The sequence below is a fragment of the Leiobunum rupestre genome, chromosome 9 (genome assembly GCF_980474605.1).
Source record: "Leiobunum rupestre chromosome 9, qqLeiRupe1.1.hap1, whole genome shotgun sequence".
NCBI lineage: Eukaryota > Metazoa > Arthropoda > Arachnida > Opiliones > Sclerosomatidae > Leiobunum > Leiobunum rupestre.
This window is the reverse complement of record NC_143392.1, coordinates 1,970,002-2,042,090: the sequence shown is the minus strand read 5'-3', so window position 1 is coordinate 2,042,090 and position 72,089 is coordinate 1,970,002. Positions and strand designations below refer to the sequence as shown.

Here is a 72,089-nt window from a genome sequence, read left to right as displayed (position 1 = left end):
TTAACCGCTAGGTGCTATAAGAAAATTGTACAGCGTCACCGAAAACGTACAAATAGCGTTAGCGTGAAAAAGTGGCAAAATGGGCAAGCTAAAATAACTTTTTTTGAATTCCATTGGGAGAGTAGTGTAACTTTATGAACATCAAAAATTTGTTAATCTGGTGTTAAATGCAATAAACACCGCTGAAAAATTAAATACTAATAAATTTAAGGTTTTTATTAACCTTTAAACCTGTGGTTTATTTATCTTATCGCCTATCAGGGTTAAATTAGAATTCGAATAAGACTAGATGCAAGCACTGACCTGTTAGATTAAAAAACTAAAAGAAAAATCAATAGCTAAATGAGCCAGATTGTGGTTTCAAAAAGAGTGCCACGCCTCATGGCCCCCGACATGTGAAATACTGTATTTCAAAACGATGAATAGGGTGAAACGGTTCTACACATTGGCCAGCAACGTCGCCAGATCTTACGTAGTTTAAATTGCCATTAATAATTTAATTAACTAATTTAATTTCTTCGCCATTGTCTCTTCGATTTTTCAGCGGTGTCTATTGCATTAAACACCAGATTCACAAATTTCTGACTTTGAAAAAGTTACACTACTCTCCCAATGGAATTCAAAAAAAGTTATTTTAGCTTGCCCAACTTGACCCTTTTTCAAGTCGTATTTTGTCAGTGAAAAAACGTCTATTTGTTTCGCGCCAACGCTATTGGTACGTTTTCGGTGACGCTCTACAATTTTCTCATTGACAATTTTTTTATAGCACCTAGCGGTTAAAAATTAAATTTTCAAAAAACGTGAAAATATTTGTCTAATAAGATGAAATCTTGGTAGAAAGTGTCCCCTGGCACGTATAATGAACAGTACAAATTTCTATAAAACATAGTTTTTGAAAAAATATACTTTTTCGAGCCACAAAAACACCCTGTATAAGAAAGAGTATTACCAAAGGATAATTTTGTAAACAGTACGTCTTTTACCATACACGAGTTTTTTTTTTAATTGGCTAAAGGGCGCAAAGAAGTAACTCTTGGTCCTATCAAGAAATGCGATGGTGCCAATGTTACGGGTTCGTTTGTATCTTTGTAATTAGAAGTTACTGGTCTCGAATTTATGAGTCCCTTAGTTTCTTTGAGAACAGTTTCCATTTCGGAATACGACAATGAGGCACGACCCAATACTTTTTTATGAAGTTTTACCTTAACGAATTAATCGTTCCCAGTATCCATCGTGCAAAGCACCTCTTTCAATTATAAACTTCCAAGTTTCCCGGGAACCAAAAATAATTCCCTAATTTCCGCATTGTTGACACGTTCCCATATTATTTTCAGCTTCTTTATCGCCCAGTTTAGTGTTTAATGTTTTGCATTTTGGGCAACTTTTGACGATTGTTCTAGCAAGTTGGCGACCCGCTGGGATCCAATTTCGTTCTCTATTTTGCGTTTTCGTATCATTTATACCCCCGTGAAGCACTTGGCTATGGCTTCTTATCATTAATTTGCTCGGTAAAGAGTATATTTTTACTTAATATAATTGGGTGCTTCTCGGCATAGGATAAAGAATTTGATTCGCCTAACCACCCGCCTAAGCAAATTAGCCTATTTCTGATTTGATGTCTGTTGGTCTCGTGATTGTTCACCCTTGACCTCTTATCCCCCACCATCTCTCTACTCTCAATTTGCCGTCGCAAAAAGTTTATTAGCTCATCCGCGTCCCACTGTTTACCTGGATTAACGGGTTTTCTCTGTATACAGTAAGCCGTTCTGATTTCTATGGGCAAACATTTTAATAATTCAGGAACGAGAAACGTCGCTCTATCGGTGATCTTAAAACCCAAAAGCTTTAAGCTTCTTAAATTGGCTTGACAAGTGCTTAGCAAGCTGAGTAACCCTTTAATATCATTATAATCGTTAACTGGCTGAATTTGTTTTAACTTATCCATGTGGGTATGGATAGCGTTCTAATTTTTATCGAACGTTTCTTTTAAAATCTGAACGGCTTCATCATATATAGCTTTATTATTAACTAAACCATCAACTGCTCTAAGAGCTTCCCCTTCTAAATTATAAGTCAGATAGATACATTTTTATATTTTACTTATACTTGGATGATTCCCGATGGTAGCGCTAAATCGTCTCCGGAAGTTATTCCATTTTGTTTATTTTCCGTTTTATTTCGAGATGATTATGGGTGGAAGGCTAACTTCCGGAAACGGAATGTTCTGCGCGTAGTTTATGGAAATGTTCTGCTGATAATTAGTTTCATAGATTAAAAGTTTTGTCTTTTAGCTGCGGACGCATTTTGTGTTCCCTCGTTGGATGTAGATCCACAGGGAGGTACGAAAATGTTCAAGGTAGATTGGGATCCCTCGCTGCTTGCCTGGACGTGGGCTCCTCTTTCTTGCGGCAATAGTCCTCCGTTTGACGGCAGGAGGGCTAGGTATCTTGACGAGAGTTCCGCATTTATCGGCTCTGGTAACCCATTGTTTATTGGGACCCGAGTGTTATTTTGCGGTGACTCTGATAACCAATTTTTTATTGAGATCAGAGCGTGGTCTCTGGTTGACTCTGGTAACCCATTGTTTATTGGGAGCAGAAGGTTATTTTGAGGAGGCTCTGGTCCATTGTTAACAGGGACCAGAGCGTTGTTTTGAGGCGGCTCTGGTCCTGTCACTAAATATTTCACTTATTTAAACACAATTACTGTTTCGTAATCCTGAATTCCAGCACTATGAAGAATTTCGGTTTATTTCTTCCGGTAACAATTTTAATTTTAGGAGAGCGTTTGATTTTAGCGAATCAGAGTGAAACAATCCACTAAACTATCGTTTGATCGATTTGGTGAAATAACTAGTGAAACAGAGTCTATTTAAAACCGAGAAAAATAGCTTTATTTTTTAGGACTTATTTTTTACAAGGTTAACGCTTTGGCGTCTGAAAAGCCAATGATTTACAGTGGTTCTTTTTCATTGAATGCCAGAAGATAGCGTTTAAGCCCCGCTCGTTCGCTTTCCGCTCCCCCAAGAGATAACACTTAGCACGTGTCTTAGGCCTTCTAGAAAAGGAGCATCCGTGAACAATGCGGGGATCCCCGGTCTCATCTGCCACCTATTACAAGGGCTTGTCGAACATTTAGTTTTGAAACTTGTAATTCTTTTTTTAACATTCCACATAATTTTAAAAGTTTCTTAAAACGGTGTTCGCGAGAGGCCGAATAATTCCGTCAGCGTTGCAGATTTAACATGTTTATCGTTGCCCAAATTCTGAGACGCTAGGGTTTTCTTTATGACTGAAGATATATTCCCAAAAGAATAATTGAACAAACGATATTTCAACTACGAAAAACTTCAAAATTATCGGTATTTACAGCGCGACTGGTAATTAAAAATACACCAGCAGCGCAGTGGGATGGTAAACAAAGTTATGTTAAAAATTATCGGCCATAAAAAAACCACTTTCTAGGTAAAAAGGCTTAATATAGAATATTTACGTCGTGAGAAGCCGCGGAACTGAAAAACCTGCGCAAATGGAAAACCGCGATACTGAGAAACCGCGCAAATGGAAAATATCTACGCAAGTAGAAAACCTGCGCAATTGATAAACCGCGCAAAAGAAAACTATCTGCGCAAGGGGAAAACTGCGCATATGAGATACTGCGCAAATGGAAAACCGCGCCATTAAGAAACCTCACAAATGGAAAATATCTGCGCAAGTGGAAAACCGCTGAAATGAAATTCATTATTGCAAGTGGAAAACTGCACATATGAAAAATGTATAAATGAAAAACGCGTTTATCGAAAACTGCAGAAATGGGATACTGCGCAAATGAAAACTGCGCAAATTGAAAACCATGAAATTGAATTTGCGGTAATGGTAACTGCGCAAATGGGGACTGAGCATTTGGCCCATTACCTGGCAGCGCAATAGGGTTAGCGTCGTTGCAAGAAAAGAAAAACTTCTTAAAACCTGTGCAAATGGAAAACTGCGCATATGAAAAATGCCCAAATGAAAAACGCGTTAATCGAAAACTGCGGAAATGAGATACTGCGCAAATGGAAAACCATGAAATTGAATTTGCGGTAATGGTAACTGCGCAAATGGGGACTGAGCATTTGGCCCATTACCTGGCAGCGCAATAGGGTTAGCGTCGTTGCAAGAAAAAAAACTACTTAAAACCTGCGCCAATGAAAAACCGCGCAAATTAATTTCATCTGTGCAAATGGAAAACTGCGCATATGAAAAATGCCCAAATGCAAAACGCGTTAATCGAAAACTGCGGAAATGAGATACTGCGCAAATGAAAACTGCGCAAATGGAAAACCATGAAATTGAATTTGCGGTAATGGTATCTGCGCAAATGGGGACTGAGCATTTGGCCCATTACCTGGCAGCGCAAGAGGGTTAGCGTCGTCGCAAGAAAAGAAAAACTACTTAAACATATTTAAATATAACGGGCTCTAAGAAAAAGACCTCAGTTAAACTCTGAAAGGTCACGTGTACGGTTCCCGACATTTTCGATCTAAAAAAATGGAGTTTATTGTTTTCAACGAACTGCTGACTCAACTCAGCGTTGCAAATGAAAAATGGGTGTGGTGCAAGCTAATCTCTACTTTTAACAGCAGTTCTATGATTGGATTTGTGATTCCGGGTACCTCTTACAGGAATTGGACATTCCAGCAAAGCCAATGTCAGCTGTACCCAAGGACGTCGACTTCATCTTTATTCCGTTAACTTTTTATTAGTTTATTTATAAAAGTTTTGCTGGCAGAAGGTAGTTCGTTTCCAAACTTTAAAATAAATTGTGTATATACCATCCGAAGATAGAATTAAAGACAGATATATTGATAAATTATGATTTAAGCGGATAAGATATAATGTCAGACTAGTCATAGAACCAATTACATGTAATAATGTAAACAAAGTTCTTTAATAATAAAATTAAATGAATAATCATTTTGAAGCTATAAGAAATTAATGTTTTTGTGGGAAACAAATTACTGCGATTAAAATTATGGGTAAGGGGAAAAGCAGTGAGAAAAACATAATGTAAATTATGGGGTTCGGAAAATATGGAGATTAAAAATAAAGCGATGATAAATTACGGTGATTGTAAGTATTGGTATCAGATATTATAGAGATTGGGGAAAAGCAGATAGAATCGGGCGATTTTCGTCTCGGGATTGAGAAATCAGACTGATTATAGTAGAAGGAAAGTGAGGGTGTGGCATCGATCCCGGGGTCGGGGTCAGGTTCGGGATCGGGGTCCGGGATTTAAGGGGTGAAATGGGGGTTAAATCGTCGAAAAGTCAATGTATTTAGGGTATTTCTCGCGACGATTTGTTTTCTCATATATAAACATATTATGTCCAGGCCAACTTGTTCATTTATCTACGCTTATCTCGAAAGATACTTGAACGTATATCTTATCAAGTGTTATCGTACGGAATAAGTTGAAATGATGTAAAAATTGATAACCTAGGCGACGCGTGCGCAGATTACCCCGGGGGACGCGGTTAATTTGAATTGAAGTGTTTTGACGTCATGGAATATTCGTTGTTAAAGTAGAATGGAAATATTTTTAAACTTCATTTTAATATCATTGTAGTACGCTTGGCACTTGAACCAATCTCACGAGTATTTCTTAAAACGAATATCTCGATCGCGTTTTATCGTACGAAATAAGTGGAAATTATGTAAGTTGTATGATTAATAACCTAGGCAGGAAGATAGCGCGCGCGTGCGCGGATTACCTGGGAGGCGTGGATTGCCCGGGCGCGCGGTTAATTTGAATTTAAAACATGGATTCCCTCTCCGAAATAATTCATGTACCCAAAATTGGACCGCAAGTTTTTTTCTTTTAGGGGAATCTCTATGGGAGTTTAACATTACAATAAAGCTAATAGGTCCAGTTTGGGGTACTTTTGGTCCGAAATGGGGTACATAGGGCCGAAAATGGTGACTTTGGTCGTTTTAAGCGTACTTTTGGTCTATTTTGGTCCATTTTTGGGTACATCAGAAAAGCAGTTGGAAAAACGAAGAGCCTTATTTTTTTTTCCACCCATCTCCAAACTCCAAAAATTTATTGCTTTAATTTATTTATCGCTTCCGTAGGTATAAAATAAGATAAAAACCACTTACCTATATTTTAATTACGGTAAATTAAAAATACTTAATTAGTGTACTAAGTTACGTTTAAAAGAACCTTTTGTAATAATTCCAATATGTAAATATAGGTATAAGGATTGAAAAAATACTTAAAGTGGTTTTACTGATAAACTCTAAAGGAATTTAACTTTAAAGGGTATCTTAGATTATTGTTTTTAATTTTATTCAAGTTGAAAACGTATTAAGAGTCCATCAAAGTACTATAAAAGGATTTTATTTACGAACTTAATTCATATTTTCTTCAAACTTTCAATTCGCTTTTATTATTATTTAAATACGGTAAAATATAATTCTAATACACAAATATAGTCAGAAAGATACTATAAAACACTAAAATTAAAATTAAATTAAATTTGTGTGGATAAGATTTGTAAATATCATTTTGAAACTTATAACTTTCACGCTTTATTTAAGTCAAGCCAATAAAAACAATTGACTATATTTTAAATACGGTAAAATATAAATACATTTCCGATATGTAAATAGGTAGAATAACACTATGAAAAGTTCCTTTTTCTTCTTTTAATACGACAACACACAACTCTGATACGCAAATATATAAAGAAAATATACAAAAAAATTTACTCTACGTTCGATACGTTAAAATACATTTCCGATACACACAAATATAGATAAAGAAATACTATAAAATGTAAAAAGGTAGAAAAATACTACACATTAACCATTATGAATTTAAGCTTACAACATCCTTCACGTATAGAGCATAACATATATGTTCAGAGTTAACTTGTTTCCTCGTTATCTTTATCGCATGTGTTTTAAATAGCGTATGGAATAAGTTAAGAATGTACTGAAATCGTGTATGTTTAAACCTCGTAGAATAAAGAGTAAAACATATGTTCAGAGTCGGCTTGATTACTAAAGCGAATAACACAGAGACGTTTCAGGTGTAGTCACGTAGGAAGAAAAATACTACAACACTCTCTATACTCTACATTCAACACGTTAAAATATACTTCCGAAATGCCAATATAGGTAGTAAAATACTACAAAATCTCTATACTTTACCTTCAATACGTTAAATTACATTCCAATATGTAAATATAGGAGGAAAAATACTACAAAAGTCTCTTTTCTTGGCGTTCAATATGTTAAAATAGATTTCTGAAATGCAAATGTAGGTAGTAAATACTACAAAATCTCTATACTCTACCTTCAATACGTTAAATTACATTCCAATATGTAAATATAGGAGGAAAAATACTACAAAAGCCTCTTTTCTTGGCGTTCAATATGTTAAAATAGATTTCTGAAATGCAAATATAAATAGTAAATACTACAAAAGCCTCTTTTCTTGGCGTTCAATATGTTAAAATAGATTTCTGAAATGCAAATATAGGTAGTAATTACTACAAAAGCCTCTTACTCTACGTTCAATACGTTAAATTAATGATATGCCTCCGATCGAATCGTTCATTTTTTACTATTTAAATTAGAATTGCTTCTAGTGTTCGGCAGTCGATTAATTATTATCCACAAATTTTCCGATTTATTTAAAAAACGTTGGTAAAAAAAATATCATTTTAACTTATTTAATTGTGTTTTTTACCCAACCAAGCATTTATTTGAATAAAAGTGGTATTTATTTAAATAACCAATAGTTAAATAAAAATTGTTAAATGTTTAAATAATCGAAAGTGAACAAGCCTATTTTTTAAATAAAACAAACAGACTTTAGAGTTGATAAGATTTGTAAATATCATTTGAAACTAATAATTTTCACGCTTTATTTAAGTCAAGCAATTACATTTTTAAAAATGAAAGAAGTTAAACAATATAAAAATTTGTAAATATTGTAAATATTTTTAGGTAATAAAGAAATTAAGAAATGTTTTAATTAAAATATCTTTCATTTTCTACTACATTTTTAAAAATGAAAGAAGTTTAACAATATAATTATTCTAATATAATTTCAAAATCAGGTATTATTTAAAGTACAAATGCATAATTTAGTGAAGCAATTCTTATTTAAATACTTTTATTTAATTAATTTGTGTATCTGAAATGTATTAATTGAAAAATAAGTGGGTTTTACTATTTATCACGGTTTTTTATATATATATATATTGGAATTGTTACAAAAGGTACTTTTAAACGTAACTTAGTACATTAATTTATTTTGGAAGTTCAAAACGTATTAAGAGCCCTTCAGAGTACTATAAAAGGATTTCATTTCCAAACTAAATTAATATTTTCTTCAAACTTTCAATTCGTTATAATTTGAATTTAAATGAAAACATCAGGGATTATAGGTGCGTAATCTACTATTAGACCGAACTAATTAAAAAAAATACTTAAAGTAAGTGGTTTTACTGATAAACTCTAAAGGAATTTTGGAATTTTCTAGAATAGCAAAGTAAAACTAAAACGTAAACCAAGTTTAAAACGAAACTAATAACTGGGAGAAAGGTTGAAATAAGTAATTTTTTTTGATTTTTCGTTTTTTAATTTTTGAGTTCCCTATATTATTATAAACTAAATTAAATATAATTTTTGAAAATTTGTGATAAAAGATCTGCTCCTTCGTGTTTTACAGATATTTAAAAACTCGAGATTTTAATGAATTGTTTTCAAAGCATGAAAAATATAGCAGATCCTTTGATTTTAATTGTAGTTAGTAGTTACTTAAAAAAAAAGTCGCTAGCTGACTTGGAGCTGGTTTAGTTAAATTTTTAAAATGTGTATTTTAAACTTTGTTTGTAAAAGTTTTTTTTGAAAAGGTTTAGTATTATAGTTTAAATTTATTAAATAAAATAAAATAAAATATAAATTATACATTTGGTTTAGTATTTTACTATTGCAAGTAAAATTAATAGTAATTTCAATTACTTTTTTAGTTTTTTTTTGACAAATATGCAAACTATTTAGTTATTTCAAAAACAAATACGTCGAATTAATTGGTATTCGAAATACTATTGGTTAGTTTTTATATATTTAATTTTATTTTTCAGAACAATTTCTCTTTGTCTAGCTTCTTCTAACTTTAATTTAGATGGCCTTAAAGCCAAGTATTTAACAAATTTTGTAATCAAGTAGATGAAGCTTTAAACAATTTTCAGTCATGTAGTCAAGGAAATGTTCAAATATACGTGTATTTGGTCATTTTGATGGTCAAATAGCCCAGTATGGAACTGCGAGATGATAGTCAGACATTGAGACGCGGGTGGCGCCCGTGCCCCAGCGTCCGCGCCCTCGCCCTGATGGTGCCCCGAGCCTCCGTCGACGTCTGAAATGTGAAATGGGGCACCGACGGGGCTGGCGCGGACGCTGGGGCACTGAGAAATTGTTCTGAAAAATAAAATTAAATATATAAAAACTAACCAATATTATTTCGAATACCAAATAATTCGACGTATTTGTTTTTGAAATAACTAAATAGTTTGCATATTTGTCAAAAAAAAACTAAAAAAGTAATTGAAATTACTATTAATTTTACTTGCAATAGTAAAATACTAAACCAAATGTATAATTTATATTTTATTTTATTTTATTTAATAAATTTAAATTATAATACTAAACTTTTTCAAAAAAAACTTTTACAAACAAAGTTTAAAATACACATTTTTAAAATTTAACTACACCAGCTCCAAGTCAGCTAGCGACTTTTTTTAAGTAACTACTAACTACAATTAAAATCAAAGGATCTGCTATATTTTTCATGCTTTGAAAACAATTCATTAAAATCTCGAGTTTTTAAATATATGTAAAACACGAAGGAGCAGATCTTTTATCACAAATTTTCAAAAATTATATTTAATTTAGTTTATAATAATATAGGGAACTAAAAAATTAAAAAACGAAAAATCAAAAAAAATTACTTATTTCAATATAATAAACTTATTATTTACCATGGTGAATATTAGTAGAAATTATGTTTAATTCAGAGAAAACGGCATGGTATTAGAAGATAAAACTTATTTTATACAAGACGTTTCGAGCCGAGGCTCTTCTTCAGTCGTTCGTTAGTTTTAATTTGATTTAAAATTTTACCACGCGCCATATTCAAGTTCTAATATCACGCGAGCAGAAGGTCAGCGTGTTAAAAAATAAACAAAAGTTTTACTGATTTTAACAATTTACGTGTGTAATAGAATCAATGTAACCGATAAATCCAAAGTATATGTAAGTCAGTGTGAATTATTAAAATATAAATATAAAATAAAATAAAATTTTAAATCACAATATTACCCCAATTAGTTACTTCTTGACATCCTTTATCTAAATTTAAATTACCTAGTTTACGAATATACAATCCTTCATAGAATTTTCTTTTGTACCAATTGGTTTCCCGTTTTAAAATTTTGTAATCATCCCATTTAATAGAGTGGTTTAACGTAGACCAAATATGTTTTGAAATTCCGTTATTCATATCGCCCTTAGCCACGCAGGATTTATGTTCACGTATCCTGTCTAAAATGGAACGTTTTGTTTCACCAATATACGTTTTTCCACATGAGCAAGGGATTTCATAAATAACGCCTCGAATGGCGGAATCTTCTATTTTAGGTTTTAAATGAGAAATTTGATTTTTTAGTATATTAGTGGTTTTTGATACTAAGTTTATTTTATAATTTTTCAAAATACGTTTAAGTTTCTCTGTGGTTTTAGGTATATAGGGTAAAACTAAAACCTCCTCTTTAGGTTTACTTTTCATATCAGAAGGCATGCTGATTAAGTTTCTGTCAAATATGGTTTCTATAAGTGTTTTTGGATAATCTGATTCAATTAACTGATTTTTAATTTTTAATTTATCCGCAATTGGGTTATCAGATATGGATTCAATATGGTGTTTTAAACCTTTTACGACTGATGTTTTTACATGGTTGGGGTGGTTTGAATTAAAGTTTAAAAAGGTTTTTGAATGAGTAGGCTTTTGGAATAATGAAAAGGTTAGTTTACCATTAACATTTTTAATAAATAGGTCTAAAAAAGGAATTTCGTGGTTAACTTCTAGTTCAAGAGTGAAGTGAATAGAGTTATGTAAATTATTTAAATCATTGTGAAAAGTCGTTAATGAATCCAAGTCTCCCTTCCATACAAAAAATATATCATCCATAAAACGAAGCCAGCAAGCCAAATGATTTTTGTCCATGTTCGACCCAAAAATGGTATCCTCTAGATTTTCCACGAAGAGATTTGCTATAACCGGTGATAATGGATTCCCCATTGCTAGGCCGTCTTTTTGTTTATAAATTTGGGAATTAAAGTCAAAATAAGTACTATTTAAACATAATTCCGAAAGCTTAAGAATTGTATTGATTTTAAGAGGAGATCTTTGTAATAAATTAGGGTCATTTCTCAATTTAGATTCCAATAATTTAAGGGCTTCATTTATAGGGATACTACCATACATATCGGTTATATCAAAACTCCCTAAGACGTCATTCTGGGATAAGACAGGGCAATGGGATTTTAGTTTTTTAATACAATCTTCAGAGTTTTTTAAACAAGAAATATTGTTTCCAATTAAAGGGGAAATTATATTACATAAAATTTTTCCCGTGTTGTACGTTGGGTTTCCATATGAAGCTACTATAGTTCGTAGTGGGTTATTCGGCTTATGAATTTTGGGTTTTCCATAAATATGAGGGGTCTGAACATTTAGACAGGATACGTGAACATAAATCCTGCGTGGCTAAGGGCGATATGAATAACGGAATTTCAAAACATATTTGGTCTACGTTAAACCACTCTATTAAATGGGATGATTACAAAATTTTAAAACGGGAAACCAATTGGTACAAAAGAAAATTCTATGAAGGATTGTATATTCGTAAACTAGGTAATTTAAATTTAGATAAAGGATGTCAAGAAGTAACTAATTGGGGTAATATTGTGATTTAAAATTTTATTTTATTTTATATTTATATTTTAATAATTCACACTGACTTACATATACTTTGGATTTATCGGTTACATTGATTCTATTACACACGTAAATTGTTAAAATCAGTAAAACTTTTGTTTATTTTTTAACACGCTGACCTTCTGCTCGCGTGATATTAGAACTTGAATATGGCGCGTGGTAAAATTTTAAATCAAATTAAAACTAACGAACGACTGAAGAAGAGCCTCGGCTCGAAACGTCTTGTATAAAATAAGTTTTATCTTCTAATACCATGCCGTTTTCTCTGAATTAAACATAATTTCTACTTATTTCAACCTTTCTCCCAGTTATTAGTTTCGTTTTAAACTTGGTTTACGTTTTAGTTTTACTTTGCTATTCTAGAAAATTCCAAAATTCCTTTAGAGTTTATCAGTAAAACCACTTACTTTAAGTATTTTTTTTAATTAGTTCGGTCTAATAGTAGATTACGCACCTATAATCCATGATGTTTTCATTTAAATTCAAATTATAACGAATTGAAAGTTTGAAGAAAATATTAATTTAGTTTGGAAATGAAATCCTTTTATAGTACTCTGAAGGGCTCTTAATACGTTTTGAACTTCCAAAATAAATTAATGTACTAAGTTACGTTTAAAAGAACCTTTTGTTACAATTCCAATATATATATATATAAAAAACCGTGATAAATAGTAAAACCCACTTATTTTTCAATTAATACATTTCAGACACACAAATTAATTAAATAAAAGTATTTAAATAAGAATTGCTTCACTAAATTATGCATTTGTACTTTAAATAATACCTGATTTTGAAATTATATTAGAATAATTATATTGTTAAACTTCTTTCATTTTTAAAAATGTAGTAGAAAATGAAAGATATTTTAATTAAAACATTTCTTAATTTCTTTATTACCTAAAAATATTTACAATATTTAAATTTTTTTATATTGTTTAACTTCTTTCATTTTTAAAAATGTAATTGCTTGACTTAAATAAAGCGTGAAAATTATTAGTTTCAAATGATATTTACAAATCTTATCAACTCTAAAGTCCATTTTTCAGGTATTAGTAAGTATTTCATACAAACTAACTTCTAAAATATGGATTTAGTTCGTAAATAAAATTCTTTTAAATTACTTTGAAGGACTCTTTATACGTTTTGAACTTGAATAATATTAAAAACAATAATCTAAGATACCCTTTAAAGTTAAATTCCTTTAGTTTATCAGTAAAGCCACTTACTTTAAGTATTTTTTAATCCGTTCGGTCTAATAGTAGATTACGCACCTATAATCCATGATGTTTTCATTTATATTCAAATTATAACGAATTGAAAGTTTGAAGAAAATATTAATTTAGTTTGTAAATGAAATCCTTTTATAGTACTCTGAAGGGCTCTTAATACGTTTTGAACTTCCAAAATAAATTAATGTACTAAGTTACGTTTAAAAGAACCTTTTGTAACAATTCCAATATATATATATATATATAAAAAACCGTGATAAATAGTAAAACCCACTTATTTTTCAATAAATACATTTCAGATACACAAATTAATTAAATAAAAGTATTTAAATAAGAATTGCTTCACTAAATTATGCATTTGTACTTTAAATAATACCTGATTTTGAAATTATATTAGAATAATTATATTGTTAAACTTCTTTCATTTTTAAAAATGTAGTAGAAAATGAAAGATATTTTAATTAAAACATTTCTTAATTTCTTTATTACCTAAAAATATTTACAATATTTACAAATTTTTATATTGTTTAACTTCTTTCATTTTTAAAAATGTAATTGCTTGACTTAAATAAAGCGTGAAAATTATTAGTTTCAAATGATATTTACAAATCTTATCAACTCTAAAGTCTGTTTGTTTTATTTAAAAAATAGGCTTGTTCACTTTCGATTATTTAAACATTTAACAATTTTTATTTAACTATTGGTTATTTAAATAAATACCACTTTTATTCAAATAAATGCTTGGTTGGGTAAAAAACACAATTAAATAAGTTAAAATGATATTCTTTTTACCAACGTTTTTTAAATAAATCGGAAAATTTGTGGATAATAATTAATCGACTGCCGAACACTAGAAGCAATTCTAATTTAAATGCGTATATTTAAATAGGAAAAAATGAACGATTCGATCGGAGGCATATCATTAATTTAACGTATTGAACGTAGAGTAAGAGGCTTTTGTAGTAATTACTACCTATATTTGCATTTCAGAAATCTATTTTAACATATTGAACGCCAAGAAAAGAGGCTTTTGTAGTATTTACTATTTATATTTGCATTTCAGAAATCTATTTTAACATATTGAACGCCAAGAAAAGAGGCTTTTGTAGTATTTACTATTTATATTTGCATTTCAGAAATCTATTTTAACATATTGAACGCCAAGAAAAGAGGCTTTTGTAGTATTTTTCCTCCTATATTTACATATTGGAATGTAATTTAACGTATTGAAGGTAGAGTATAGAGATTTTGTAGTATTTACTACCTACATTTGCATTTCAGAAATCTATTTTAACATATTGAACGCCAAGAAAAGAGACTTTTGTAGTATTTTTCCTCCTATATTTACATATTGGAATGTAATTTAACGTATTGAAGGTAAAGTATAGAGATTTTGTAGTATTTTACTACCTATATTGGCATTTCGGAAGTATATTTTAACGTGTTGAATGTAGAGTATAGAGAGTGTTGTAGTATTTTTCTTCCTACGTGACTACACCTGAAACGTCTCTGTGTTATTCGCTTTAGTAATCAAGCCGACTCTGAACATATGTTTTACTCTTTATTCTACGAGGTTTAAACATACACGATTTCAGTACATTCTTAACTTATTCCATACGCTATTTAAAACACATGCGATAAAGATAACGAGGAAACAAGTTAACTCTGAACATATATGTTATGCTCTATACGTGAAGGATGTTGTAAGCTTAAATTCATAATGGTTAATGTGTAGTATTTTTCTACCTTTTTACATTTTATAGTATTTCTTTATCTATATTTGTGTGTATCGGAAATGTATTTTAACGTATCGAACGTAGAGTAAATTTTTTTGTATATTTTCTTTATATATTTGCGTATCAGAGTTGTGTGTTGTCGTATTAAAAGAAGAAAAAGGAACTTTTCATAGTGTTATTCTACCTATTTACATATCGGAAATGTATTTATATTTTACCGTATTTAAAATATAGTCAATTGTTTTTATTGGCTTGACTTAAATAAAGCGTGAAAGTTATAAGTTTCAAAATGATATTTACAAATCTTATCCACACAAATTTAATTTAATTTTAATTTTAGTGTTTTATAGTATCTTTCTGACTATATTTGTGTATAAGAATTATATTTTACCGTATTTAAATAGTAATAAAAGCGAATTGAAAGTTTGAAGAAAATATGAATTAAGTTCGTAAATAAAATCCTTTTATAGTACTTTGAAGGACTCTTAATACGTTTTCAACTTGAATAAAATTAAAAACAATAATCTAAGATACCCTTTAAAGTTAAATTCCTTTAGAGTTTATCAGTAAAACCACTTTAAGTATTTTTTCAATCCTTATACCTATATTTACATATTGGAATTGTTACAAAAGGTTCTTTTAAACGTAACTTAGTACACTAATTAAGTATTTTTAATTTACCGTAATTAAAATATAGGTAAGTGGTTTTTATCGTATTTTATACCTACGGAAGCGATAAATAAATTAAAGCAATAAATTTTTGGAGTTTGGAGATGGGTGAAAAAAAAATAAGGCTCTTCGTTTTTCCAACTGCTTTTCTGATGTACCCAAAAATGGACCAAAATAGACCAAAAGTACGCTTAAAACGACCAAAGTCACCATTTTCGGCCCTATGTACCCCATTTCGGACCAAAAGTACCCCAAACTGGACCTATTAGCTTTATTGTAATGTTAAACTCCCATAGAGATTCCCCTAATAGAAAAAAACTTGCGGTTCAATTTTGGTTACATGAATTATTTCGGAGAGGGAATCCATGTTTTAAATTCAAATTAACCGCGCGCCCGGGCAATCCACGCCTCCCAGGTAATCCGCGCACGCGCGCGCTATCTTCCTGCCTAGGTTATCAAGTATCATACAACTTACATAATTTCCACTTATTTCGTACGATAAAACGCGATCGAGATATTCGTTTTAAGAAATACTCGTGAGATTGGTTCAAGTGCCAAGCGTACTACAATGATATTAAAATGAAGTTTAAAAATATTTCCATTCTACTTTAACAACGAATATTCCATGACGTCAAAACACTTCAATTCAAATTAACCGCGTCCCCCGGGGTAATCTGCGCACGCGTCGCCTAGGTTATCAATTTTTACATCATTTCAACTTATTCCGTACGATAACACTTGATAAGATATACGTTCAAGTATCTTTCGAGATAAGCGTAGATAAATGAACAAGTTGGCCTGGACATAATATGTTTATATATGAGAAAACAAATCGTCGCGAGAAATACCCTAAATACATTGACTTTTCGACGATTTAACCCCCATTTCACCCCTTAAATCCCGGACCCCGATCCCGAACCTGACCCCGACCCCGGGATCGATGCCACACCCTCACTTTCCTTCTACTGATTATCTCAATCCCTAGACGAAAATCCTTTTATTTCCATGACCTTACGGTCACTGAATGTATTATTTTCTATGTTGTGAGCTCGGATTTTGTTTTCTAAGGGAAGACACATCAGTTAAAGGTATTGTTCAAATTAGCATATTTTGGCAGCGCTTACAAAATTTTAATTTAAAGAAAACAATCAAACCGTCTTTTCGCGGATCTTTTATATGTTAAAATTGGATAGACTAAAGCAGTTTTATAACTCAGCCGTCGGGACATCTTTGTTTAGGATATTCAGTATGCTGACTTCATGGTTTATCTAACTCCATCAGATCCAATAAATAGCTGGTGATGAATTTTGTTAACAAGAATAATCCCATTTTATATAACGATTGATCACTATCAAAAGAACCTCGTACTTATACTCCTAACTGGACAGTAAGATGGGACTTTCTTTTCTTTTCTTATCTTTTATTAATGTCGCGCTATGACACAATGTGTCTAACTTATGTATTTTGTTTAACTCACAGTATTGTTAAATAGTACTTTATTTTTTATCAAATTATAGAATAAACGTTTAATGGAAGACATGCATCTGATGTCACAAGTAACATATTCTTGGTTAAATGGGTAAATCTTTTTTTGTTATATTTAAATTAAATTTTAATCAATGGCGGTTTAAGTTTTATATTTTAATGTTTTTTTAACACGATGACCAAAGATATCATAAAATATTGATTAATTAATTGGCAAAAAACGGTAGGAAACATTATTTTTTCGCTAAGAATGGATAAAAATATTTTCAAGCAATGTGCAGTAGCTGTATTTCTTAAAGCGTGCGCACTTGTTTAAATATTAAAAAATTTATGCAAATGGAAGGTAGTTATATCCAACGAGCTCGAACCTACGAAGCAGCTCAACCTCATCGCAAACGAAGAAGTTGTTATCGAAGGTTACGATAAGACTTTTTTTGTGTACGTAAAAAACTATCTACTTTTCGATTTTTTCCTCAAGGTTAGGTCAGTTAAGAATCTGCCTTGTTTTTTATTATTCAGTTTATATACTCGCTTGGAGCTCTGTTTACTTGGGTTCCTTATGCAGTTCACGTCGCTACGGTGTATTAACCAATTCATTAAATGTAGTTTTTTATATACTGTCATTATTTATTTATTGCTTTGAGTCATTTCATCATTATGCTGGTTAATGAGATAACAAACCTCAATAATTACAGTACCCACAATTTCCTAGTTAAATTTATCATAAAATAAGATATTTCTGACCAGGGTTTTTCTCTAACTTTTGATGTTTTACAGAAAAAATTTACCCGTTATTCAAGCTCTTCAGTTTATTCACTTCTGAATATAGCAAATCAAAAGTTCCCTATTAATTCCATTTGTGAGAACTCGTGGAAGTTATTTAGCTGAATTTTATCAATAACCACCAGCCAATAATAATTCCCATACCAAGTCATAAAAACCATGGCCGTACAAAAGGAAGCAGGCGATTGAAATGGGGTCCGGCACAAATATGATCTATGACTCGACTCAAAGAAATTAAGCTCACACGGGCCAAAATATATCGAAGGTGCGATATTAATGCAAAGCGATATTTCTTAAAGAATAATTCAATTGTTTTTGGGAAAAGCCCAAAAAATAATACATTTTGGAACCGGAATGGGATAATTGGTCACTAAGATATTAGGTCATGAAAAAGAACAAGTTGGTATTTGGTGGCCTAAGCCTTTTCACAACTAAGTTTATTTTATTGTTTATATGATAACTAAAAATGAAATTTTTTAAACTTATTTTTGAGAGTTTATTAATTATAAAAAAAGGAAAAACAAAAACATTTCCGAAAGTGTAAATTTTTTCAAAAAAGGAGGTTGTAAGAATTCTACAAAATAACTAATTTCTGACAACTTAACTTACAAAAGCTTTTATTTGCATTTCAACTTCGTATAAACTTAGGTTTCCTTTTTAAATATTTAAATTGCGAAGATCACCGATATTAACAATATTATCTCAACGTTCTTAAATAATTCAGTATGCCTCGTTAACCGGCGTTCACAAAGACGTTTTGTTGAGGAGAATTCTAAAGTAAAATGGGGAAGAGCATTCCGCTTTCGGCGGGGTGATCCGACTTCAGCCTTTCCCTTTCTCCTTCTGCACACGGTCAGCAGTTCACAAAGACTCCCTTTACTCGCGCTAACAAGTTTTATTTTGTGGCAGCCATAGCGCACTGAAACCACGAGGTAAACAAACATAAATAAACCATTTTTGTCGCTAGGTATTGTCTGAAGGTACCTTTATAGAATACGGAAACGTCCTTTTTGTACTTTTGATATGAAAAACAGGCCTCGACCTATTTCTGTATATTTTTAATAGATGACGCTTAACTTTATTTTTGCTCAGAAATGTTTCATTTTGAAATTGAAGTGTGGTACAACCAAATTTTTATAACCTGGAACAAAAGTCTCAAAAGCCTAATTTTGTATATTATTGTAAATCTAAGCTAGTCAGGAGCTTCGTAAAGGTCGTTTTCTCATAATTTTACGGTTTTGAAAGACCTCGAAGGAAAATTTCCCAAAATTCTGAAACGTACTTAAATTCTCCTGAAAATTTTAAAAAAGTACTTTTGTACCGAACAAGTACAAATGTCCCAGTTTCGGCAACACTGAAATAAACAAAGTGTTTCGTTCCCTCGGGCCTTCGGCTCCACAGTGTGACACTCTATCGAGAAAACAGGTTTTTGTGTATCACATCACCGACACGACGTCATAACCGCTTCTCTATTGGCCTAAACTGGCACGTAGGTCGAAATATCAAACTGGAGTAGCTTCGAGTTGACCGCCGATCTCCCTCTCGTCTTGAGAAATTTTCTCTCCCCTTTCGGCTTCCAGCGGGTTTGTGAACCGCCGATTTCTATCTCCGTCTTCTACCTTACGCCTTCAAGTTCAGATATTTACCATTTTTAACGTCTTTGTGAACGCGGCTTAAGATGGTAGAGTTTTAGTACGGTGTGGGTCAACACAACGCACGTGTAGTAGGTCAGTTATTTCAAATTTTCCATCCTATTTTCGTGCTGTTCGTGACTTTGCAGATGATCGGAATGTGAATTCCAGATTTGGCGGATAGTGATCTCATTTCATGTTTATGGAAGACAAGGTCACTACTGTGTTGACTACCTTCGAGCAAGTATAAGAATGGCATGCTCCGATTTGGACTTGTCAAAGTATTATGGCGGGAGTGTCCATGACTACTTTAACATTAATCTTTACCGTACCTCGCTCCACGACGCACTTTACAATAGTGTACATCCTAAATATTTCACAGTTCCAGGTAACAGTTTTTGAGGAAAATTCCAGGAGCTATGAAATTAAAGTGTCCTGTATATATCTATAAAATTTTGTTTATATTCATATATTCCCAATAGTTTATTGAAGAAGGGATTTACAAATCATCTTAGCATTTCTGATTTGACAATTTTGAAAGCGGATTTAAGGGCAGAACGAACAAGTTCGCTTCTCGAGAAATATCTTTATTGAACTTCCCTCGTCGGAGAGAATAATCAGTAAGTAAACGTTCATTATTTGAAGGTATTTTCTTTTATCAAAGATTCTGAAGTCTCCATAGTCGGTTATTTTATTAGCTTAAGACGTTATTTGAGTGTATCAAAAGACTTTTTACTCAAGGCAAGCGCTACAATTATTATTACTGATAAACTTTAAGTTGTTAAGGGCTGCTTTATATTTTAATGTTGAATTATGTATAAAAGGGTTTTAAATAGTTTAGTTTGATTAGCAATTTTCATGCGTCACGGCAACTACTCTTGGTTAATCGATCTTTGAAACTGTCGATATAAAAGTCGTAAACAGCGGCTGATCCGAAAAGAAAGCTAGAATATGTGTTTGATAGTGTAGAATTCTCACATGACCTTTAATAATTATACTGTTTAGGTTTTTTTAATAAAGCATGAACTCTTGCAGCACAACAGGTTAGTTAATTTCTGGCCCACTTCATTTTTTGCCTCGTGAATTAAGGTTGGATACGTGGCCAACTCAAATTGTTGATTTCCCATCAATTACAAATGGACCTCTGGTCTTACTACCACACATTGTTGAGCCGACTTCATGATAATTATCATTTCCGACTCAAAAATGAATTCACTTTACTAATATTTTAGTAGAATAGTAGAATATAGTTGAATATTTAAGTTCTCACCAAAAAGGCCTAAATAATAGATATATTTCTGTTTGAATTCTAAGAAACCACTTTGGGGCTTTGGGGAATAGTAGCTGCCTCTTGGTCGCCTGTGGGTATCAAGCGCCCCCTATTTTTTCCACAATATTTTCTCTCGGACAATAGCCATACCCAGAGTAGAGGTCGGGAGCTTTTTGACCCCCCCCCGCCCAATTATCCTGTCACCTTTAATGGAGCGGCTTAGTTTATTTTTACTTTATTTTTGGGGAATTGCGCATGCTTTATTTTGCCGCGCAGCTTTTATCATAGTTTTGGAATGCCAGGGATATTATAAGTCAATCATACCCGATGCCAGGGCAATAATAACGAACGCTTAAGGAGTTTGTGGGAAACCGAATGTTCGAACTTCCCAATTTATTTAAGCTTTTGAAAAATATTTCTAACGGTGAACTTTGACACATCATCAAGGAGGGGTCATTTATACCCGGGATGTAGTTCTTTCCTTGGATTGGAACCCTTTGGAAACTGTGGGACGGCGTGAGAAAACTACCCTCCAACGTGTCCGGTATATATACCTAGGACCTGGAAAATTAAAATCATGAACTCTTGCAGCACAACAGCTAAGTTAATTTCTGGTCCACTTTTTTTTGCCTGGTGAATTCACTTGTTTTTACAAGCAGGCTTCTTTAAATAAACTATTCACCCCGAATTCCAGACAAACGAGCTCTGAAATTTAACTATTCAACGTGATCTACCCGAAACCAATTCTTTTTCTACGAAAAATTGTCTGTTGAAATATTTTAATAATATAAATTCAAACCCGATAATATTTTAAAATTTTTACGTGTCTTAATTTCTTTTTGACCGGTAGGTGTTAGGGAAAACTTTTCAATGAGAAAGTTGAAGAGTCCACCTGAAAACCTACCAATAGCGTTGGTTTGATCGAAATCGACCTATTTTATTCCTAGATAATGAGGTCAGGAAAAAAACAAGTTGACCATAGCAGGTCAAAAGGTTGTTTAACAAATGAGAGAACGATAAACAATTTCTATCAAATCAGAGCCACTTAACTAAACGACAGCTCGTTCAAAAAAAATTAAAACAAGGGAAAAGTTCTTTTGTCTTCAAATTTACAATTTGAAACGATCCCAACGCAATTCTCATACCCTGAAAGTTTCAAGATTATATATTAAATAGTTGTTGAGAAAAATGCCTTTTCATAGCAAATTGGGCCATCCTGTATTAAAACTATAATTTTATATATTTTAAACCAACAATTTAATTTTTTTTTTAGAAAATATAAACCAGAAGGACGAATGAAATTTTTTAAAGTGCTACCTCAAGGGAAAGTTGATGTTAAATCTGCGTTCCTAAAGGCTTTTGGGTGGGGGTTGATTTTGCCTCTAATGTCGGAACTGGTTGCGACCTTACTTACTTTCGTCCCTCCATTTATTATCAAGTTAGTATTTACTAATAAATGTAACTATATAATAATAAAATTACCATACAAATTTGATTTAATATGAAAATGTTTTAAGATTTTATAATAAAATATTTAAAAGAAGGAACTCATGGAATTTAATAAAACTTTTATTACTAAAAAGCCACAGCAAGCTTTCGACTGTCCAAGCAGTGTTCATCAGGCATACTAAATTAAAACGTTAACAGCAAACATACCGACATCATAGCTAATTTTTTTTAAATGCTTAGCCAAATATTTAAAAAAAAATCAACTATAGCTGATGTTAGTTTTTTGTAATCTATGGGTGTATATTTTTACGAATTACTTAGTATTTAATCGCAATGAAAAAAGAGTTGATACCAACGCGACGCGGTATTACCTAAATTATAAATACATTTTACTGCTAGATGAGTTTGACAAGGCAAAAAATATAAAAATTCTGAATAATTTTCAAAAATTTATATTAGGATTCTGATTGAGTTTTCATCGAACGATGAACCACTTTGGAAAGGTGTGCTGTATGCTTTCGTTCTCTTTGCCATTAACATAATGGTAATGTTTATTCAAGAATATCGATTTTTAAGCGCACTTAAAGCTTTCACTCGCCTTCGATCATCATTGTCAACGGTTCTTTACAAAAAGTTTGTATTACATTAATTTTCATTTTATTTTTTAAAAACTATATTTTATTATTTAAATGTCAAATACCACACTTTCATAGTTCTAATACATTGGAAAATAATCAGCTAGGCTACTTCCCAAGGCACCATCTTAGGCCTAAGTCATAGAGCGAATTTTAAAGCTATTTTTCCGGTGGTCAAGTTAAAATACGTAGGAGGGTCAAACCAAGCCCTTCATTTAATGCGAGCTAACAGCTCCCTACACTAATTCACAATGTCTTATTTTCATTTGGATAAATATAAATAATTACCTGAAAGTTATCTAAAAATATGGACTGATATGAAAGATTTTGGGACTGTCTAAAATTGAAATATCCCATGAAAACCTCCTATTGGATACACTTAATATACGATTGAAACCAAACTGGGTAAAGCGGACCTCACAAATATTTTTTTTTAAATTATAGTTTGGACCATACTACAACGAAACGGAAAGTACTCATTTTGGTGATGAATACTTTATAAGTTAAAGTATAATTTGAAGGTTAAGGTTGATCATGCTGTTTTCGTTTGGCGCGTAGCGTTTCTTCGATTTGTTGTTAAAATAAAAGTACATTATTTGTCACGTTTTCGAACAGCTATTTTGTCGCTGGGGTACCCTCAAAATGTATACTTTTACCCAATACTTATTACAGTTTTTGGCACGTCTGTGGTGCCCACTACCGAAATATCTGTGATGCTTAATTGTAAATAAAAAGATTCCGGCAATGTCTGAACAACATATTCACAGGCTTAAAACATGGAAGGCCTAAACAATTATTATTTTCCATCCAGTTTGTGGTGTTTCATTTTCGATATTTATTGCGTTTTCATCATCTCAATTTCATAAACATTTTTCCAAAACAAAAATGGGTTTACTTCAGTACCGTTTATAATTTATTAATTGAATGATCTGGACCAGTATGATCCATCATTCCCGTAAACCTTTATCGACAGTCCAGTGGATAAAATTGGTCATAAGTACTTGTTGCATCGAAACGATGACGTCTCGTTTGTCAGTTTTATTTTCCTTTCAAAGAAAACCCACTCTTTCCTTATGAAGTGCTCCGTTTAAAATGAAAGCAATCATTTTGAACTTCTATTTGGTCGGTGAATTTAAACAAATTTGCATTCATCCTTTTTTTCACCGTCTAGAGGGCTATTTTTCCACGGCGTACCGAGGAACACTTGGTGATCTAATTTACCGTAACATAAATATTTGACCCTACTACGTAATAATGTTCCGTGCGTGTCATACTTATTAGCTTCTATTATTTGATTCAGACATTTAAGAGTTATTATAAAGTGAGCTAATTAACCACTGTTCTGCGGTCTAACTGGCCGGAAAAGCAATTTTATGGGGATAAAGATACATTTAAAACTGAAATTGCGTTAACATCTTCAAAAATAAATGATAAAGATACTGAATGGAAACAATTAAATGAATGATCGATACAGCGCTTTATTTTCTTTAAATCGAACCCTTTTTTCAATATTAAATTACCAAGTCTAAAGGACATCGCTGACGATACAAAAAGTCAAATAAGGATATTGAAATTTATCCCCCTGACGTGAAGCGTTCAGAGAAGATTAAGTAAAATAACGCCTACGCAACTGGTGTTAGTCTCAAAGAATAACTTAGACTAAAACGTTCGGATTCGTATTGTTACTGTTATTTCATGTTTCGCCAAGGCTAAATGGTCCGGCTATTTGCAAATCAAACGGTAGCAATACCAATCCATGTCTTCAACAGTTTCTCTAACACTCAAATTTCGCTCTTGTTTGCTTTCCAAAATAAGTAGCGCTATCCAGCATCCATCGGGGAAACATTTCTAACCATGTAAAACAGTGTTGATTAGTCTCGTTTTTATTAAATAATCGAACTTGGTATTAATAAAATTATTCTAGGACTTAGCACACTTCTGTTTGTTTAATATTGAACTTTTAGCATTTGCTTTTGTGTTTATCGCTTCACCTTTCACATCAAATGAAGAATAAATGGAAACAATTGAGTTCAAGGCTGTATACCGAACTTATTATTACTATTTTATGGTTTCCAGGCCTAAAACTCTGAAACATGGCATTTAAGGACCCATGTTAATAGTTTATTTATGACTCAAAAGGACCCTAGGAATATTCCGTAAAATTAAAAACATACTTATCCTTATAACAAGGTGGGGTGGCGGAGTGGTTAGCACTTTCGCCTCGCAGCAAGAGGAGCCGGGTACGATCCCAGCTTGTGGCACTGGGTGAAAACTCGGAACAACTCCTTCTGCGTTGAGTTTGCAAGTTCTTTCCCCAATGGTTTAAGGGGTTTTCCCCCGAGCTCTTCGGTTTCCCCTTCCATAAAAACTTGTCGAGGTTAACGGTAATAGTTAGTGAAGGGAGCTGTTTGCTCGATCGCGTGGCATGCAGGGCTTGCCACCACCCTCCTACGCATTGTAACCCGGCCACCTGAATTAAAGGCTTCAAAAGTCACTTGATGACTTAGGCCTAAGGTGGTGCCTTGGGTATTAGCCTAGCTGATTATTATAGTTCAGAATTCTGGACATAAAAATCTTTCTTATGATGTAACCGAAATTCTAAACGTGTCCCATTTGACAGTTGGTAACATAAATGTTTTATGCTTGGCAAATTACTATAATTAAATTTGTTCTACAGTTACTTGTCGCCCAACGAATCATGGTTAACTTCTTCACCTTTACCGATGCGCCAATACTATACCGTTTTTAAAAAGTAAATGCTGTGCAAGAACTGGATACAAATAAGTTGGAAAAACGGTCGGACGGAAAACAAATTTAGCCCTTGGTTCATGTAGGTCGCCCGCTCGTCTTAATCACAGAGTGCATCTTATTGGAAGCAAATTGGAAATAATATTTGGTCTTCATAAAACCACATTAAATATTATTATTATGATTTATGGGAAACCGTGTAAGGTATCTTTTGAATCGGCAATTAAACTAAGTTGATGTGTGCACCATAGAAATAACGTCTAAAAACCCCACTTTTCTATTTTAATCACGAAACCTTTAAAACAGTCCGACCATTAACCAATGGCCGCGTGCTACAGGGGTACACGTATAGATGAATAATTTATCAAAAAAAACTATTATACCGATTTTAATACTTCTGTTTACTAAAACATCTATTGATATTAAAAAGCCTATATGCAATAGGAGTAAATGCACTGAAAGAACCTACGCTATCAGTTTCATCGAAATGTCTTGCAATGTGCTGTATAAACCACAATAAAAATAGTAATAATAATCAGCTAGGATAATACCCAAGGCACCACCTTAGATTTAAGTTATCAAGCGACTTTGAAACCCACAACTAACCTCTCGCTCGATTTGTAAAGTGGCTTTCAACGGATTTTTGTCACAAAAATTCAATTTGTAATAAGATAGTGACATTTAAATCAGTCTTTTAAATATAATAAAATTGGGTGTTTATAAATGTATATGCACAAAATTTGCAGTAATTATATAAATAGAGGTTTTATGTGCCTAAATTTTTAATCACATTAGAAGTATTTTTATCAAACTAACGCATTTAAAAAAGATTCACTAAAGTCATACGCTTTAATTTGTAATGCATTTTTGGTTTTGTTCTAGATATTTAGACTGTCATTTACTGGAAATCGGCATCTATCAACTGGCACAATACTAAACTCCATGTCAATCGACGTGCAACAATTAAGAAAACTTATCATACTGTCTTTTACGATCGTAACAGCACCTGTGATGATAACAGTTGGAAGTTATCTTTTGTGGAATCTATTAGGAATATCGGCTTTAAATGGAGTTCTAATAATGACAATTTCACTTCCTCTCAATATCTGTTTAACAAAGTTATATAAAAAATACCAGGTCATTTGTATTTTAATGTTTGTCATTTATTTGAGGTTTCTTAAAATTGGTGACTAATATTAAATTATGTTTTTAGCAAGAGCTCATGAAATTGAAGGATAAACGCCTGAAAATAATGAACGAAATATTGACTGGTGTGAGTTCTTAAGTTTTACGCGTGGGAAAATTCTTATCAGTCTTTAGTGGAAAATGTAAGGAACCAGGAGGCGCTGCTTTTAAAAAAATTAGCATTTATCCAAGCGATAAACTCTTCATTGTGGCTGATCGTCCCCACATTGGTAATTTTTATAAAATTTTATAATTTTGATTATCGGGAGGTAATGTGCGGCACTTTAAGGAATTAACTGCGCTTGGTCGATAACGATTTATCAATCTCATTTTCGCATTCTGTTTCATAATATTGGCTTACAAGTATTGTTTCAAACAGATGGTACAAACGATTAAATTAAAATTTTTAAATTCCTGACCAAACGTTTTAAGTGGTTCTCGAATTAAATTAAATTTGCGATAAATTAATAAGGCCTGATAAGCTCCAAGGAGGACTTACCATTAGACTGCGTTAGCTTCAATACGAGAAGCTACTTAAGGGTTTGTGGTCATAACTATACCTCAACGTAGCCTCGGGGTGTGGTTGGTTGTTAACTTGTCGAACTGTTATTTAAAATACCGTAATCGTGATAAGAATACTTAAGGTCGAATATTTTTCCAGCTGTGTCAAAATTTAATAATCTTAGCTTTAAACCATAAGTTTTCTATGAAGCAAAAACAATTAATGCTTCTATTTTAATTGATGCCGAAAATAGTGTTTTAATAATAATTTGAATCTGCTAGGCTAATACACAAAGCATCAACTTAGGTCATCTATCGACTTTAAACGCCTTTTTACTGGTGACCCGGTTTATTTGCGTAGAAGGGTAGTGGAAAGCCCTATTTTCCACGTGAGCTAGTAACTTGCTACATTCATTTTTACCGCTAACCTCTACTTGTTTTTAAGAAAATAGAAATCCAAAGAACTCGGAGAAAAACCCTCTAACCAGTGAGGAGAGAACGTTTTAACTCTACACAGAAAGAGTTGTTCTTTTTAGGAACTCGTTACTCGGTGGAATATGTAAACGAAAAGTTAAGCGAAACAATTATTTTTCAGGTGTTTCAAAACGGCCTTTGAACCTTTTATTTAACTATTTGTGTAACATTTACTGTTGATATAATAAATTTTCCAAAGGCGACTTAAAATTACAGTATACTGTTAAGGGTAAAACATAGAACTTGCTAACGCAAGAGGGGTCCTTACTTTCCTCAAGGCTGACCTTAATGCTATATCGATATATTATCTACAAGCTTCATGAATATTCGTATTAATATAAATATATTGTTTATTAATATACGAATATCTTTAGAGATAAATAATAATCAGCTAGGCTAATAACCAAGGCACCACCTTAGGCCTAAACCATCGAGCGACTCTTAGTGCCTTTAATTCAGGTGGCCGGGTTACACTGCGTAGGAGGGTGGTGGCAAGCTACGCGAGCCAACAGCTCCCTACACTAACTATTATAAACGGAAGAACTCGGGGAAAAACCCCTTAAACCAGTGGGGAGATAAGTTACAATCTCAACGCAGAAGGAGTTGTTCCGATTTTTTACCCAGTGCCACAAGCTGGGATCGAACCCGGCTCCTCTTGCTGCGGGGCGTGATGGTGCATAAAATAGAGACGTAGGAGGACGAAACGCATCCACACCAGAACGTTAAACCTAGCTTAAAGGGAATATAAACTTAAAAAATGTTTGGCACCATTGCACAGATAAATTTTTAAAGTAAAAGTGTCTTACATAAAGATTGCTTTGCCGGTTATATACCTTTTAAGAAGGTTTCAATTCCAGTTTTGTCCAGTTAAAAGAGATAAACTTATCATTACAACTTGTTTCAAGTAACAGTGTGACCAAGGTTTAATTAATTAAATTTCTTGTTATTTATTTTTTATTTTAGACTCCTTTCGTATCTTTCACCATTTATTTGTTACTGAACGATTCAACAGATTTAACTCCAGCAACTATTTTCGTATCTTTGCAAATATTTGCGGCTTTCAATACTACTCTTCGATACATACCTGATATGTTTAATGCCGCATTTTTGGTATAGATAAAAAACTTTGTATCTTAAAGTAACAAAATAATGATTTTTGATATTTTAACAGAGTCGAGTTTCTTTCGATAGAATTAATACGATTTTAAATGCTGAAGAAAGACGTTCATATATAACACTCGAAAATGTTAATTCGAAATCAGGTAAGGAAACTTAATGATTTAAGCGTATAAGGTCAATTTTGGTTTTGATATTTTAAAAATTTTGGAAACTCACACAATACTTAAAAATCAAACTTTGTGAAATATATTTACACCAGATTTTAACTTTCCTTTATGGGCATTTATTTTTAACTTTAAAAAAGACTTTTTACAAGGTGTAAAGGATAAGTTGGATAAAAATTAACGAGTGTTTTCTAAGGGTCCTAATGAGTAAATAATGTCAATTTAAAATAATCCTTAAGTGCTTGGTTTCAGAATTATGGACCCCCAAAAACAGCCTCCAAAACCTAAAACCAACCCTTAAACTGAAAAGTCATCATCATTTTAGCAAAAATTATTTGTATAAAATAATGAGTTGTGTTTGAGAGCCCAAGAATTTGCTGCTAATGGTTAAAGTAAATGTAGGGAACTGTTGACTCACGTGGCATAAACGGCTTGCCACTACCCCCTACGCATTCTAACCCGGCCACCCGTTATTGGCTTTACCAATCGCAAGTTGATTTAGGCCTATGGTGATTTGTTGCGTATTAGGTTAACTGATTATTAATGTTATAAATTTATTTCTTAAATTCCTTTTAGCTGTCGTCAATTTATCTTACAAAAGTGAATTGAAACCAATTTAATGCTTAAATTACTTTCTACCGGTGAAACAATTGCAACTGAAATATCTGTATAGCAGATACAGACCGAGTAGAAACAAAGAAGTTGATAATTGAATTGGTCCGAACGAGCTGGTCTTAGCTTATTACCAGATTATCATAAAAATGTGATGTAATTTTTGTCCGAGGTGTTAAATTTTCCTCATTAACACTTTAATTGTATCCCACACAATTGTATCGATATTGCGTCAATATTATTATTTGCCTTTTAAATAGATATATCATAATTATTTTTAAATATTGTAGATGACTTAGAATTGTTTTGATAGAATTAGGCCACAGGCATTATTTTTTCGTTTCAAGTTGGCGGTTTTGTAAAATAATGTTTCTTTAATAACGTTTAATTTGGTATTGTGTATTTCTTTTTCAGCAGTTGAAATAATTGGAGGTTCGTTCAGTTGGGAAACTAAACTCGATCCCATTCTTAAAAACATAGATATAAATATTTCAAAAGGGGTGTTTGCAGCTGTTATTGGAAGCGTTGGCTCAGGAAAATCTTCCCTGTTATCAACTATTCTTGGAGATATGGTGAAAGTGTCGGGAGAGGTACATGTTCAGGTAGCTCATTTATCGACATATTATATAAAATGCATTCATTTCGCTGAATGTTGTTGCTGATGTTTATTTCGTAGTAAAACAAAATACCATCATCTACATGATCGGTTCAGTTCTTTTGAAAACGTGATGCCGAAATTGACGAATCTATCAATTTAAAAACTGAAAGTCAATAAACCATTGAAGTTCCCATAGGAGTATCGGTATATGCTAAAAATAATTTCTTGTTTTTTACTGTTAACATAGCAGACAACACTCATCACATATAATCTTAGATCGTCATATAATATCTATCGGCTGGAGCTGATTTATCTTAATGACCGAATTATTTAAACCCACAGCTTTCTTACTTATGATTTTCTAACGTAACGTTTACTTTATTAGGATATTTTGAGAATTTTTTTGTAAATTTAGCTTAGCTTCCTAATAACTGAAGATCCCAAAATGTATAACTGATTTTGTTTAAGGTAAATAAACCTTAGAGATATGATTATCAAACAGTTACCATTTGTCAAAGACAAAACTTAGTTAAATTCATCTTCAACAAAATATACAGAAACTGAACTAACAATAATGTAACAAAATATAGAATCACATTCAAGAATTACACTTTTCAAAATGTGGTTCTAGCTCGAGTAGTGAGTACAATTGTAGACTTTTTTGAAAAACATAGCAACCTCCTTAGTGAAAGTCGTAAGTTAAGTCTGAAAAGGTTATCCAGTCGAAAACTGTGGCAAATAGGCTAAATATATTATAGTCGCTCTCCCGTCTACAATTTATTCTGCGTCCTTAATTGTCAGCGAGAATAGCTTGATGAATAAACCTTGTTAAAAACAGGAAATAAATACGTACAAAATGATTTCATTAATTGTAACTTTGTTTTATGACGCTGTCTTTAGAAAAATTAAATGTCAAATATTTCAGGCAACAGATGTATATTAGCATTCTAGGGCATTAATGACCAAACAAATAAATGACGTTTTAAAGATGTCAACAAAGCACTCTAAGAGGTGACGTACTTTTAGTAATTGGTAAAAAATACTTGTCTTATTACATTTTTACTTCTCCGAGCGTACTATGTCACCTAGAAGGGGTTTTAAAATAACCGTGAGGTATTATAACCTTGCGAGAGATAAGCAGAATATAAACCTCTAGTATGGATAAGCAGATTTATGAGTACTTATCCATAATCGCCATGTTTAGAGATCCAAAACTATGTAGCGCTCAATTTATGGATCGCCTATTTCATAGACCGCTATTTTAAATCTTGCCTATTTTTACACCGAAAAAATTTATCCGTATTCGACGTTTTACAGAGCCTCCCTTACCACTCTCCTTTTATGGATACCTTAACTTACCTTTCTCCTTTTTACGGATACCTAATGTGTGTGTATGAGTACTGATAAAATAGCGATACCAGTATTCTACTAAATCATTTTTATTACATTTTTTACACGGTTTATTAGTATAGGGTTTAAAATACTACCAATTATTAAGATTTTTCTTTTAAAATGAAATTGATTAATTGGAAAAAGTTACAGGAACGGCATCGAATTTGACGACTTTGATACCGTCCTGGGGAAACAATTTTTTTGAAGATGTTGCCACAGTAATAGTCTCCCGTGTTCCCGAAATGGGTGATCTTCAACCCCCAGTCCTGGATCTCTCCACCGCAATAAAAACATTTTACGCAGTCCGCAAAGTTTGTATAAAAAACCTGCGTTTGTGAGATTCTCGGGGGTAGGCTTCATTAACGGGAAACCGACGGCGAAGGACTTCAACCTCTCTGCTGAGAAACGCATATGACCGAGCTAGGCGTGGTACGTTTCCTGCAGCTTGGCGCACTCCAGTTTTGCGTAGTCGCAGTGAGGAAATGAGATGTGCGAATGGAAAAGGTAAGACCCCATCACCCAAACCGTCGCACCAAAAACACATGGTAAGTGCCTTATGACCGATAAAAAAGAACCCCGCCTGGGCTAGCTCGATGCAGTCCATATATTCTACCAGGAATGTTTTGAAACTAGCGACTCGCTTCACCAGAGAATTAAATTTTTTTATTAAGAGGAAGCTAACAAACTTTGTCCGACACCTTCGTAAAATACCGATCAAATGATTTCTCTCGAACTTAAATCCCTGGAAAATACCTAACCCTGGAGGGAGGGCGAGAGAGAGAGAGAGAACCACCACCATCACCCATGAATAAAGGAATTTTTCACACCATAAGAAAGTTGAAAAGAGAGGGTCACAAAATCTATTATCCAATGGTACAAAAATTTCTAGACTCTTGTCGTTTCTTTTTACCCCCTCTATAGTGTCAACCACCTCTTTTATAAAACAGTATATTACTGCTTTCTCGGCAGTCGAGGAATAAGGTGACTGATTAGTTTCTACAATATCCTCATCAGCTAAAAAATGACTTATGTTACCACATTCCTCGTCTAATAGAAATTTACAATGTGGGAAATATTTTCTATATTCGCCGAAAGGGCTGTCATCATTTTCCTAAGCCATAAGTTCCCCCTCGCAAGCGAAACATTAAACCGGATCTTTGTAATTTGTATAATAAAACCCCGCCCGAGCTAAGGCTCTACCACCTACGATATTAACCGGGAACCCTTTCTTAAACGAGCGAATTCTAGCGAGCTCGCGGTGCATAAGATTGAGCTCTATCTCTTTCAACCCTTTTATCGTCTTAAGCCCGTTCTAGGACAGGAACATTCGTGGTATTCTCGTCATTAACGAATTTGCTTAAGCGATACTGTTCTATATGTTTCAGTTAAGGGACGTCGTTAGTCATCCAACCCTTGACGACCCCCAAGCAGGAAAAGCACATAACGTTATTACTGTGCCCAGGGTAAAAGAAACCCGCTTTCGCTAGCTCCTTAACGTTTAAGAACTTACAGGGAAACCCTCTGAAACTAGGGATTTTATTTTTCTCACAATGCTTCTTTTAATGGAAGCTGAGTAAAACGCTGTATATCACCTCTCTCACTGAGGGGGAACGACTTCCTAGAAAAAGAGGGGGTCTATTTTTAAACGTGATAAAACTTGATAAATCTTAAAAACTTGGAGGTGATTGGTGCTCGGGTTTTAGTACGTTAACCTACAGGAACGGTTCTACAAGTAGGTGATTAAATATTTTGCAACAACTTGCAACTTTTGGATAAAAAGCCTTTAGAAAAAGCCGTATTTTGGTCAAAATTGGCCCTTTGATGGCATTTTACAGAAGATATGTTGAACCGAATTTCACCAAACTTTAAATTTATGGTTAATATAATTCTATACACGCTTTTCACAAAGAAATTCAGTGGAATTCCATGTAGGGAACGTTTGGCCCTCTGGTGGCAGGTAGCGAAATATAATTTATATTTTCGGATACAACTTAAAACCACAATTTATAATATATATACATTTATAATATTGAGTTGATATTTAATTTTGTCTCTAAAAAGTCGATTTTGAAACACTGTGAATTCGCGAGACGGGTGATTTTAAAGACTTCTTTAGACAAATTACCGGGGTTGGCTTTATCGAAGATCCATTTGTATTTACTGATACGGAAAAACTCCCCGACTTTAAGTTTAGGCAGACGCCGGCTTTTCGCGGGGATTTCCTTATATATGGTTTTAAATACTTTTAGGATATTATTTGGTTTTACGTCCGAGTATCTATAGGTGTCATTAGCCGTAAATTATTTGTAAATTTTCGTTTTTGGCATACGATTCAGTCTCTCGACCATGCACGCTTTAATAGTATTGTTTTCGCTAGTAAAGAATTTAACTTTAAGAGGGGTGAGATCACCGAATATTTTCTCGATCGCCGTGATTACTTCCTCGTGTTTTTTACTTTTTATGGGGACAGCCCAGGCGCGTCTTGAGAATGTATCGATACATACGAGTAGGTAATTATATTCGAATTGTGTTCGGCAATGTCTCTTATATTGGCCAATTCCATTTGAAACTGATCGCCTATATTTGTCACGAAAACCTTGTTTCTTTTTAAATTCCGATAGGCGGTCTTATGCAACGTGTAAGATTCTTACTTCGTTAACCATTTTTCTACCGTTTCCCGCGAAATACTTTTTTTTTCCCGCCTGATAGTTTTTCCAATCCGTCGAAACTGACTGAGTGTTTGGGATCGTAATAATTTTTTTCAAGCTCGTCTCGGGGTTATAAACTCTTCCCATAGCAGCTGTTCTTTTTTCTTTTTTTCGCGCCGATTCTCTTGCTTCTCTTGATAACCCCTTCGATAAGGTCAGAGGTTGTAATTCAAGCGGTGTTCGAACAACCGAGGCTTTTCTAGCTAGAGGTTTCGTTTAAAATGTAATTTTTTTCCTCACTCGCGAGATGGTGTTTTTAAGGACCCCGTAGGCGTAAACCGAGAGTCGAACTCTTTTCACCCGATAGAGGTAGGCGTTCGTTTCCTATTTATAGCCCCAGCGCTGAAGCTTACAAGCGTAGTGATGTCTGACCCGGGAACTCTATCGCCTAAACTAATCAGTCGGTTAACTAGCTCTTAAGCGCTTGCCCTTTACTGAATCGGTTTCTTTTCTAGGTTTTGGCTTCGTCGTTATATCCCTGATATCGGTGAAACATCTGCTCGAATAATTTAACTTTATCCCTAATGTCGAGATTGGAATTGAGAACGTCGGTCCTGCTTTTATTGATATCACCCATGGCGGATCGGGAAACGAAAATTGAGGGCTATCTCGAGGGATAGGACGTTTTTATTATTATGACCTAACGAGTCGGCTGGAACGAACACTATCTTTTGAGCGTACATTTTAATTTCCCTTAAGAACGACTTAAAATTCCGTGCTGATATTACCGTAGGGATCAGGAAACTTAGAATCCCGTGACCTTTTTGAACTAAAATTTACTTTTTCTTACGCCAGGCTACTTTCTTGGAGGCTATCTGCCTAAGGAATTTCTTTTGTTTAGCAAGTTTACGTTTATGACCAGGGTTTAACTTTATATTACATTTCAAGGTTATATGAAAACACTCCGATATAGTGTCGATTAAAGGTTTTTTAGCGTGATAGAGGATCGCCCGTCGTTGTTTAAAATTTGATTTAGAGAGATCCGAGAGAAAATCTTTATGTGCGACAACCAGGGCTCACATTTTCAAAATATAGAAGGGTTCTTTCTCTCGTCCGACTTAATACTAATTTCCCCCATTTTTGTTAGGGAGAAAGACCATTTCGGTTTCACCGGCAAAAATATCCGTTCTTAACCTATACTTTTCAGGGCATTGTCGACGAATGTCTATAATGATTTACCCGTGGGGGCGTTTGGTAGCGTCGAGATATGCCTCGATAGGCAATCTGTAATAAGAGCCTCTAAGTTGAGGGAATAATATCCCCGGTTTAAGTTGATCGCGCGGGTTCTGAAATAAGATTATATAATTTGCGGTTATCAAACCGTCCCGCGCGTCTTTAGATTTCGCAAATATATTCTTGTTGAAAAACACGAAGCTAATATTGCGGTTGAATAATCCCCCGATTTGACCATTGTTCCAATTCTTCTCCGGGATAATCATCGAGATTCGGGATTTTGATAGGTCAAATCTCCTAAATACGTCCCTTCTTTGACTAGTTTCTCCCCGTTTTCAGATCTATATATTAAACCGTCCGTATCGTGGTACAAACCTTGTTCGCCGAGCGCTTCTAAATGCGCGTAGTCTCATCCTAGCGAAAGACGTGGTGTAGCAAGCTAAAACTACATTTACGTGGGCTAAAGCGGGATCAATTGCCTTAAGATGCTCCCATTTGAAAAACAACGTCCTATCGTTGATCGCCAAAACACTTCCGCTCGATATTCGGATCATTAAATAGTTTACAGAATTGTTCCCTGTCCCTAACGATCTCGGTTAAACGAGATTATTTCGCTCCCCCCACTTCCTGTAAAAAACCATTTTTCAAATTCCTCGTAGGGTATTAATTTTGGTTCGCATAATCTCATTTTGGAAAAAAAATCGGCCGATGGATAAAAAAATGGCATTTTTCATCCTATTTGTAATTTCAGTTCTATATTTTCAAACGAAATTCATTTTCCCAGTATTAAAAATCTTACCCAAACTTGATTTCCCCCGGGGGGGTAGAGTCATCGAAATGATATTTATATCAGGGAGAGCCCTCGGGATTGTGTAATTTTCTAATTCGGACTTTAAAGCGTTAAGCTGTCTCATGATTTCGGAGAATGAAAAAATTACGCCACTTTCCAACGGAAAATAAACCACAGGAAGCGTTTAGTGTTCCTTTTTAATGATTTAACTTTCCAATCCTCCATCTGTCTGAGGCCGATCGCCTTAAAATGTTTCAGAATTGGTACCTACTAGAATCCCATACGCGGGAAGGGAAAAAATAAATAAATTCAGTTTGGAACTCGGGTAAATTGAAGGTCTGACTTTTGAAATTCTGGCTAGTAAAGCTTACAAAGGTTTTGGGAAAAGTGAAGAGTTTCAGTTAGGAGTTTATATGTATTCACGCCATTATAAGAATTTGACGGAAATTGGTAAAGGGAGACCTTGCATCGAGGCATCAATTTTGGACACGGAGATTCGGGTATATTTAAGGAAATGGTTCGATGTTTTGGTAATTATGGTAAAAAGAATAAAATTCAAACGGAGGAAACACATGGATTTTCAAAACAAAAGTTTATTCAAAAACTGTCGTGAGCTTTCGACCCGCCTGTCTTTGGTGTTTCCTCCGTTTAAATTTTATTCTTATAATTCCTCCATGGATCTTTTAAAAAAAATTAAAATGGTAACGCGTCTAACGTGATTACCAATTATAACAACCTGATTGAAAGACGTAACCTGTCATCTTCTCTTCAAGCCTACCATATGTTCCTTTGTTCTACTCAATTACCGAATCTGGTGTATTATGAAAATGAAAAGATAATCAAACGTATAAAAATAGATGCGTTATTTCACATACTGTATGTTCTTTTTAGGCAATTGAATGCGTGCCGCGAAACGCGTCTTATTCTTCCAAAACAGAGAGGGGGAAATAAAGTATTCTTCGAGTAAAATGCTCGGGTCGCTATTGTTGGAAAAAGACGGGGAACCTCCAAAGCGAAAAGTCGATAAATCAGTGGGTTGAATGGTAAACGTTATTGTAGGTATCCTTCAAAAAGACAGGTAAGTGAGGCTCCGTAAAACGTCGTATACGGATACATTTTTTGGTGTAAAAATAGACCGCTATTTTAAACCTCGCCTATGAAATAGGCGATCCATAAATTGAGCGCTCCATAATTTTGAATCTATAAATATGGCGATTATGGATAAGAGGATTTATCGATAAGTATCTATAAATCTTCTTATCCATGCTAGAGGTTTATAATCCGCTTATCTATCGCCACATTATATGCTCTACCATGTCTGTAGGTCTGTGGGTCCGTCTGTATACGAACGCGTTCGCATTTTCGGGGCAAAGTATTATCATTGCGTATGCCGTTTCTGGAAATCACCACGTTCGCAGTTTCTTGGAATAAGGGAAAAAAATCCAAAACCCCCTCGTTTCGTCATCGGGCGTAGAATAACGTTTCTCCAGCGTGTTTTTGAATTTTGTGATGGACCGATAAACGTCTCAACGTCCAATTGGCAGGGTTTCCACCAAATGATAACTTTATACGTCTTATTACCAATTTGCGATTGTATCGCTCGGGATTCAATTTATTCTATATAATTTTATAATTTTATTTATAAATTAAATCAAATTGAAAATTAATTGATTACTTTTATATTAAGTACGGTCTTCACTGGGAATTGAACCAGGGTAAAATTGCTTCTACGCGGACGTTTTACCGCTGAGCCATCGCCTTCCCATCATTCTTTTGAAAAAAAAAAATATTAGCAAAGTGTTGAAGTAAAGGTGGACTGTTTTTAGAATGGGTTGAAATAAATATTCCTGTAGATATTTTTTTATTTAATTTTGTTTTCAATCGAGTTCATATTTATTTATCAAACGATTTGGGGAGTTGTTTTTCCATTTACATTGATAAGTATTGTTGAGTCGTTTTTGACAACTTCATCATGTTTAATTGTGTAATTTTTTTTTCTTTAACAACATTTTCGTCAGTTTCTGATTTAACTAAATTTGTTTAATCTCTGTTTACTGATAACGATTGGTTTTAAATTTATGATAACAGTTTCGAGTTGTATACATCGCGCTCTTATGCCTTTTCGTTTTGGTTACCATACTCGTATTTTAGTAATTTATTTTACGTAGTTTCTTATTGGCTTTAAATGTGTGATACATCTTGATTAGTGTAGTGACGTTGTTTTTATCTATATTGCGATACGCGCTGTTGTAGAGCCTTCACTTTTCAGTTTAGGGTTTTTCGTGTGTTATAAGCCGGGAATTGTTAAGGGAAATGTGTTTTTGGTTTTTCTAATACAATTTGTATTACCTAGATATTTGAATTAACTTGTTGCTTGGTTGAGTTTATGTATATTTTTCTTTCATTTCTCGAAAGTATCGATAATGTGAGGGATAAATCATGGTTACGGTTTTTGTTATTTGCATTGAATTTTACCGGCTTCGTTGGATGGTCGTGGTGAGCCCACGCAGTTTCAATTAAGGCTTTCCCTTAGTTTTTGTTTTCCTTATATATTTGATTGTTTAAGAGCTTTAACACAATGGGTTGGTTTTTGTCTTTAAAATAGTTTCTCGCGCGTTCAATTGTTGTTAATTTGGTATTTTCTATAATTTAATAATTATAAGTTGGTTTATTGCTCTATTAATTTTAAAATTTGCTTAAGGCAATATTTGTAGTAGTTATTTTAATAATAATTCAAATATTCTACCGGTCAGTATAGAACCGGTATCACGTTTTTAAGAGGACGTTTCGAATATGGCGGTGTATCGTTGAGTGCCGTGTCCAATAATTAATACGCCCAAGTGCAAATTCTTCCGAGGAGAGGTATATTTTAGCTGGCCAACTTGTTTTCTATTGTATATAGCCGTAGAATGCTAATACCATGTTCGCACTGAGTATTCCGACTTGACTTAGGGGGGTGAGCTCACCCAACCAGGGGAGTCGGACGACTGTTCGAATTCTCCGAATTTTGGAAATCCGACAGTCGTTCGCACGTGTCATTATAGAAACTATGGTGTCATTTTCTCTACCATTTTTCAATCAGTTCCATTTTCAATATTTTATTTTTCGGACATGGCTTATGAGGTAGAAATTGAATCTATTATGAGTTTGTTTATAGCAATTCAGGCCATTTCAAATTTCTAAATAATTAATCAACGTTTGATAACCCATCTGATAAATGTAAAGATATCTACAAACCGAAAATGGAAATTTATAATGAGTCAACAAAGACAACTCTATGCTAAACTACATATAAATTAATTTCATAGAGTACAGCAGTAATGCGATTTTATTATTTTGTTTTTAATTTTCTTAAGTGGGTGTAGGGGGCTTCCCGTTCTGGTTTTCCCAAATATATTGAGAAAGAAACTTCAGAAAGCTGTTCGCACGTGCATATTTCCTCGAAACTGGACTTTCTATAATCCGTCAATTTTTCGCACGAAAGAAAAATTTCGGATCTCACCCCCCTAGGTGACGAAAACGTCGGAGACGAACATCTTCGAGGTTCGTCTCCGATTTGTGGTTCAGTCTTCTCGAGTAGCGTTCGGACGACAACGGATCTCACATAGGGGGGTGAATTGACCCTTCCAGGGTAGTCGGAGTTCTCCGTGCGAACAAGGTTTAAGTTTCGTTGCTTGCTGGTAGAAACTACATATATTGCTGAAATGAAAGTTGGATCTCAATTATTTATTACATTACGATTCCACCTTATCGTGGCAGGCTCACAAAGAAAATGGGTATCACAAAATATTGGTGAAAAATGTAATTCCATGATTTTAAATTTTCTCAAATCTATTGATTATATACAGGGTGTCCACTCCAAATGAACCAGGGCGAATATCTCAAAATCTGTTTTAGGTACGATTTTGAAATTTTCAAGTCGTGTACAAGATGTAGGGGGGAAACCTAATGCGAAACAATGTCTTCAAGGTCACCCGAAAACTGTAAGTGTTAGAAAGTAGATTCCAATTAGAAAAGTGTTCCACGTGACGTTTTAAGTACAAGTAGGTTTGACCTGATCGGATTTGACCAATAGGAAGCCGAGAAATGCTAGATGAAAAACCAGAAGGTCGTTAAGTTGATAACGTGTCGAAAGCGAGGTTTGGGAGCTGATAAATGTGAAGATACTCCAGTTAGAGTGCTGAAATTTGCTTCACATACTCATCAGGATTGAGGGTCTCTAGTTTAACAATTTCAATGACCTTGAACCAGGTCTTCAAGGTCATCCAAAAACTAACGTGAGAACCGTAAGTGTTAGAAAGTTGGTTCTAATTAGAAATGTGTTCCAAGTCACATTGTATATTTAATTAGCTTTTATTCGATCGTATTTGACCAAAAGGAAGACAAGGAACTGTTTTTCAAAATCACAATGGTCGTTAAAATGAAAATTGAAAGAAAACGCACATAACTTGAAACCAATTCGTGTTACATCGAAATTTGCTCGACAAACTCATTATGGTGGGAGTTTTTAAAGTTTGTAAAATTGGATGACCTTGAAGACGTGATTTAAGCTGATTCAGTTTCAAGTTATTTCTCAAGGTAATTTTTGAATTTCTTTGAAGACATGGTTCAAAACTACTTTGACGAAAAAGTGGTGATTAGCAAATTTCCTATTGAAACCTAGTTTCGAAACCCAATGGATCGCAAGATAATGTTTTCACACCTTAAACCAGGTCTTCAAAGTCATCCAATTTTACAAACTTGAAAAACTCTCACCATAATGAGTTTGTCTAGTAAATTTCGCTGTAACACGAATTGGTTTCGAGTAATGTGCGTTTTCTTTCAATTTTCTTTTTAACGACATTTGTGATAATGTAAAACAGTTCCTTGTCTTCCTTTTGGTCAAATACGATCGAATCAAAGCTAATTAGACCTACAATGTGACGTGGAACACTTTTCTAATTGGAAACAACTTTCTAACAATTTCTGTTCTCGAGTTAGTTTTTGGATGACCTTGAAGACATGGTTCAAGGTCATCGATATTTTCGCAGTAGGTTTCCCCCTACATCTTGTATACGACTTGAAAATTTCAAAATCGTACCTTAAACAGATTTTGAGATATTCGCCCTGGTTCATTTTTTAGTGGACACCCTGTATATAATCAATAGATTTGAGAAAATTCAAGCCCAGATATATCCGGAAGCTTATTTATCAAATTTTAAATATTCCATTCGAAAGAGATTTATATGCATAATTAGCTGGTGCAACGTTTTAAAAGTTTTTGGATGAGAGGCATAACAAGGCATTGTTGCGGGAAACTCTCACGAAGATACTGTTTAAAGTAATAGGTAAAAATGTAATTTGTACAAGATTTCAGTCGATCTAATTGCCTTACCAGTTAGAAATTTTGTAAGAATAATTTTTCGTGAACGATTTTGTTGATAGCAATTCTCCTCTTCAGGGCTCCGTAGCATATGTCCCCCAACAAGCTTGGATACAAAATCAAACACTAAGAAAAAACGTTATTTTTAATAACCGTTTTGAACCTCTAAAATACGAACGAATCATCGAAGCTTGCGCGTTGAAGGATGATATCGACACATTGCCAGCTTTCGACGAAACCGAAATTGGGGAGATGGTAAATATTTAATTTTTTAAAATATCAGGTTTTTTGGGTTTATCTATGTAAATACAATGGGGCTAAATTTAAATAACAACTGATGGTTAACGCTTCTGAAGGGCATCAACTTAAGTGGTGGTCAGAAGCAGAGAGTGAGCTTAGCCAGGGCGCTCTACTTGGACAGAGACATTTACCTGTTGGATGACCCTCTTGGCGCTGTGGACTCTTACACGGCAAAGCACATCTTCACGAAAGTGATCGGACCGAACGGATTACTAAAAGATAAGGTAAATTTCAATTGTCAGAGAGACCTGGCTATTAACAGGTCAAAATGTACTATAACTGATGGCTTTACCTTGAAGTCGGAGTCCAGGTCTTGTAATTCTTAAGGGCGGTGGCGCACTGGGAAATGTTAACTCTAATAAAATGGCCCTATCTCTACCTCTGACTTTGGTCAGGTATGTGCTGGAAACTGGGTTTCGACCCAGGCTAACGGAGAGGGTCCAGGCAAACTGGCCTCATCGTAGGGTTGGGTAACCTGCTGTGCGGCGGCGGGTGTACGTATGAGGCGCAGTGTTTCTATTTGTCGGCGTTTTGGAGCACAACCGGATCTCCGGTGCCAGCTGTTCCGGGTTACGTGGAATACTGTGTGACCGTTTTTCCCGTTTAGGAGCTCTATCTGGAGGGTTTGGATCTCTACCTTCAAAGGTAGGGTGTCGGATTGAGTTGCTATAGTATCCATTGTCTATCCCAAAGTTGTGCGCGGAGTGAAAGCTGGTCGCCCCATTGTTGCGCCTTTTGTCGAGATGAGTGGCTTGCGTCGAGGTTGAGACCATCAGTAGTTAGGTACTACTACCCATGCTGGATTTGTCACCTGTCTGGGTTTTTGGACGCTAACGTAAGGCATTCTGATGAGACCTATTGGGTAGTAGGCTGCCTGATCGCTTCGAACCCCGGTATATAAATTTCTGACCACATGTCAACGAGACCCTAAGTGTGGGTGGGCATATAACTTTTTGACTTTCAACATTAGTCAAAATATTTAAAAGCCCTAAGGTAAACTTAAAAATGTTACATCCAGTAAAAAGCGAGTCATACCGAGAAAGAATGAAATATTTTACATAAAATAATCAAAATTAGGATCAAATCATATTTGGAACGAAAAACGTTTTCATTCAAATATAAGTACAGAAAAGTAAGAGTGATTAACAATGAAACTCTATTAATGTTTTGTAGTATGTTTATTGATATAAGACATTTTATATCGATAAAAAGTTAAAAACATATGCGAAAAATGTTGCGGAAAATAAACAGCACTTGGTTTATTCGAAAATATAAAAAAAAGAGTAGCGTTCATTCAGACAGAAAAATTAAAAATAAAATTTTAACCTTAAATGTTATAATAATAACCAAATCATTGTTTATATTAATATAAAATTGAGTAAATAATTAAAACGGCCTCGTCAGAAATCGAACAAACGAGTTAGCAGCATTGTCCGTCTTCATGCATTTGGCTAATTTTATAGCTTAACGTCGTATTTTAAATATTATTTACGAAAATTGGATCTACTTACTTCGAAGGTAAAACGATCAGTACCTTTCGAAATTTCCCACGGATAAAATATTTGGTGCATTTGACTTTAAAGTATACAGATCCTTTTTGGATTCAAGATACTTTTTGGAATCATGTTTTATTAATAAAAATTTGCTATTTATTTCACAGACGAGGTTGTTAGTCACTCACAACTTGGCTCTTTTACCTTATGTCGATGTAGTTTACGTCCTAGAGAATGGAAATGTAAATGAAAACAGCACATTGGAAGTTAAATCAAGAAATGAACTGACGGGAACTTGTTCACAATCATCACATAAACACATAATTACAACGAATGGTGAAAGATCGGTCAGCAATATTACTAAAGGGTAACTATGGCTAATACCCAATATAAAGTATAACATTGTCATAGTTTTTATAACGTTCACTTCCGATGTCCAGATTATCAATAAATTATATAACTAATAATTAATCAATTTTCAGCTTTAATCTACCGTAAATTATTATTATTATTTTTATTTAAGATAATACAAAAAGGTCAAAATACACTCTATTTTAATTGTTTAAAGTTCATTAATGATCAGATGAGTTACAGATTGAATACCTATTTTATTTTGGAAAGTTTCGCGAATTTAATATTCGCCTAAGAAACACACTTAAATTCAAATATGCAGTGTTTTATTAAGAAGTTATTAACAGTTGTTATAATGATGATAATAGTTACAAACTTCTCTTATGTACGGTTAAACTAGAGCTTTAAACCCGGTTTGAATCGGTTAGAATGCAATTTTTATCGCATGAAATTTAAAGAAGCGTGCCATGAAAACAGGTTCTAAGCGAAAGTGTGAACGCGGCTTTATAGACATGGTAAGGTGACATAACATGACCTGATCTAACTTATTTAAATTAACGTACGTTAAATTATTTTTTTATATACTTTCTTTTGTAAATAGTTGCATACCTTAGAAAAGGAGTGAGAGAGGGGAACGACTTACACCTCTGCAGCGCACGAAAACAGTTCAAACGGTCACCACTATAGGTTTCTTAGAAGTTTTACAGGAAAGCATTACGTAGAACGAATTAATTACGACGATGTCAGCGTTTAGATTAATATATTTTATATTAAAGAACAATATCAAAGAGTAGACTTGTATACTGAACCAATGGTACATTTTGAATACACGTTTTTATACCAAAAAACTGTAATAAAACCTTGTACTGATAACAAAAACTTTAAACTATACATTGCATATCTTTAATGGCTCTTTTATATTTTTCCGAAGGTTTTTTGTATTAGAGATTGAAGAGTGTCGATTTCAATTATAGGTTTGGTGTGCGATATACAGGGTGTCTCAAATTGCTCGAACAGTGCATTTTCCCCCAAAACCATTTCACTTAGAATATAGAATTTGTCAGGGAAGGTGTAGTAGACGGTAAATGCATTAATTTCTATGATAACCTGGTAGCGCATTCTCCAAAACATAAAAATATAATTTATCTGTGAACATTAGGCTATTGTTCACTGAGATACGAGAACATGAATAAAAACAAGTTGCTAGAAGAAGGTCATACCTTTTTGTATAAGCTTTCTTTAAATACGTGAAAAGAGATAACGTGGGTCTTATGTAAAATAATACCGGCTCGTGTAACCCATAAGGGCGGTGGCGCACTGGGTATTTTATCTCTGATCAAATGGTCAGGTTTGGGCTGGATACTGAGCTTCGGCTAAGGCTAACGGAGAGGGTCCGTGCAAACTGGCCGCTTCGGCGGATTGGGTAGCCTACTGTGGGGCGGTGGGCCTCCATATGAGGGCATGCCTTTTGGAGTCACACTGGGATATCGGGTGCCAGCTGTGCCGGGTTACTTGGACTGCTGTGTGCTCGTCGTTCCCCTTTAGGAGCTCTCTCCCAAGGGTTTGACTCTTTACCTACGTAGGTAGGGTATCAGCTGGAGTTGCTACAGCATCCACTCTTAATCCCACTGCTGTGTGCGAAGTGGGGATAGGTCCACCCATTGCTGCTCCTTCTGCTCGGTTGAGTGGCTTGCGTCAAAGGTGCGACCATCAGTAGTAGGGTACTGCTACCCATGCTGGATTTGTCACCTGTCCGGGCTAGGTGGATGCTGGCCTATGGAACTTAGATGATAGGCCTGCGGTGGTATGGTCACTGTTACTAGGTACACCGGGCTATAAATTCTGACACACTGCTAGAAAAGGGTTTTAAAATTACAAGTACGGTTCAATTACACAACCATTAGCTGCAATAAATATGCAAGCCCGATGAATCATGTTCGAAACGAGCCCTGGATCATATTGGGATTGACGAGACGGAATACTTCAACTTTTATTTGCTGGCTCAGATGGTGCAACTGCATAAACTTCGGCTACATCTCTAAAAACTGTTCGGTGTCTAAGAGAGCATCTGAAGGCAGAAATACCCGATAATATTGCGGAAACAGGAACTAAGGAGGGTTCTACACAGTAACTTGCACGATATCAAAAGATTATTGGTATTTTGAATCTTGAGCCACACAGCACATTGCGAATGGCTCCTGAATGTTATCTAGTTCCGAATATTTTATATCCTTGAAACGCTTAAGTGCAGACGAAGGCAGACGGTTAAGTAGACAACAGAATTCAGTTTTGAATCGAGATTTAGCTCTGTTCAAAATAAGTCCACAATGTTTCTTAAGAGTTTCAGGAAGCGATATTCCAATTTTGAGTATAAAGCCACGGTAATATTGTGTGGTCTCTACGATAATATTCAGGGCAAGAAGAGTTTGCGTTTGCCATTTTACTTTTTAAGCCTGGACTAACACCGAATTTCCGCGCTGAATCCGTAAACAGAATAACCTAAATTTTTAATCGCTTAGCACCAACATGAACTCCTGGGAAGACGCCGTGCAAGCTGTGTATTGGAAAGCCAAACCGGTCAATGAAGCATCGCCGCGTTTTTGGAACACAGCTTTGTGCATATTCGGAAAGAGAAAAGAAGAAAGCTGACCAAAGAGGCTTACAAGGGATTTATCGTGGGATATGGAAGCAAAGCAGATGGTTTTAGAATCTTGGTTCCGGAGCTCAATGAAACCCTTCGGGCTAGAGATGTCCGGTATTATCTAGAGCTTTGCAGCATAGAAACGTATCCTCTAATGACGTGGAACTCAGACCCGTCAAGTCCTCTAATGACGTGGAACCAAGACCCGGTAATTCCTCTAATTTCGTGGAAACCAGACCAATCAGGTCCTAAAAAGACGTGGAAACATAACCAGTCTATTTACCTCCTGAATAACCTGCCGCCTATCCAGTTTTGAGATATCGTTGAAAGTTTAATAAAACTTACATTCTCCGTTTGCCCTTCTGCGAACAAAGTTTTATTGTTCTGTGACGCTTTACTTTGGACAGCAGAAGAAGCTCGAACGAGTATCGACGTCATTAATTGGCAGAAGGTGATGGAAGTTTAGATATCGTCTATGAACTAGCACGCGTTTTGAAATTTTTAATGTTAAGGCTTAGTTTCTCTTTTCGATATAACAGTCGCCAGCCAGATTTCCCGCACGCTACTGATGAGTTCCAAATAGAACGAAACCGGTCTACCGTTGGAATTTCTGGCTATTTTATTTAGTTTTTATGTAGTTTTTTACTCGAAGATCTATTTGATCCGAGATTCGCTCGAAGACCTATCGGTACGAGATATTAGTAAGTTTTTAATTTCTTCAAATTTGTTTAGGATTTAGATATATTATCCCTTTTAATTATGGACTAATCTACTTTTTCACGTATTTTATCCTCCTTCTCACAGTCCATAGGTGGTCTCTTCTAACTTAACTTAAGGTTTTTTTGTCTTCTGTAAATTAAATAGTTCAAGGGTGAAGAATGTTTTTAGTTGTGAGTATGAATGAATCTGTTAATAAACATTGAATTGGTCACTTATTTCAAAAGGTATTTATCTTAATATAGAAAAACGTATTTCCTGGGTTTTAATAACATGAACGCATCGGTATCGGCCAGTTTTACAAAAGCTGTTACACTTTCCCGAGGGACGAATAACTCGCTGAAAATGTGTATACCAGGTTACATATTTCAAGAGATTTCTTAAAAAAATAACAGATTACGAAAAACTAAACGCCATTACTTATCCCAAACCATAGAATTAGATATGGTAATGAGATATCTGAAGTTTACTGAAGATAACGCCAGATGACTGATATTACGCGAGATTCGTTTGGCAATTTTGGATATTACTTGAGATTATGTTAGAATTACATATATTTCCTAAGAATATTTTGGAATACCGTTTATTTTTTGAGATTACACAAATTACCTCGGATTTATGTTTTATCCTTGAATAACCCGAGGAATTACCTAATGAGTGTACAACGGATTACTCAAGTTATCTCCCCCTCCCACTTTCCTTGTTGTTGTTTTGTTAGTTCAGTTTAGGCCTAAAGCCACTAGATAAGTCAAATACTGAAGAGGTAGTTCCGAGCTTTTACCTTGTGCCAAACCCTGGGATCGAATCTAGCTCCTCTTGAATGCTAGGCGGAATTGCTAGGCTCTTCGCTACCCTATGTTGTTAGCGTTGCCTACTCAGGATACTGCCGATTGATATACAATCAAACCATCAACATTTTTATAAATGTATTAAACATGGATTTAAAGTCCATATTTAAATGCTGTTTATCTCAGGTCCATCTTTATAGCGGAAATCAACAATCTTATTTTATTTTAAATGAAAGCAATAAACGTATCTCTGAAAACCTTTTACCTAATACTTTTTAGTAATATCTGCCCCTTTCTTTAACTAGAATTAACAACTGGAGTTGGATTAGAAAATTGCATATTTTCAACACTAGACCAAAATGTTTTTAGCTGTCCAAAACGTTTACAATTGCCTTATAATTTAAATCTTCATTAATGCTTAAAGTATTTTTATGCTTTACGAGCCGATTAAAAGTTATGACTTATTGCTTTTTCGATAGCTGCAATATAATATTTCTTACGCCATTTACTTAAGAATTCATAAAAAAATTAGTTAAATATTTAAACTTTGTAGCATTTAGCTTGATTTAATTCTCTTTATTAATTTTTAAGTCTCTTTTGACACAAAATACCTTCAATTATCGGCGCATGCGCCAAAGTTATAACAAATAGGCTGCTCGGTGTCACTGCGGTGAAACCCAGAAATACATTTTTAAGAATATTTTTAGAATAGTGCAATTTCAATGGTCTTTTATGTAATTTTGTGTGTATGGAATTAACTAAAGCGGTTATCTTTTGCGAATTGTTTTAGACACTCTTAAGTTTAATCTGGTTATTTTAAAATTAAGCAAAAATAATTGAGGTTAACTAGTAAAATGGTATAGATGACCAATCCTTAATTTGTGTTATGAATTGTTTAGGAAAATCGACATTAAAACTTTGGAAAGAAAGTCTTGGAATCGCAATACATCTAGTCCAAATATTGGCAGAAATCTCATTGAAATGGAAAAAACAAGTCAACGCATTGTAAGTACTTAAGTACCCAAATTGTGACCTTGTGGATATGCAAAAGATAATAAGAAAAAATATCGATTTTTAAAGGCTTTACTTTCTATTGAGTTACAGAATAATAGGCTCTTTCTATCAATTCTTGGTTCCTAGATTGAAGATTGTTAATAATAATTGTAACAATCATTCTTAAACAAGACTTAAAAACATTTTTTTTTAAATATTAAAAGATACAGTTCCGTGTTTAAAGTTTCTGGTACATTTATTCGTTTTTTTTATTAAATGTATCTCAGACAAATATTATTCCACAAATGATATTTTTATGTACCAACGTGCAAGATACAGGGTATTTAATAGAAGTCTGGCACAAATTGATATGCGTGTTCTTTGGGTAACAAGGAGTGAACAAGGTCCCACGTAACGTTTTCCTTAATTGAACCGTATCCGAATAATTGGCTGTAAAAATCGGTTTCCAAAACGTTGAAGGACGCCCAAATGTGCAGTTTCAATTATTACTGAGACCTAATTGTTTCCTTCTACAAAGCTTTTTTTTGAAAAAGATAAGAAAAGGATAAGTTGTAACCAAATCTCGTTTTTAATTTAAAGAAGTAATATACGTGTAGAAATAAGTCATAGTTTCATAGTGACCACGTCAATTGAAAGAAAGTTACTTATTGAATTTCGTTTTTTTCTTCAAATTCCATAAGTAAAAATTAAAGTGAATTAAAAAAATTACCAAATGATCACCTGGAGCAAACTTAAATCATTCTTGAATCCATTTGAAGTTTTGAGGCGTGTTTCGACTTCCTTACCGAAAAGTATGGTTGCGCTCCCGAACGGCGGCGTCAGAGGTCAAATTTAATACACTACGTAAGCTAGCTGGCCATGAGCCTATTTCGCCTCGACCTGTCCTGAGGAATGAGCTTTAACGAGGTTGGAAGGCCGATTTTTGACTCGAATACGATTCAATTAAGGAAAATGTTTCTTACGACCTTTTTCCCTCCTTGTTACCAAGAAAACATCCCTTTTATTTTGTGACAGGCTTCTCTAAAACACCCTGTATTTAATTATGACCATAGGATACAAGCCAAATGTGTCTTAATGTCAGTATTTAAATAATGAGCTACTGATATTATTCTTTGTAATATTACTTTCTGTAGTTTTCAAAACGTCGAATAATATTTTACTAACATAAAAAAAGGCTCAAAGATTGATATTTATCGTTTTAATATAAATATGGATAAATTGAAAGTCGCTTATTTAATGATCTTAATTACTGGTTCTTAAAAGCATAACTTTGAATTAAGATGTAAAATTAGCCTTATCTAATGAAAATTAACTGACAATACAAATACAAAATCTTTAAATTGAAATTTTACCGTTTTAATGTTTCTAACATGGAAAAGACCCGAAGTTATGCTCACAGATTTTATACAAACTCAGAGTTCAAGTAGATCATCATGTTATTTTAAAGTCCCCATAAGGAAAATTTGTGTATTTCACTTTTGCAATTGTAACCGAAATTCTTTTTGAAAACTCAATTTAAAATTTTGTTTAATTGATTTTACGAGGGAAAGTCGGTGATTTTTTTTAAAAATTTAAATTTGGTCTTTTCAAAAATAACAAAATGACAGTGGGCTTCTGTTTTGCCATGGGCCAAGGGCCACCACGGGCACATGGCAACTGAAATTGGTTTTGACAACCCTGTTTAAAATTTGGTTTTTATTAAGAAGCACTCAAATGAACAAAATAATAAATTATTGGTCGAATTCAGATCACTTTATAACAAAATATGTTAAGGAATTTTGAACTTTTGGTATAATTAAAAATAATGAAAGTATCGGTTCAATTGGGTGAATGTAGGAAACTTTAAGGAAGGCTAATACATTTGGGTAAATGCAAAAAAGAAGGTGAGTGAAGGAAAATTTAAGGTTAATTTGGTTAATTCGTATAAATTTGAGTTAGTATAGGGAAATTTTAAAAATGGGAATAAGTTAGGAAAATACCACTTAATTTGAGTAAATAAGAACAAACTTAAGTAAATTAGAATTAATTGGGTTATTTGGATATTTTAGATTTATTCGAAGAAATGGGGTGACTTCTAAAAAGTTGGGTTGATACGAATAAGTTTCGAAAAAAAGGAAAATTTATTAACGTTATTTAAATTTGGCTAAATATAGGAACATTTGGATGAAAATAGAAAAACTTGTGTAAATATAGGGGAATGTGGGTAACTGCCATTAAATATGGGGGAAATGTAGATTAATATGCATAAAAAACGATTTCAGTAAATGCGAAAATGTTGGGTGAATACCATAGGATTGAAAAAGGGGGTATAAATTTGGTTGTAATCCCTGAACCAAATAATTTGGTCGGAGTACGTTTCTATCTCATCAACCCAACCCCCAGAATGGATACGCCCTTTATGTTTTTTAGCTTGAGCAATAAAGCATTTGGGTAATAAGTACAGAACTTTGGTTTAGAAAATTGTATAACCCCTTACTTTTTTATCGCAACAAACATTTTTATAACATTACTTTGTTACGGATTACAAAGTTGACTTCTATGTTTGTGTTCTCTTCCCTAAACCAGACCTGATGATGCCTCTGAATATAGTGTGAAACTAGTTGTCAATTTTAATTATTTTTAATTAAAATGTAAGTTACGTAAAAAAGGGTTTTAATCTTTTTAAATAACCCAAAATTTAATTGTATTTTTCTCATTTTTTGTAATTCTTTAAAAATTCCAGCTTATACTTACCCAAATATAACGTTATTTAGCCCATTTTAATTTCCTCCCAAGTTCTACCTGCCTATATGAATTTCATTTCAATTAGCCCAATGTATTAAAATGCACAAATGTATGTATACTTGGCGAAACGAATTCGCGTGAACTCAATTTTGTTCGCATATACCCAATTGTTTTGCGTTGCCTTAAACTTCTTTAAATGTATCCAATTTCACCTAAATTAGCCCAATAATATTTCCTTGGCAAATTTACCATTCTTGATTAGAATGAATCACATTTATCAAAATTTTTCTAAAAATATTCTTTTTACAAAATATTAGTCGCATATAGGCAAAATTTTCGGAATTCGACCAATAATTCACCATTTTGTTAATTCAAGTTATTTTATTATTAAAACCAAATTTGGAGATTTCAAAACATTATTTATGTGACCCTTAATAGCAAGTGATTAAAATCCCGTAAAGACTATTTTAAACTAATTTGTCAAAACCTACTTCGGTTTCTATTGGGAGTATTCGCCCACGGCCAAACGGAAGCCCATTGTAATTTTTCCTTTGAAAAATATTCAAATTACACGATGGTCTACGAGGTTCCCGAGTTGAAACAAATTCGGCGAGAATCACCTCAGCTCCTGTCCCTGAAAAATCCTTCTTTCAACATCTTGATATTTATTATACCTTAAATTTATTATTTTATTAAAATAACTGATTTATAAAGACCAAATTATACAACGTGTTTTACTCGGTTTATTCATTTTTCTCTTTCACATTTGATCACACAGTCTAATATACCAAAACGAGCCTTTATCTTATCAATACTTTTTTCTTTCAGTCTACACTTTCAGTTTTAAAACAATTTTTTTTACTGATTGGAATCAAATGGTGCTTTGTCATAATAATTGGTGTCGCAATTGCTCAGTATCTCACAGTTGCTTCTAAGTATTGGTTGGCGGGTTGGAGTGATACTTTAAATTCAGTTGCCATTGAAGCAGGAAATATCACAAAAAGGAACTAACATCTAGTCAAGCAGGATTTTTAATTTTTGGAATTTTTACACTAAGCCAGTGCATGTTAATACCCGCAATGACATTTGTTTCGTTGTTCTCTTTCCTAAGAGGCTCGTTTAAAATGCACCGCAAGATGCTCAAATCCGTTTTAAGATCTCCCTTACTCTTCTTCGATACAACACCAGTTGGGCGAATTCTGAATAGATTTTCCAGTGACATCCAAGACGCTGATCAGACCATTCCTCCAGATGCCAATTTCGTTTGCAACACCGTGTTTCTTTTGCTGGGATATGTTATAGCAATCGTGTGTGAAGTTCCATTCTTCATTTTGGGATTTGTTCTCTGTTTTGTACCTTTTCTATTTGTGCAGGTAAAGATTTTTAATACTACGATATTTTTGCAAAACATATTTTTCTCAGAAAGTTCCGAAACGATCAGATATTTTGAATAAATATATTTTTTAAATGGATGGTAACGTGGTTTAAGTAAAAAAATAGCAATATAAATTGTTAGGGGTGTGCCAACAGCATTATTATTTTATCAAATGGAATATGAAAAATTTTCAGGGATTTGTTAAATTGAATATTATACTCCTAGCTGAGGTAAAAAGGTATGCCCCGGTTGGTTGAAAGCGTTTTACCAGAGTTCTCCGTTTTCACCCACCACAAAAACTATTCGTTTTTAATGGTTATATTTAGGACTGGGAACTGTTGAATAGCATGTAATTCATGGCTTCTAAGGCATTGAAACGCGGCCACCTTGTTAAAAGGCATTTGCAAGTCACTAGCTACCAAGGACCTTAGGTGATATTATTGTAAAGTGGTCTTTGGGAATAGTTTTAATAATTTTTATTAATTTAATTTTGAACTAGAAAACCCCTAAAGTGCCTACGTTATTTTGGTTTTAAAAGTAAAATTTACCTTAATTTTAATTTTTTTTCAAATCAAAAACCCTTGACATATTTGGGACCAATTAAAATCGAGCAATAAAACGAACACAAGAAAACCCTTATAGTAAAATGTTTAAGGATAATACATTACACTTACATTGGGACCTATATTCATTAAATGTCTTTTGATTATTCACACAAAGATTAAGGACCCGTTTCAGAGACGAATAAATCTCGTTAAATAACGATAAAAGGAGCATGTCTCGTAGAATAACGAGAATTTTTCAAAATAGCGTTTCAGAAACATTTAAACGAGGCAAAAGTTTATATTTTTCTACGATATGTCAGGATCTCTCGTTAACGCATTCGGAAGCAAAAATAGTCATTGTTTTGAGAAAATGGCAGTGGCGAACGTGATAAATCAAGTTGTAATCAATATACGATAAGTTAAGTTAGAAGAAACCACCTATGGACTGTGAGAAGGATGATAAAATACGCGAAAAAGTAGATAAGACCATAATTAAAAGGGATAATATAGCTAAATCCTAAACAAATTTGAAGAAATTTAAAAACTTACAAATAGATCTTCGAGTAATAAACTAAATTAAAAAAAAAAGTTTTTAAATTTCTTCAAATTTGTTTAGGATTTAGCTATATTATCCCTTTCAATTATGGACTTATCTACTTTTTCGCGTATTTTATCATCCTTTGTAATCAATATGGCAACAGATGTCCTGCTGAAAAATGTATCGTGAGTGATCCAAAACGATAAATTGATTATACTAAAAGGATTTTTGACACTTTCAATCAAACATTTACCCAAAACCGCGGTTAATTGAGATACAAGTGGGAATGACCAAGATCCGAATTTACAGGCGCACAATACATTAGGCAGGTAAAAATTCCTTTACCTTTATAATTATCTATTAAAAAACGAAAAGAATAACGATCTTTTCATTTTCATATATTTTAAATGTTTTGTATTATAAAATAATCTTGTTACAGATCATGCCATATTGGATTTCAAAAGATGGCAAATTATTCACAACGCAGAACTCTTGAGTTGAGTGTTTATCAAATCACTCAGTGTAAACATCAACATTCAAATCATTTTTCTATTACATCTTGATTTTTTACATTTGCTCTACCATATACAAAATTAAATAAATTCCTAAAAAGTATTTATTTATTATTGAAGCTATCATTTAAAGAATAAGGGGGACTTATTTGCCTTTTGACCTGATAAAGCTCCCTAATAAACATAATGGAATTTTAATTGAACCCCAAACTACTATTATGTGTAAAAGCTTATAGAAAGGTTATAGCAAACTTTGAAATATATCCAAACTTACATAAAAAAACAAGCATGAAGATGTATACAGCTTTGTTGGAAAAACTTTGGTTAGCTGACTGGACTGAGGGATAAAATAATAAAGAAAGATTAACTGTTGTGGAAAGTTTTTCATCTGAAAGCTGAAGAAAAGATAATTAGTAATATTCGTTAAATTTATTTTTAAGGAGACCCACTGCTAGTAAATATTCTTATTGTTTCAGGGTTAGTAATTATTCGTTGATAAAGACGAGATCAATGAAATAAACTTTTTAATATCCTTTTCAGCCGGAACAAGAGTGTATGGCAACTAGAATTTTATTGGTATTGCCCAAATAACTCGAAAGACGAGGGGAAATTGAGCATTTTGCACTCTTAAGGCTTACATTTCGATAGGTATCATTTCCAAAACCACATTTGATCATTCCTGATCACTAACTACAGACAGGGCAGCCTGGTCTAATGTTTCGGCACTGTTAGTAGCAAAAGGTTCAAACGACACATGTTTTGTATTGATTTTTTATGGCCTCTTATATCACTTATATAACGTTTACCTGCTTCAATTAATAAGTATTCCAAAAATATTATTGGAATGGATCAAATAGAAATATTGTAGTAAGGCGGATGAAGCAGACAAGAGTAAGGTAAAGCGGTTTATTTGAACATCATAACGGTACGAGATACTTCTCGAGAGTGAGATACAGTTGATGTTTACGTCAATATTTATACAGATTTAAAAAGGTTAAAAAAAGTTAAAGAATATAAACAACCGATAATAAAAAGGAAGGTCGAAATATGTTTAATCTTCAACATAAAAATATTACCATAATTAAAATTCAGAATGCCAATTTTACAACGTTTCATTGGCTACATCCGTGGGCGGAGCTTCGGAGAAAAAAGTCGAAATAACGAGAGCGAGAGTTTACGAAACCTTGTTAATATGTGTCTAGAACGCGTTTTGCTATTTCTAGTCTGGGATTTGTTTAATCGGTGTCGTTAAATTACGTGACTTTTAAAATTGTCTCTGGAATGGGAACTTAACCTTTAGACTTTTAATTTTTACCAGACTCATCCGTATTTTAAAGTACCATATTCGTTTTAGCTTCTTTATTAAGAACTTTTCATTTTGATAAAGAAATATGAAATTTATAAATAGTTTTCAAGCTTGCACCGGTTGGATGAATCGAAACTTCATTTAGATATATATGATATTAACAGTATTAATAAAATTTAGTTTTAATTCACGGCTGCACTACATTTTTAGACCCTATTATTGATTACAATAAAAAAACACTTTTGTACAATAAAACAGTTTTTATTACAAAACTAAGCTACGGTCGTTTCGGCGCCAATACTTGTGCCGTCTTCAGGCTAATTTACAATAATAACAAGGTATGAGAGCTCATCAGTGGCAAATGACAGAGTAAATACAATTAAGGTATAACCTACATACGGCGCAGCTAAGTTTTTTTTATATAAAAACTGTTTTATTGTACGAGAGCGGTTTTTATTTTAATCAATTGTAATGTATACAAAACCGTCCTTTTAACAAGCTTAAACCCTATTATTTTAAGAAAAAATTTTGATTCTTAATTTATTCAATTTCTTTATTTAAAACGAATGTTATCATCTGCCAACTTCAAAATTTAATAGCTATCGAAACGAATTAACCCTTACGTGTCGTCTTCGAGCCTCACGAATCAATAAATAATTATTTCGACTAACTATTACGCTTACGGCCCTTTCAAATTAAAATCTAGATCTTTTTTGCAGAGATATTTTATGAGATCCAACGGCAAATTGAAAAGGCTTCTGTCTGCTGCCAACTCGCCACTTTATTCGCATTTCTCGGATTCATTGGCTGGCGTCGGAATCATCAGATCACTGGACGCCATGGACATATTCACGAAAAAAGCCATTTCGCTTATCAACGAAAAAGAGACACTAAGTTACAATGTAGAGTCCACTCAAAGGTGCGTATTAATACCTTATAGGCTAAGCGAGCAATGCAGTTGCTAAGTTACGTCAATGCGCAAAATGTGTCGCATTAAGGTCCACCAGGGCGGACACAACTGTTTAGGTTAATGCCCACGACGGCTCACAACTGTCTTAGCGTAAGTATGAAAGCGTTCCCATTTTCCTGTTTTGGAGTGGGGCTTATAGTTCTAATTGCTACTCTGTTTTAAAGGAGGTTCGTGTTCTATGTATTCAAAATTTGTTTAATTGGAAAATATTTGTACGCACAGAGTTCGGGACATTTTTTTATATATTTCCGCAGCCACAATGTTTTTCACTCAATTGCTAAATACTTCCTGGCGTAGGAAGAAATTGCACGTTTTAGGGAAAACACCATCTTTTTTCATCTCAGCCTGGATCCAAGTTCTTAGCGAACGTTTTATCTGACATTTTTGATGAGGCTACGTGTACCAATATTAGCTTTCGCTTATGTTGATTAAACATTATCTATATAAGTGCGTTCTTTATAAAACAACATTATTCGACAGGATGATTTTCAAATTCTTCGACATCTAAGTTATCAAATGGTCTTTAATGGTGAATGTTTTTCTCTACATTTAAAACATGCATCTCAAACGAAAAGTGCTCAATGTTAGGAAAGTTGAGTAACCTGTCTGCCAAAAATTAGCCAATTTTTATATCTCTTTACCCCATAATATAATTGTAATAATAAGAAACAAGTTATCAATCCTAACGCAACCTTTGCCAGACTACTAAGTGACTTGGGTTGAAAACCGAAAAGAAGCTTCTCCAGTTTTCTAAAAAAAAGCAATACTGATATCAATAAAATCAAACGTGATATCAATTAAAGTAATTAACCTTATTCTTATCCCGCTGATTTTAAAAACCTTATTTAAAAACATAATCGCCGTTCATTTTGAGCAGTGTTTCGAATATTACCATATCTATTCGTTGACAAACATATTTATCATTTTTTAGATTAATGAAAATGTTAAAACTTAGAAATCGGTGTAATATTGATAAAATTGTCTATCTTTACTTCCTTTATTGAAAGATGAGACTTTGAACGATCTCACCGGTTATGTCATCAAATTTGTTTAAGCCCCTAACTAATTTAACGTTTCAAATATTCGATTGGGTTTGGACGTGGGTAGAAAGTAAATACTTGATATTTTATTGGTTTCTCAAAAACTGGTCTTTGAACACCTCTTCGATTTATTTTGAGTCCAAGCTTTGTTAAATGACAAGTTGAAAATTAATCTTGAACAATTTTTTTCTAGAGTGTTGGTTTTGGACCAAGGATCAGTCATCGAATATGATCAGCCTTATCTTCTTCTACAGGACCATAACTCTGTGTTCCGTAAAATAGTCATAGACGCTGGACTCATTGAAAATTAAACGATTTACGTATTGGACAGTCATAAATATATATACAAATAAACAAATGAAAAATTGCTGATTTATAATTACGTACATCAGGAGCTATTTCAAACAGCTGATGCGAAAAGATCTTATATTTCAACTTTAGCCAAACGATGAAAAAACTTTTTATAAAATTAAAAACATAATTAAGCAATTGACGAAGAAGTATCTCAAGTAATTTTAAAAATTATAACTTAAGAGCTAGGTTATAAATTTTTAAGTCTTGCATTGAACTCGCTCACTTCTATCGTTCTCACAGATAAAACTATGAAATAATTAGGAAATCCTTCGACATATCTCTTGAAAAAGGCGTCCATATTTTATTCCACATAAAAACTTACTTCCTAACTATCAAAGCATTCAGAATCAGCCCTTAGGATTTGCGAGGTCATGTAGGCGATGCATGGTGATATTGAACATCTTATATAATTCTTAAAAATAGTAAAGCTAAAGCGAAACAATTCGCCGACTTACAACATGTCTGGTTTGTTCGCGTTCTCTCAGTAGTTTTCGTGATCGCAAACTGAGAATTATCCCATTGCTTAGAAAATGACAATTGCATTCTTGATTGGAATTTAGATAGCAATAACATTTAAAACTAGATGCTTCGCCTGTTGGTTTAAAATTGCGGAATTCATCAACGTTTTACTGATTTTTCAAACAATAGAGATGTCAACACTTCTGCTAATTTGACGCCAAGTGATTGGCACTTTTTACGATAAATTGAGCTGCTCAAATCTTACAAAGTATAAATTAAGCAGATAATCGCAATAGTCTATAGAGCGATTTTCACAAGGAAGGCTGATCGTAAGCCTTTTAAATTTAATCTTATAACAACCTGTCTATGGATGTCATCCGGATTCGGAACACGACAATACTTTTGAAAAAATAAACGTATAAAAAACCATTGTTCCTCCATCGAAGATAAGTTTCAAAGATTTTTGCATTAATTTTGGTTTTGTATGTAATTAGTATACAGGGTGTTTCAAAACTTTTGAGGAGTTGTAGGGCGTGAAATGAGAAGTATGCCAGTTTTTTTCCCCATTTTCCTACGATGAGTTAAGAGAGCACCAAAGAGCTTCAAAGTGTGGCCTACTAGCCACTAGAATAAGGCTGCAACAAGCACAAAACCAAGGTTAGAAACAAACTCTTTTCAGCAAACGTTTCAATTGTTTTGCGTTTTCAGCGTCAATCAGGCGAAGAATACAGTCAGTATTTCAAGCGGGTGCAGCTGCTACAAAGGCGGTTCACATTTTCCGATTTGACCGATGATCAAGTTGACATTCCAGTGGCATTTTGTGGATAATCGTGGCCGGAAGATGTACCAATAAGAACGATAATCTTTCGGTGACTGAATGGCGAGGTCAGCATCAAACTCTAGGCGGTAATAAACGAAGCCCTAACGATCGTTGCTACAAAGACTGAACAGATCGTGTTCCAAGGTAAGACTTTTCCTGTAAACAGCGTCCGCAACCAGGATGCAGAGCTGAGTTCGTCCAAACCACCATGAAAGCGTCGCTCTCGATCAGCATCCAGATAAGCGAATCCACCACCATACGTTTGTTTACGAGGCGGTGAGATACACTGTGTCAAGGATTGCTCTCACGGCAAGACTACGTATCACAAATGTTCCAGAGTTGGTCATGTCGCCTCCCAATGTGAGAATCAACATAAGCGTCGACCACACTCGAGGAAACGGGGAACAAATTAAGTCAACGCCATTCGCTTTCCTGTGGTTCGACTAAACTTTATGCGTTCATCGAAGCTCATCACTCGGGAATTCCTAGTTAACAATGTACCGGTAACGTTCTACTTAGGCAGTGCCGAAGGCAACATTATCAATCAATTACCGTATGAGCGTATTGGTAAGCCGAAACTTAATAATTGTCACGAACAAGGAATATTTTTTGAAGGCACGACTGCTATGTTCTTGGGGAAAGAAACGGCTGCATTCCAACTGGCTGGGAGAGAGGTTCAACACAGTTTCTACTGGGTTTCTTTGGTCTGTTTGACAGTCTCCGGGAAAATACCATGACCATGATCCAGAGGTCAACATCTGCAACATACATAGCGAACGCTCCCAAGAGTTCCAAGAAGACCAGTTCATCCGTTCGTTGAAAGGCGAATTTCCAGCCATTTTCAGTGATGGCCTAGGCTGATGAATTAAAACTTAGGCTAGACTCTTTCTGAAACCTAGCAACGACTCCAGTCTACTGTTAGAGGATAGAACGATTACTCCGGAGGGATGGAGGGAAAAACCATACCACTATGATTGGAGGGTGGAGAGACAGAGGGAAAAGTGTTGGAGCGATAGTCTACAGGCGGAGGGAAAAGGAGTACCACTATGACTGGAGGGTAGAGGGACAGAGGGAGAAGTGTTGGAGAGATAGTCTTCAGACGGGGGGAAAAGAGTACCACTATGACTAGATGGTAGAAGGACGGAGTGAAAATGCTAGAGCGATAGTCTTCAGGCGGAGGGACGGAGGGAAAAAGAGTGCCACTAGGACTGGAGGGTGGAGGGAGAAGTGCTGGAGGTTTTTGCGATTCCCTACATAACTCCGGAGTCTTATTGAGGACTCTCTATGTTTGAAATTAGGTATAACCAAGAGCCCATAAACGTTTAAAGAACACGTAATCATAGATTAAGCCCGATGTGGAGCCTCCTAATCTATTTTTTTTAAAAAAGTCTTCTTCTACTTCCCATCAATTCTTACGCGTCATCTACTAGGTAGCGCCAAGATAGTGGTAGAAGAGACTGTGGCTCCGCCTCCGAAATAAAGAACGTAGATTAGGAGGTGATCGAGCAAAATTTCCATTCCTATCTTCTTAGTGCGTCTATGGGTTCTTGGTATAACTACACTAGTTTTGAGAAGAACATTATAATTACTTCTAAATCTTCAGTTAGATAACAAATTGAGGGTTCTTAAATACATTGTTTGTAAAGCCTTTTTTGAGCGGGTAAAACCCCTATTTGTTACCATGGCGACCAATTCTTTTCCTGGCAAAGCTTGAGCCAATGAATTTGAATTCGTGTTACGTCTTACACTTACGTAATTTAAAGCCCCACCTTATTTCGACGCGCTTTCGTAACACCGCACCAATAAAACCTTGGATATTTCAAGTGTATACCTATATAGTTTCCTGATTATACCATTATCATGTAATTATGAATTTTAAAATTGTTCAAAGTCATGGTTTTTGCGAAATAAATTAAAATAGTTTTATAAGACTCGATACTTCATGACTAAATTGTGATTATTTTAATAAAAATACATATTTACAATATGTATTTTTATTAAAACAATCACATTTTAGTCATGAAGTATCTTGTCTCCTAAAATTATTTTAATTAAATTAAAATTTAATATCTGATTTTATGATATATTTTTAATACCAATACAGAATCTGTATTCCGGTACAATATTTTAAAGCATCTTGTAATAGAGGAACTGATTTTTGTCATGGTGGAGTAAAAAGTAATAATGTCTATTTGTTTTCGTGAGTTTTCCGTAACAAATAGATATTACATCTTGTAATATATTGTAGCGCTGTGTAATACTTTGTAGCAAAAGTAAGCTACTTGTGCATGTAGTAATACCGTGTTATATCTGGTAATACAATAAAATATTTTGTATAGTGTTTCTGTACTCCGGCGTAATACGTGTAGTAGAAAAAATATTTTTATAAAACGCGTAATCTGTGAAATTGATAGTTAGCAGCCCTTGTGTTTTTCTAAGATATGTACCCTTACCAAAACGACGTCTTATTTAGGGATAGAATCAGGATAAAATAGGATTTAGTATTTTTGAAGTATAAATTAAGTCTAAAATTCATTATGAAACAAAAACATTTGTTAACATATTAGAAAGACTTATTTAGGTCTTAAATAAGGGTAAAATAAGTCACGATTTCAAAGAGTAGATTTCACACTTAAATAAAAAAAATGTATTTTTTAGTTACATTTTCGTTTAAATTAAGTCTTAAATGAGTCTAATATTAGACTTAAATGAAGAAACTGTAGAACGAAATATATCTTAAATGTCAAGATTAAATGGAGTCTTAAATACGGTCAAAATATAAAAACTAAGTAAACCATTTTGTAAAAAATATCCGATATATTAAATTTAATAATTATAAACTTAAAGTAATCTTAAATAAAGCAGAAATTTAAATATTATATTTACGATTTAAACAAGACTAAAATAACTCTTATACAAGCATTTAGCTTGCAGGTATATTTGTTTAGATAAAGTCTTAAATAAGCGCATAAAACTTATATTTTACCAAGAATGTATTTATTTATATTTAGGGAGAATGTCTATGTCGAGACGGTTTTAGCCTTTCTCTCAATCCACTCGTTGGTCCCCCCAGTACGCTCCTCCGCTTAAAATAAAACGAATAGTTAGCGATGGAAATCTAACGCCGGTGACGTTTTGTCTTCCCCCCGCGCGAGACGGGGGAAAGGCGTTCAACGTGCCCGGTGATTGTCGCAACATAATCATTCTTCCTAAATATAAATAAATACATTCTTGATTTTACTTAGTCTTAATATTTGGACCGTATTTAAGACTCCAATTAATCTTAACATTTAAGATATATTTTGTTCTACAGTTTCTTAATTTCAGTCTAATATTAAACTCATTTAAGACTTAATTTAAACGAAAATGTAACTAAAAAATACAGACATTTTTGAGTTTAAACTACGTCTTATTTAAGTGTGAAATAGTCTTTGAAATCGTGACCTACTTTACCCTTATTTAAGACCTAAATAAGTCTTACTAATCAGAACCCCCGCCAGGAATTTTTAACACACAGGCCCGGTCTGATTTAAAGACCCCCCTATCTATATATTTTATTTTTGAAATGTCCGATTTTAAAGAATTTTCTTGACTATAGTTAAAATTTAAAAATTATGACACTAATATGTTAATTTAAACGTTTTCTTAGGAAAGATAAAATTTTCTGCCCTCGCAATTTAATCAAAGAATAATACTCTTCGATATGAGCTTTTACCAAATTCGTCAACCACTAAATTAGGGTTTTCTTTTAAACAATTCGACAAAACCCGATTAATGGACAACGTAGCCAGATTTGAAAGTCTAAATTCTCCCATAGTTGTTCGAAGACGTTTTTCTATTATTTTCAGGGAACTGAAACTTCTTTCTGAGATGGTGTTTGCGACAGGAATGCATTGAACAACTTTGTAGTACTTAACAAGGTCAGGGAAGACATCTTCCATGGGCATTAAATAGTGGAAGCAGTCGCTTACGCTGTTAATTTTTTTGGGGATAACTAGATTTCTCGCCATTTTAATTTGACTTTTTATGGAATCAAGGTCTCAGAGTTAGGCTCAGACGCCATGATACCATTATATAGATCAGAGTTTTCTAATAGCCGGATTTTAATTTCAGAAATAAATTTGTCTATTAATTCGAAAAAGGTGGACCTCATCTGGTCTATTAGGGTTTTTGCTTCAGTTTCCCTGCTACCCGTTGTATTTTTTACCTTACTTGGTTTTAATCTCCTATGAAATAAAATTTGTAAAAAGACGAATACTCATGGAGTTGTTGTTTCAAAAAATTTATTTATTTTTTCTTAACAGGAGCTTTCGAGCTCGAGGTTCTTTATCAACTGATTACAATCCATTGTTTCAACATTTAAAGAAAGCTCGTTTTTTCGCAGCTGCGTGTTTTTGCCAATCATTCCTTTTTTATAGGATGTTACCTCACTTTTTAATATCCGCGTTAGCGCCTTCGTCAAGATTTAACGTCCCCCATTTTTTTATGTATGCATCTTCTTTGAACAGGCGTTTATACCAGTTTTTTCTTTGCATAAAATTTTCGAATCTTCCCATTTTATGTCATGCCCTACTGTTTTTTCCAGACATGTTTTGCTATGCCGTTGTATTCATTCCCCTCCTTGATACATTTCTCATGTTCGTTTTTTCTAATTTTAAACGTCCGTTTTGTTTGTCCAATATATATATTTTTTCACATTCGCACGGGATCCTATAAACGATGCCAGTACTGTTATCAATATTTTCTTTAGGTCTATTTTTTACTTGGATATTTTTGAGCGTACTGCTTGCCTTGTTAATCTCCTGTTAGGGATAATTTTACGTTTACGTAAAGCTAATGGTTCGCTGTTACGGTCAGGTATTGCAATAAAAGCCGATTCCGCGATTTTAGTAGCTTCTTCCCAAATAGAATCAAAGCGTTCAAAGTTTCTAGAATCTTCTTAGGTCTTGACAGTAGCTTGGCAAATGGCAACGGCTTCCGTAAAAATAACTTTGGAACTTTGTAAATATCCCGACAGGGAATTTGTTACGCCTAATACTTCGTCTAATGCAACGACTAATATTAAGTTGTTTAAGTTATGTAATTGGGATATATACCCACGACACTCAGCAGCCTCGTCGGGTTTTCCGTTGACAATCAGATTCTCTGAAGTTAAAACTACGGAACTTCACCATCGAGTGTCGAAGCTTTGTGGCATTTTCAGTAAGTCGTACCCTAGATCTTTTCGACAGTTTTCAAAATATTCACTTCTAATAACCGAATTGCTTTGAAAGTTGTAAATGGCTTGAACCAAACCAAGTAATTCCCTAACTGTCGATATTTTGGAGCAACAGTCAACTAAAACTAAATTTAAGCGGTGGGCGTAGCAATGAACGTACGGACAATGGCCACCTACTTACACTAGCTCCGTCATAATCTGTGCAACACAATTCTCCAGTTTGAAACCACCCTCTTTTAAAAGATTTATAATTGCCAAGCTGATCAGAATCAAACTTGTGTAAATCTGTGAACCCTATAAATCATTCTACGACACCTATTTCTGCTTTAGTATATTGAATACAAAGACTTAACTGCTCTACTCCCGCGTTGTCTCGTGTTTCGTTGACCTCTTGAACAATAATTTTTCTCACTAAACTTGCACAAATGCCAATTATTTCGTTTTGTATGGTGCTGTGCAAATATTTGGCATTATTCGGCATATTAACGCACTTGGCTTTTAAATCAGGACATTTTCTTTTTAAAAGTTCTAATATTGCAATAAAGTTTCCCCTATTCCCAATATTGTCGGCGGATGTGTAAGTGTTCCCCGGAAGTGCTAAATCTTGTTGGGCACATAAAATAATCACTTCCGCGTGTGTAGATACGACCTCTCTGTTTCTAATAACGTCTAGTCTATGGTGGTCGTCAGGGGCGAATTAATCCTTTCGGCGCCTTTAGGCACAGAAAAATTTGGCGCCTCTTGGCATTGGTCAGCTAAGGAAGGGCGTTTTTCCCCAAACCTCTTCGGCGTTTTTTTGAGTAGGGGCAAGCCAAGTACATGGACCTTGGGGCTTTATCAGTTTTGGCGCCCCTAGAAAAATGGGGCCCTAGGCACGTGCCTACCTTGCCTAATGGTTTATACGCCCCTGGTGATCGTTAACCTGGCAAACTATTGATCCACGGGATTTGGATTCCATATAGTCTAAGTACATTTTGTAGGCTAGTTGGAAGTGAAGTGTTCTTCGAATTGTCTCCCCATGTTTTTCCAATCCGAAAATCCCTTTAGAAATGCAGTGTTTCTACTGCCTTAAAAATGACGGCAACAAAAACAATACACTGCATACTTTGCAACTGAATATTCAATCATTTGATATTTGTTATACCAGGAAGAATTGAAACCTCGATTTTTACCGCCAATTATTCTTTTAGGAAAAGGATTTAGTTTAGGCTGAACTGGAAGGCAATCTTTATCTAGACTAATATCCAAGTTATTCAACGCGTGTAAGCGCATTTCTTTTGAATTGGACACGTTGTTTGATGTATTTTGTGCATGGTTAGAGTTGGGGTTTACAATTACTTCTGCAATTTCTCCTTCATGAGTTAGTTCCGTTTCCATATCAGTACTGACGTTTCGGAAGAACTTCAGCAGTATTACTTAACAGTGACTGTTATCAGTCCCCAAGGATTCTAAACCCTTTCCCAATTCTTTGACTAGGTTTTTCTCAGAACTATAGTTATGGCTTTGCGCCGACGATTTCAAAAAAACGTGCCATTGCACCTTTCTGACTACTAACGAAACTATCTTCCCTTTTCCGTTTTTCTCGTTTTTGGGACCTGGATAAAAATTTTCTGGTACTCATATTTCAAAATGCTACTTTTATATACTAATACCGAAATAACCTTAAAAAGGTTTAAGAAAATAAACCTTAGTTAAAGCTATGTAGTCTTCAAACAGACTTTTTAATAATACCAGCTACATCAAAGCCCTGAAAAAATCTGTTTGAATATTTTTTCTAGAATAGCTAATTAGCCTTCAAAAAGGCTTTTTCAATAATTAAGCTAGAATAGCTAATTAGCCTTGAAAAAGGCTTTTTGAATAATTTAGCTAGAATAGCTAATTAGCCTTGAAAAAGGCTGTTTAAAAATTAGCTTAAAACAGCTAAATAGCCTTTAAAAAGGCTGTTTCGCAAAGTTAGTCTCCGAAGAGACTTTGAAAAAATTTGACTGGGTGAAGAATCGAAATTGAGAACTACCTCTTTGTTCAGGAGCAGAAAACGAAATGAAGAAACGCGCGTTATCTGGGACAAGTGCGACCACCGAAGGTCACTGATATCACGTGATTTCGCTAAAGGGACAAAGTGTAAAAGAGATAAAACCCTAATCCCCAGGATGTTCTCTATTCAAAGTAGTGACTGGTACGATGCTTTACGCTTTGACTTCAGCTCCGCGTGGATTTCCCTTCGTTTAAGCGTTGCAACGGTTAAAGTCGTATTAAAGAAATCCAGTTTCTCACTTTATGCCCCCTTTTGTATAATTCCTAGAAACTAAGCTTATGCTTATTTTGTTGGTTGGAGCTTAGTTATCACTGGGGCGACCAGGTGGTTTTTTTTTGCAGCTTTCTTTGCACGTTAGACTTCCCCATCCCAGGCCAGTCTTTTGTCATATACTCTATATCAATGTTATAAGAGTACACTACCAAAAGCAGAAACCACAGAGTTCGCTGCCTTTGGTTGTGTACTCAAGTACTATTGATTTCGAGTATAGGTGGTTCAAAAGAGAACGTTTTGTTAGGGCCACTTAGGACTCTTAGAAATTCGAATTGAATGGGAGTCCTTTTTTTAGGGGGCTAGATGACCAATTTTTAAAAATAAATAAAATTTGAAAATCACATTTGGAGGCACCAGAGGCAATTTTTTTTAAACTTTTAGAGAACCCTAAAATAGGCCTAAATGTTTGAACATAGGCACGTGTCTACTTGTGCCTACTGAGCAATATAGAGTTATATAAAATTTTAATTATAATAATTGAGACGAAACGACCAATTTTAATTTATTTGGAATATCATAAGTTAAGTAGTTACAACAGTGAGTTAGACGTACTATAACAATGCAAAATTGAACTAAACCCTTTTACAGTACAAGTTTATCAGTTGAATATAATACACAGCAAATTTTAATGAAATAAATATCTACAGAGGGTATTTGTATTTTTCTCGCTTACGAAATACTTGCCGCTCATTTTATATCAGGGCAATTTTAATTAAACGATAGATTATCGAAATTTGGTTAAAAGAATATTCCCTAAGGTCGCGGGATAAATTTACGAGAATAATTTCTCGTCGCCGTTATATCTAAAATTTATTTGATTCGGGATTGCCAGAACTGTAATGTTGTCGGCGAGTGATTAGAAAATAAAATGGCAACCAGAATTATGCAAAATTATAAATGTTTTTTTCTATTCAGAACAGTCTATGGAACGTTCTAGATTTAACTTTCATCAAAATCCCAACAATATATATCCCTTCTACGTAATTTTACGGAACTGGTACTCAAGTGTCTAAGACTAGATTTGTCTTAGTTCATCGTGATTGAAAAATAAACCAAAACACACTTACACTTAATTAGCTTCACAGGTTGAGTTGATAATTTCAAGGGTATAATTAGGTTATTACAATCCAAAAAATAATAACAATCAATTTTATCTTACAACTGCCTTGAGTTAGTTTACAATTACTTTAACACTTTCAGTCTTAAACACGCACTGTTCATACACTTAAGTCCATTCACTCACGTTCCAAACGCGAAACACAATTTAACTCTTTTCTTGACCGAAGACCGAACATACTAATTAAAACCGCAAAGTTACTTCATAACTTTTGACCGACACCAGGACCCCGTCCTGTAGTAGTTCGTCTGACAGCCAAGAACTAAGAAAGGCTAAATCTTCTAAATTGACGGCAACGGCCTTATATACCTTTATTTTGTGTGTTTTTTTACCCGTCGAGATTTGACTAAAGTTCGAAAAATTTAAGATATTATTTTTTTTACCCGGGTTGATTGATAGTTCTCCACACGGTGGCGCTATCTTATTACTTTGATATAGTTTCCTCTAGAGTTTTGAATAATTATCCTTTTTCTAAGCGTTATTAAAAGGTAACAATTAACTACTTTTTGTGTTTTAACCAAATTTTGTTAAGAATTTAACAAAAATTTAAAACAAAACAAAAAACCGTACCAAAGAATAAACAAACAAAGTTCAATAAACAATATATACAGATACTGAATTAATCCGTTTAGTAAAAAAACCCGCCTTATCATAATTGTTCCTTTACTTTAAAATTTTCGCTAAGGAAGTCAATGGCTCGGCGGTGAACTATCCGCTTTGTTACAATGCGACCCGTGTTCAATTCCTGATCACGATAAAATTTTACATTAAAATACTAAAATATTTAATTAAATATAAGATTAATATAATTTATAAATATTTAAAATAATGTAGAATAAATATAAGATTAATTTAATTTATAAATATTTAAAATAATGTAGAATAAATTGTAGTACCTAACGTTATAACTTTTCAAAGGACATTCGCCAAAGCGGTTTTTTAGAAAAACACCATGACTTTACAAGCGTTGGTGGCTGAGTGGTTAGAGTACATCTCTCGCACGAGGCAGACCCGGGTTCGATTCCCGGCCGGCGCCAAAAAATCGTAAATTGATACTAAGACGAATACCGTGTACAATTGGTGGAAACATGCCATTGAACGTTGAGAGGTTTCATAACACTCAGCACTCAGTCCGTCCCAAAGTCATTAAGAAGAAGTTGGAGAGAAAACGCCCATACAAACACTACAGACTCAACATCCACAACCATCATAACACGAACTCAACATTCACAATCCAAACCAAACCCAACCGCAAATTAATCCGTTAACGGTCACCCTTCGAGAATCTGCGAAAGCAGAAATTTGAGTAACTGCGTACGCAATGATTACCCTTTGCCCCGAAAATGCGAACGCGTTCGCAGGACAGACACGGTGATTGTATAACCCCTCCTCCGCGTCGATAACCCAGTCTTCCTTCGTCAACTCGATGCTAAATTTACCGTATTTTACGCGTTTCGAGGAAGACTGGGTCGCCTCAGCGCTCTCCGGGATGGGCTGTCTGTAATCCTCCCAGTCCTCAGCCTCGTCTAAAGTATCATCGAGGAAGTCATCTTCGACCTCGAATTCGACATTAAAATTCGACATTAAAATTCGACAACGGCAAACGGGGCATGATTGGGGGGGGGGAGCGGTTCGACGCTGTCCGAGATGGGGGCTCCGTTGTTTTCCCAATCCTCCGCTTATATTAGCCTATCGAACGAGTCTGGCTCGTCATCCAACTCCACAATGAAGTTTGGTAACGGCGCACGGGGCGCGATAGGACTCGATTGGCGCGCTTCTTCGGGGGCGTCGGGCCAAAAACTACAACCGGGCTCGTCCGAGCCAGTGGCTGGAGTCACCGGTTTGACCCAAGTTTGGACGGTGGTTCCCACGACCGTTCGTTTCGAGGCGAAAAGCGCCCCCCACCTTTTTTGCGTCGTAACAGGGCGTACTACTCGCGTCCTCTGTCAGGCGTTTCGCCGTCTCTTCGCTTATGGTTTTCGCGAAAGCTAAATAGACGCGCATGTACTCCCGCCTACCTCCTCCTGGGTGGCGTACCAAGTCGCGACATCTCGATGATTTATTAAAAATCCCGGAAGATTATCGTGTACCACGCGCGTTTCGTATAATTTGTAACGTTTCCTTTCCATATTGCATAAAAAACGGGTCTAAACATCTACTGAGAAACTTCCGTAAGTGGTCTTAAGCGAGTTAATACTCGGGACATATTTTTCGACAAAGTCGCCCGGGGTACCTCGATTTTCGAAGCCGCGACTGTCAAAGTCGACGACGTGGCGGAGGGGAAGAGCTTCGGAGCGAATCCCGCGGTCGACGATTTACGAAATGGTTTTTTTTTCTAATTTATATTTTTATATATTTTTTTGCTAATTTAAATTTCTTTTTTTTTGGGTATTTTTTTCGGATTTTTACCCCTTTAACCGCGAAAAAAAGAGAAAAAAGCGTGGTTGAAGGGGGCCCGATTCGAAGTCCTAGCTTTAAGAAAAAATAGCTACTCCCCACCCACGATTCCCAACTTAAGCTAACCCAACCTAACCTTAAATTAGAATAATGTCAAATACTATGTCTTGAGAATTTTTTCTGAGTATTGGCGCCTAACGGCGCTGCGCACTAGCTACGCTCGAGGGCTAGGGGCGCGCGGCGCCTCCCCAGCCCCTTACTAAAAAAAGCGATGGGCCGTCGATAACGTGACCTAGAGGACAGCACCAAGCCTTACGCATTTAAGTATAGTCAACCCGATATTAATCCAACAAACCTATTAATATTCATAACCAAAATCATCCTACGTAACCTATGCCTTTTTAATTAAACCTAATCTGAATTAAGTTTAAGACACTAACCGATACTCTATTTTAAACAGTTTATTTTAAAGTATTAGGTTAATTTTAAATCCTAAGGTTAATTTAAAAGGTATCTTTTACCGTAGGCAATACGTCGTGGGTGATCGTTTTGTTAATCCGTTTCCTGATCGCCCAAAAGATACTTCGCGATAAATCTGGTTCGTGATCGTCCGTGGGTGTCGTTGCGGCTGCTCCGTTTGGTGATCGGTTAAGTGGTCGTTTTGGGTGATCGTTTATCCTTCGGTGATCTCCTAAATGAAGCGACGTGAGAGCTAGGTTTGGTGATCCATTTCGAGATCCGCTAAAAGATACGTCACGAGAAATCAGTTTGCCGATCTTTTAGCGATTGGTTTCGCGTTCGACTTCGTGAAACGTTTGCTGATCGGTTAAGTGATCGTCTAAAAGATCCGTTGTCGAAGATACAGAACGCGATCCGTTAAGTGATCGGACCGAAGATAGCTCGTTTTCGATACAGTTCGCGCTCCGTTTGCCGAACTGGTGCGCTGATTCGATTGGTGATTGGGCAAAGAGTGATACGTTTTTGGAGATTATTTCGGATACTCTCCCCTTCTCGCCTCGCCGTCGGCGCGAACGTCCGGGAGAGCAGGTCGAGAACGGACGTCGGGGACGCGGTTGTTCCTCAATCCGCCTGACTGGCTATTTAAGGCAGCGCGTAATGGTAAAACGGATCATTCCGAAAACTTCCTCGATCGAAACGGTTCATAATTCGCGCGTCTCCGACAGTATCGCGAAAGCCTTCAGGTATTACTCGATTTCACAAGTCGAAAAATATCGACGATATATGGCCGAAAACTTTGAAAATACGTGAACAGGGTCAGATACAAGATTTAATTATTCCAATATGTTCCGGGAACGTGCCTTTAAAAAACAACTT

At 34.4% G+C, this 72,089-nt stretch overlaps 2 protein-coding genes and 1 long non-coding RNA gene across 3 annotated transcripts; all 3 read left to right on the top strand.

Moving 5' to 3' along the window:
• The first annotated feature begins 19,645 nt into the window (after nucleotides 1–19,645).
• Nucleotides 19,646–22,836, top strand: LOC149926295 (uncharacterized). The gene is made up of 4 exons (XR_016474088.1): nucleotides 19,646–19,975; nucleotides 20,070–20,207; nucleotides 22,131–22,295; nucleotides 22,766–22,836. It is a non-coding gene; the product is annotated as an uncharacterized LOC149926295 (long non-coding RNA).
• A 6,199-nt stretch (nucleotides 22,837–29,035) lies between these two features.
• On the top strand, nucleotides 29,036–52,806 carry LOC149926294 (ATP-binding cassette sub-family C member 1-like). The gene is made up of 7 exons (XM_090159296.1): nucleotides 29,036–29,111; nucleotides 30,159–30,334; nucleotides 41,846–42,022; nucleotides 42,124–42,291; nucleotides 43,728–43,927; nucleotides 48,957–49,062; nucleotides 52,711–52,806. Exons 2-7 carry the CDS (start codon nucleotides 30,314–30,316, stop codon nucleotides 52,804–52,806), a joined length of 768 nt encoding a protein of 255 aa, XP_090015422.1. The 5' UTR covers nucleotides 29,036–29,111; nucleotides 30,159–30,313.
• On the top strand, nucleotides 52,697–58,471 carry LOC149926293 (ABC transporter C family member 8-like). Its single transcript, XM_090159335.1, has 3 exons — nucleotides 52,697–53,168; nucleotides 56,791–56,990; nucleotides 58,275–58,471. The coding sequence occupies exons 1-3, from the start codon at nucleotides 52,860–52,862 to the stop codon at nucleotides 58,390–58,392; spliced, it is 627 nt and encodes a 208-aa protein (XP_090015461.1). The 5' UTR covers nucleotides 52,697–52,859; the 3' UTR covers nucleotides 58,393–58,471.
• The last annotated feature ends 13,618 nt before the right edge of the window (nucleotides 58,472–72,089 follow it).

Coding starts and splice junctions, on each gene's coding strand:
- LOC149926293 (XM_090159335.1), top strand. CDS start 52,860: ATGTTAATACCCGCAATGACATTTGTTTCGTTGTTCTCTTTCCTAAGA. Junction 53,169..56,790: donor TACCTTTTCTATTTGTGCAG/GTAAAGATTTTT, acceptor TCTTTTTTGCAG/AGATATTTTATGAGATCCAA. Junction 56,991..58,274: donor AATGTAGAGTCCACTCAAAG/GTGCGTATTAAT, acceptor ATTTTTTTCTAG/AGTGTTGGTTTTGGACCAAG.
- LOC149926294 (XM_090159296.1), top strand. CDS start 30,314: ATGGTGAAAGTGTCGGGAGAG. Junction 30,335..41,845: donor TGGTGAAAGTGTCGGGAGAG/GTACATGTTCAG, acceptor TCTCCTCTTCAG/GGCTCCGTAGCATATGTCCC. Junction 43,928..48,956: donor GTCAGCAATATTACTAAAGG/GTAACTATGGCT, acceptor TGAATTGTTTAG/GAAAATCGACATTAAAACTT.